General features: G+C 41.3%; 1 protein-coding gene across 1 annotated transcript; it reads right to left on the bottom strand.

Moving 5' to 3' along the window:
- Window positions 1-24344: 24344 nt before the first annotated feature.
- barhl2 (BarH-like homeobox 2) lies at window positions 24345-27636 on the bottom strand (the record flags this gene model as incomplete). Its single annotated transcript, XM_080430526.1, has 3 exons — window positions 24345-24651; window positions 25656-25881; window positions 27057-27636. 3 exons carry the CDS (start codon window positions 27634-27636, stop codon window positions 24345-24347), a joined length of 1113 nt encoding a protein of 370 aa, XP_080286652.1.
- Window positions 27637-72089: the final 44453 nt, after the last annotated feature.

The raw sequence follows: 72089 nt of genomic DNA, 5'->3' as shown, positions 1-72089 counted from the left end.
TACATTCAAACCGTGCTACCTCCGATCGTTCTACTAATGGCTTACAATGTGCACTTAATACTCTATTTTAATAAGGTAATAAGGCACGTGTCTCATGTGTTAATGTACTAATTCTGTACAAAACTGGTGTCTAAAGTCAAGAAAAGACACGTGTTCTTTCTTTTTCTCTTTAATGATTTGACAGGTGAACAGCCGAAAGTGTCTGCAGAAGTCACTGCGATGCTATGGTTTAATTGGACTGAATTAAAAAGTTTACGTCTAGGTAGAACTTTTTGAAAATTCTCACCTTGAAATTTAACACATTGTCACCCTATGTCTTGTGAAACGTTTTTTTCCTGTGCTAGTTAGCTATAAACACATCAAATACAGTCATTTCTTATTCAACTAAAGGAATAGCACAATAGCAGAATGAGTCAGTTGGTACTGCAATTTTAGTAAAGCACACACAATGGCAGACCGATGTTTTTGCATTATGTATACATTTTCCCCTGTTGCTTGTGTTTAATGTTTTGTGTAGTAGCGTTGCAGCTATTGCTGCTGTAGGTAATCTGATAACATATCTCATGAACTGCCAGCTTGAATTTGCTGTTCATGCCCCAGAAGATGAACCCTACAGATTTTAGCAAACCAACGGCCTTTCCTACAGTGCCAGAATTTGAACTTGCATACAAGACTTCTAGAAATCTAATGGGCATATTGCCATGAAACCTAATGAGCATGTTTATGCTTCACGCCACGGAGGGTGATCCCTAAACATGTGGGTGATGCTATGATCATTCCACCAGTGCCACCCTCAGGCCAAACCCTTTGCACACAAAATAATAATGTGTAATGTAATTGGCAGATTGCATGGTGAACCATACTGATCACCGTCATGCTCCCCAGAGGATGTACCCTACTGATATTGGAGACCCCATGGATGGCCTTTTGGTCTTTGGTCTTGGACGGGCGACTATGTTTTTGCCCGTGTGTTCGTCCGTCCGTCCGTCCGTCCATCCGTCCGTCCGTCCGTCCGTAGCTAATTACTTATTATGTAAATAATAAGTAAATGACAGATTATTATTAAAATGTACTACCAGTCTGCTACTAATCCATTATCAAGTGATAAAGCTTGGGTTTAAAACAATGCACTGTTAATGCAATGGCTTCATGGTATAAAAATTAGTTTGAACTTTTAAATGTGCCTGTTCCATTCTTCCAGGAACATCATCCTTGGTGTTCTCATTAAAGGACGACTTCATCCATTTTAATTTTCATATAATTGGTCCTCACTAATGCTCATAATAATATGGTACCATTTTTGTCAACTCTGTCTGTGTCTCAGAGGAGGGCTGTGGATAGTTCAGAAACCCGCCTACCAGTGACATCATTGATGGGGAATCCAAGCTAATAGAAAATGCAGGCTTTCTATTCTTGGAAAGTTAGCATGTTAAAACGGAATCCATTGTTCTTGCAATAATAACAATTTTAATCTTGTTTGAAACCCCCCCCCCCCCCCCCCTCCCCCGGCCGAACGATGATGTCATCGTTGTGTTCACAGCCCTCCCGAGACACAGACCGAGTAGATTTCTTATTTTATCATGAGCATTAGTGAGGACCAATTATATGAAGATGGGCTGAAAACGGGTAAAGTCGTCCTTTGCTAGTGTGCTGGTCTTCTGTTAGCTGTCAGTGCAGTAGCTTCAGCACAATAGGAAAGGCTTTTTCATGGTAACTCATGTAGGATCTTTTCATAAATATTTTACTTTGATGTCAGTGGTGCCAACACATTCCATTGGTATGTCAAAGGAAAGCACCAAACAGAATAAAGTAAATGGTCATCCCTGTTACCATACAGTACACAGTATCATCTCTAGCTAAACAACCATGTATATGTAGCTAAACAACCATGTAGTCTAAAACTTTTTTTTTTAAACTTTAGTATGCAGTATTTTCTTAATTGGCAAACTAAAGCCTGGACTATGCTATACTACAACTATGCGTCATGAGTCATTCCAGCACCTTTAAGATAATGTGGTGTTTCTATGCAGTTCCAATTGACTGTATGAGGCTTGAGAAAGAACATGCTGCGTAGCAAATTATAACAATGGTAAAGAATAACTAAACAAAAGCATAGTGATACTATAATAAAACTTAGAAAATTAGAGCAATACACATAAAACAAGTCAGTGTGTGTAAATAGAATAGAAAGATAGATGGACAGATGGACTGCATTGTATTGTAAATATAAATATCCAAACTTGATACAATAAACCTTGGTAAGAGATACATTTTGCCATTACCTAATCTGGGGCACATTAAGCGTGATCAAAAAGAGAAGGAAAAAAGGAGCCACACAGTACAGCTATGCATGTGGTCAAGGGTTTAAGAAATTAGCAATGCTCAACTGCAACGGAAGTGCCTTGCAGCGACAGCCACAGCAGAGGCCTTCTAATCATATGTAACATCTACCTTTGGAACGTAACCGAGGGAGTTTACAATAAGCTTAACCCCCACTTTTATATTGCTCTCAGCAGGCTTTTCCCTCCATGTTGGGCGCTTTGAACACTATTTTGTTATTCTGACTTCACTTGGTTTAATAATCCACAGTTCCCAGTATTCTTTTTTTTGCCCCCAAAACTCTGCGTCACAGGTTTTTGATGTTTCGTGATAGCTGTTTTAGTCAGCTGGGGTAAGAGATAAACAAAAACAAAGTTAAGACAAAAGATACATTTTCTAAGGTCCAATTGTGGCAATCCAGCTCTAAAAAATAAATAAGCACCCAAAAGGCGCAAACGTGATAATACTGTTCATTACGAGGGCTTGTGAGTTATTTTTTTTGCTGATGGCAAGAGAGTACGACCATTTTTTATCACACACACAAGAGTTTGTTGGAGAGTTTGGCAGACGGCATTGTGTACTGCATTTAGTGAGGCCTGTTGAGCTCTGCTGTGCAAACGTGGGAAGAGAGTTGGGAGCAGGATGTGAATTAATTGAACTCTGTACGTTATTCTCAATGGCCTCCTCTGTCCCTGCGCCCAGCCTCGAGAAAACAGACCGGGTTCGATTGCTCAATATTCATCAACATTTTTTCCCCTGGATAGGCACAATATGGCGGGCTTAATTAACTTCTCTCAAAGGTGAAGCAGTGCGCACCATCTGCTGTGAGACAATCACATTTTGTATGCCTCTCTGAATAATCCCGTTACTCTATTTAAGCAAAGGAGTGTGCAGAGATAGAAGATAGGCAGCAACTAAATGCAGAACTTCTAACGCGCACATCCCACTCTGAGAAACTTCAATGCTAATCTGCACTAACGATGCTAATTGCACTGGCTTCTCTGTTTCACAACTTTCCATTCACCGTAATGAGCAGCCGCATCCTCAATGTATTGACAATTTGGCATGGCAGTCCATTCAACTCTCTGCAAATCTGAACAATTTAACATGCGAGCATAAAACAGTATTATTACAGTCCAACACATCTCGGTCCATTCTGCTGCATCACTCCGATGGTTTCATACATATTATTGCAGGCCAATTTTAATTCTTTAATATATCTCAAGGACCACACATCGCAATCAAGGGCCTGGTGAACTTGCCCTAAAGCCGGGTCATTATTTGATCTTTGTGCATCTTAATCTGATTATCTCATTGTGGAGGTAAACTTCAGACTCAATCTTGTTAGCAGCTGGCCCAGATGGATTACGACGGCCAGTGATGTGGAAAATGAACTGAGCAGTTCAGCTTTGGCCTTGCTCTCTTTCAAGATCCTCACCACCACTACTTCAGCTCCTTCTGCTTTTCTTCCTGCAGGCCCTTCAAACGAGATATTATACTAAGAAAAAGCATTGGAACCCCCTCCCCACACACACACACACACACACACACACACCCCCACACACACACACACACACACACACACACACCACCCCTTTCTTTATCTCCAATGCCTTAACTAAGTGAGGACAATGGCGAAAAAATACCCTGACCTCTCTTAAACACCAAGATTTCCAGACATACCGTGTTATGAGAATACGCTAAACCCGTCTAAAACTTTTTGCTGTGCAAAGAAGGAGAAACTGATCGGGAAGACGTTCGGTTTGCGCCGTTTGACCAGAACGCGCCATAACCATAAAGGTCGAAGGAGGTATGCATTGCCCCAAACTGCGTCTTAAATGAAGAGGGATGGTTTTTCGCCTTTTCTCTTCTTCTTTTTCTTCCAACTTAAAATATGCAAATGCCTGAGATGTGTGGTCCCGCTGAAGACACTCAGTTTTGCTTGTGGTCTTATTGCGGTATTGAGTGCCTTTACAGTGAATGCACACCATAGTCCAAAGCACAAAAAGTCCCCCTAAAGGCTGAAAAGAGTTCAAAGCATTCAAAAGACAAAAAGGCCTAAGCTGGGATTTTTCTTTTTTTTATGTACACTGAAAAGAAGAATAAAATATAAGTTCCCTATCGGTGCCTGTTATGGCAATGGCACCCGTATCAAAGCATTATGTTACTGCATAAAGGGTGCTGGAATCTTTTTTTAAACTTGCGAACCATATGCAAAGAAGAAATGAGAATAACGCAGAGAGGCGGCTATTTTGTGACATGAACCACTGAATGCTCTTTTTGACACTCTATTGAGGTAACAAGGAATTCAAAAGAGGTTATATTCGATCAAGTTTTCTGCCTCAATAGCTTATAATCACTCCTAAAGTATTGAGCACTACACAGAGAAGAGAGCTTCTAAGGAGGCTAATCAGCAGGTTTTCTCCCTATTATCGTCTTCCATCTGAGGGTAACAGCGCGCAGAAGTACCCCCTTCTATTGATTATCTGGACGGGAATTTAAATATTAATACACTGCCCGGCCCTGCTTGGCACTCTCTCTAGAGCCGGACTGCATGGCAAAGCACTCATTCCCCAGATTAAAACCCCCCCAAGTTTTTTTTTTTTTAAAAACACAATCCTGCTCTCTTTTCAGCTTTAAGAAAAAGAAGAAAAAAACTTCAAGGGGTAAGTTGAGAGGAGAAAGGGGCCGGAGCTGTGTGTGTCTGCAGTGAATTCAAAGACGACACTTTCCTCCAGGCCTGGCTCTGCTAACGATGCAGGAATCACACAGCAGACATTTAACCGCTGCTGTCTGCCATACAGAGATGGAGACTGTGGGATAAGAGTCCTACTCAATACATCTGGACGTTGACTAAAAAATTCAGGAACCTCTGACAACAATCTACACAGTATTCTAGGTTTTCTAGGCTATAGACTGCTGGGGGACTCTGGTCAACAAAAGTTTAAATGGTTAAAGTGTGTGAACTGCTCTTTATGACAGATTAGGGAGAAACATTCACAAGTGCAAAGGAACGTTTGTTATGTTTGACTAACGGCCCAAACACCCAGACAAAGCAAAGTGTGGATAACGCAGCAAAAATGTCTGAGCTTCCAAAAATGTTCCAAAACATATAGCTGTTTTTAGAATTTGGAATAATTACTAAATTAGGGTTCTTTTTTTAGTAAAACTTCCGGGTGATAAAAAAGACCGCTTAATCTTTTCGGACTAATTTAGGCTCGACTTCTCATGATACATACAAAATATTCACTGTTTTCATAATGTATTGAAATGAATGGAATCCAATGGCGTCCTTACGGGGGGGGGGGGGGGGTATGTTGCTTTCTACATGCGTCTCTTTGACATAGTTTCGCTTCGGCCTCATCATTTACATTCAGACGCAGAAAGATCTTCCAAATCTTGGAGTAACTCTACAGGAGCCATCTAATGAGATCAGCTCAGACTAGAACAAGACAAACAGTTTAGCATGACGCTAAGTCTCTGTCACATACAAGGAGAGAGATGTCTATCAACATATCTTCCATGATCTGGTTCAATGGAAGTATCTATCTATCAATGGAGGTGTCTTTGTGTATCTGCATGAGATTGTTACTATAATAAAAAGACTTGATGCTGAATAAAAAATGAAAAAGGAGCCTCTATTGAGGCCGGACTGGTTATGTCCCAACTTTATTTCTATCGAGCCGCATTCTCGAGACAGACATAACCGGTTCATGCTAATAGAAATTGTATGAAAATACTATTGGTATTCTTGTCACTGTATGGTGTAAGGTGTTAGTTTCCTTTATTGATCACCTTCAATGTGTATTTAGAGCAAAAAACACTCAACATTGATACAGTAAATATCTATAAATACTCAAATAAATAGTAATAATAAATAATAAATATTCTGATTCTGATTTCAGATGAGTCATGTGTGATATGAGACTAAAATTAACAGCTATCAACAAAATAGTGTTCATGATGTAAGTATTGATATAAATATTAATCCTGTGGCCAGTTAAAGTTATTGGTTGGCATTCAGGTCCGGCAAAAGATTTGTCTAATTATGCTGAACATTTAATTTCTCTAAAAGGGCTGCTTAAGAACAGTGTAATTAATTACACTGTGGATCATCTTTTACATATTTTAAGCCTTTTTTTATAGGAAACTCATAGATGTGGTGCCAACGCTTCTGTAGAGAGGTCACACTGCTCATTACGAGCACATAAAGTCATAGATAAATGACATGTCCCTTACAGTATATGGGTTCCATAGTGATGCACACACAGACAGACACACACGCACGCACGCGCGCACGCATATTCACACACACCTTTCGACCCCCTCATGGTGCTACATAACTTTGTTTTTGGCCCATTCCACCATCAAAGTTGCTCATCCTCGATCTGAAGCATCCATCTTCATCCGGAGTGTTAGCGCGGCCCCGACTCTGATTAAACTACCTGGTATCTCAGTGATGCGAGGACCCCTTCGCACACGTCCGCCACATGATAATGTGACGGCAAAGGCCATTAATGCAAGAGCACAGAGGTCATTAGCATCGCTGCACGGTGCAGCATAAAGCAATCACCTCCTCAGATCTGTCTCCTGTGACTGCTGGACTATCTGTCCTCCCCCTGTGGTTAGTCGCTACATGTGTAAGGTCAGTTAATGATGGTGGACAAAGATATCTGACCAGGGGAGCTGCTCTGTCAGCTGATTATACCCCATTCCCGACACTTCTTAATCAGTGACAAGATGACAAGACGGAGACTGTTAAGGATTTTAAACATTCCCTGCTGCTCTCCCTATAAATCAGACAGTAAGTTGTGCAGCCGGGGCGCTCCACACAGGTTTCCTGGCAACAATAGGTCTTCGTCAGCGAAGGCCAAGATCGGCGGAGTCTCTCGTTACAAATTGGTTTAATTTTGTACAGAGCATTGACCATTATGATTATCCACTTAAACCCTATATATTCTTCATTGACCGGGTCCCCCAGAGGTCTATACTTGGTCTCCTCCTTTTTCCCCTCTACACCAAATCTCTTCTTTGAAAATAGCCGAACTATAGCTTATAATGTGTCATTATGTGATGTGCTTTGAACTAATAGATGTGTCCTTTGTGCTAAATGTTTGTCTATAATGACAAGCCCAGAATAGGGATGCTATTGTACTGTATTATAGTATTGTAAGTATAAGTATTATAATAATCTACTGGCAAAGGAAATATATTTGATTGTGTCTGCAAATACTGGTGCTTGTCATGTGCAGTTACCAACAGCTGACAATTACAATTACAACAACTGAATTCTAGGTGTAACTGTTGCGACTTTCACATTCCGTGGGGACCAAAGAATGGATAGCCTTGATATCTTGTCACGCATATTTTCTGATTCATGGTCCGAGACGTCGCTGGTTCGGTTCGATCAAAGCGGAGGACTTCAACCAGATCTAAAACTTAAGTTGCTTTAAGCACCTTAAAGAGACGGAGTGCCATCTTAGCATCCCTGTTGCTCTTAGAAGAGCGAACAAAAGCAGACAGCGGTGACAGTTTAGCATGGATGACAAAGATACAAAAGAGAACATCATTGCAGAACAATAGATCACTACAGCTGATGTTTCTCCTTCACACAAATGGCACCCGAGTCATTTTTCTTTGAGATGTGTGAATGATGGTTGCCACCATCCATCATAGGAGGACATAATGGAGGCTGGGGAAGTCGGAGTGGTACAGTGGACACTCCAGGGAGCTCATTACTGAACCTATTAATCTGTTATTTGACCCCTGCGAGAGCACTCTGCAGTCTAAAAAAGACCTAGGCTTCCTTAATCTAAAGATACAAAAACCTGCACTCTCGTCTCTGGCAACAAAGCATAGTGAATAACATCAAGGCCAGAGATTGGCTTGTTCTCAATATTAGATAAAAGCAAGTTGATACAGATGTGCGTCATCTCACAGCGTGCTTTTGAAAATGAACTCCAAGCAAAAGTTTAATTATTGATGTTCAAGAGAAATCTTAATGTTGATATTGTGGAACCGCGGTATGTGAATTACATGAACAAGAGCAGAGCTCAGAAAGGGACTAATGACGTACATGAAAATCACTGTCTGGTGAATTTTTCTGATTGGGCTAAACCGCGAACCCGGAGTGTGTTAACTGAGTGTTGAAGAACGGAGCCTTTGTGTATAGAGAAGAAGGCACAGGTTGGTCAAAACACAGAAACATACAAGAGCATACTGGATCTTTTTCCTTTTTATGAAGATCCCTCTTGCCATTCTGTGTATGCATGCTTCCTTCAGGGCACGATTGTCTCCTCGTTAGTGGTCTGTTGTTGAGCTCAGCACTTGGCCAAGTCAAAAACAATGTCATGCCTTGCAGGGCCATGTGTCTCTCTGTCCTTATGTCCAGTTGTTCTACCACTCAATTAACGTCCCTCTCTAATATACAGCAGACAATAGTGGCTGACATTGTGCGATGATTCCCCCATCAGTTCTTTGCCTTTTTTCCATAGTGGCTACATTTTGGCCAGGTTTACATAGTCCAAAAGTTGGAATATGGATTTCAGGTTAACCACGTTTTGGGCTACTTTGGGCATGGCGTTAAAGACAATAAAGGTAAACTGGTAGAAAAAGACTCGCTCACTTCATTAAAAAAATAAGGAAAACTCCTTAAAATATATTTTCTTTATTTTAAATGCTCATGGTGTGCTCGGTGCTCAAAGTGATTTAAAAAAGCAAACGTTTCAGTCCTAGGACCTTAGTCAGTGCTATAAGGGTGGCACGCAGACAAATACACTTTGAGCACACCATGAGCATTTAAAATAAAGAAAATATAATTTCTTAAGTCTGTCTAGGGAGTTGTGTTGTTTTTGAGACCACCGCACCTGCAGTCAACCTTAACTAAAGGACAAAGAAGGGCGCAACAGTTTCCCTGTTCGTTAAAGACAATAATAAAAAGTTTTAAAATAATAACAATGTGTTGCATCACGACATACTTTGAGCTTGTAGATCGTCTATTTTTGCTATTTTCAAATAGGGCTTAAATGTTAAATGGATGCATGTATAACACATGCAGTATAATAGCTTCATCATAACAGCTACAGTATATGACACATGCAATAGCTACTTATTCAAAGCATAATTCTACTTCTGGGTATTAGTATGCAGCAAAGAGTTGTGTCTCATTTTTCTGTCTGAGGATGTTAAAATAATCCCTATTTCAGTTAAATAACTATTTGGCTTTATCCGATTCGCCTTAGCTACAAAGACTAGGCGGGTATTCAAACATCTAAATGGAAGGCTTGATCAGTGTGGCTATAAAACTAGCTGCTCAGAATAGTGCATTTACAAAAGCACACTAGCAACAGTGTACATGTAGATGATACGCCTACGCCTACATAAATGTAAAACTGGATAATTTTACAGATTGGCTAACCACTCAAAACAGATTATTACGTTTTGTATTATTATTATTATTATTATTATTAATCATTTTTATATTGTTTACCAATTGGGTTCCCAGGCTGCAGATTGGCTAGTGTTTCTGTAGGATTTAAAAGCAGAGATAACTGTATGCACTGGTGGTAACAAGTTGCTAGCATGAGCTAGTGTGTCACATTATTTAGATTAGTTGGCGATACAGTTTGCCATCCATGGCCATTGCATGCTTAGTGTAGTTTGTATCAAACCAGTACTGCATATTTGGTTTACTTAATGAAGGTATTAATAATTATAACAATTATTTTGACATTCCTGCCTAATACATTATCCTCTTCTGCTGAAGCCTCAGTGTTGTTACATTAAAGCTACAATCCGTAAGTTTTATGTCTGTTATCTCCCTCTCCCAACAGAGAGAGGTAATTACAACAATGTCCGTACTACAATAAAGATGGCAGTGCTTCAAATACAAAAATCGCAGATCTGCTATTTTTGCCATTAGATGCAACGAAGTGTATAGGCCATAGGTTTAAAGTGGTTACCACGAGCAACCTAGAGGAGGGGTTCTCAAAGTTTTTAATTTCAAGGACTCCCAGTTTGGTATGCATTAGGCCACGGACCCCCATATTTGGTTCCATTTGAACACTCTCTGACTTACAGACCCTTAACGTTCCATTTGGTTCCTAACTATCAATCATTTAGCTGGGGACCCCATGGAACCCCCTCAAGGACCCCACTTTGAGAACCACTGACCAAGAGGTATGCTTAGTTGAGTCACATGTCAGTCTCATCTTCCAGACGTTATGTACACAATGTATTCATCAATACCATCAGATATTGAGTTAGAGATATACAGTTGGCTATATGAAATGTCATGGCCTTGTGTTATGATTTGACCATGATAGTGTATAGTTTAGTTTATTTGAAAAGTCATTTTATATGTTGATGAATTGAATACCTAAGATCCTAATGGAAACAAGGCCGCAAGGTCCTTTTTGGTGTTATCCTTTTATTATATAAGTGTTTGACTGTACTGCACTCATTTTACATCTATGTCTAATAAAATATACAATCAATCAATCAATAACATAAGTTAAAACAATTTGAGGATATGACACAATAAAGACCAGCACTTATTTCCATTGTTGTCCTCTTACACATAAAGTACATCTCAAAACATGACATTCATATACAATGTACACTAAATAAACAGTACACACCTGTAGTTAAACCTTGTAAAGTTGTACTGTAGTTAGTAGGGACAAAAGTGATTATTTTGTATTTCTTTCTTATTTCGTATTCGTAAACACTTATTTTAGAGTTATCCTCAGAAAAGGAATGCTAGGGTTCAAAGTGGTTAAGGTAAAAAGAAAAATCATATCACACAAAGATTTGGCGGACCCCCTGTAGTAACTCTGAGGACCCCCTAGAGGTCCAGGACCCCCTGTTGAAGACCCCTGGTTTATACTATTGTGTTTTGTATCGTCTTGAAAGAACCGCAATGGAAGTAAGCTCTTGTGCTTTCTTGTGTTTATCCTTTTGACCATTGTATGCACCTGTATTCTCTTGTACATAATAGATGTAATAATGAAATATAAATATAATAAATATATATAAATATAACATAATAAAAATCAATCAATCAATTGCCTATTATTGAGAACGTGAAGGTACAGTGTGATGAGGGCATAAAGAGGTAGCAATTATTAACGTTGCGTATATATAACGTACACTGCAACAATTGCATTTGATTAATATGAACCATAAGTGGACACAGACAACATTGTACACCATACACATATGATTAATAGAAATAAAAAGGACCCAGGGTGCCAGCTACAGTAAAGCAATTGCCTTGGCAGGGTAGGTCCCCATGTTTGGAGGTCATGGATTTGCAGTGTCCCCCTCTCTCTCTCTCTCTCTCTCTCTCTCTCTCTCTCTCTCTCTCTTCTGAGTTCTGGGTAGCGGGCTAAGACACGATGACACTGTACGGACTCTCCATTTCAAACCGACTCACAGAAACTTTGGGCTTTGATTTTCTCCCTCAGATGGCTGGAATGAAAAGGACAGTTATACATATTTCAAGCCCAGGGATCCACAAAGGGACTGTGGAATACAGAGGTATAAACCTTTGAACTAAACAAAGGTCCATCACCCACATTTCATATGAGCGATGCTGTGTAGCCCCTTGTAAAGACGAAGAAGTGGAGGGAGAGGAGATAGGAACCAGCATGCCCTCACGGACAGGTTGTCTGAGTGTTGTCTCCATGTCCTGTGACCCTCGTAGCCCCTATGCCTTCGTCCCTAACCTTAACCCATTCAATCCGGAAACGCATCTGTATCATTTTAGATTTGAGCTAAAAATTGCAGATATACAAGCATTTTTTGAAAAATCTTGAACATTTGTGAAAATCTTTGCATATATATATATATTTTTAAAGCGAACATTTGTAAATCAAATCTTTGCTTCTGAAGGTCCCTGGAACAAAATATTTGACAAATGTTCGCTTTAAAAAAATCAAAAATGTGCACACATTTTATTTTATTTTTCATGAATAGCAGATCTACAAGCTTGAGCTTGTAGATCTGCTATTTTTGAATAGCCAAAGAAATCTAAAATGACAGAGATGCGTTCCCGGATTGAATGGGTTAAGCCAGCACTCGTCAGCCACAGAGCTCTGTGAAAAGCTATACGGCGTGGAGCAGTCCATCTGTGGGCCTCTTTGAATGTGACCAGAGGCTCAGGACGACAGTCAGCATCAGTTGCATTAAGTTGATTAAAGTGGTCGGTGGACAGAGGCACTTGTGCTCTCACAATGATAGATGAAAGAGCAGGCACTGTGGCTGTGGCCTCTTTCCTGTTACTCAGAGAAACCTCCTTTGCTCTTAGAAGGGGTCAACAAAAGACCAAAAATTCTAGAGTGGAAGCAATCGAAAGCTTCTTTGCCAAATGATCTCTAATTGCCCCTTTCTTCCTTGCGAATCGCTCGTATGATTTTGGTGGCGACAGCCGACTTACAATTCTACCTTTAAAAGCTTCTCTTGAAAGTGGACTACTTGAAAGAAGTGACCATTACCTAAACTACACTTGTAAAAAAGAACAAAAGGAAAATGATTTCCACTGTATTAGTTCTATCAAAGGCTATAGATAATTGAAATGCATTTGTGTGTGGGGGGAGCCTTTGAGGCCAGAAGCAATAGATGCTTTGTCATAGGCTTGTTATGTAAAGATCATATTGTTGTGTCCATAACAACACTTCTCCAGTGAGAAACTGGGTTTTATTTTTGTGTGTGTTTCTTATTTAGCTGAAATCTCATCACAAATGTGGCACACCTCACTTTCAGTCACAAGTGCTACTCAGCAGCAGAAATAATTATGATGCACGCTGCCATTCGCATCTTTAACCGCTCTGAAACACAGGGGTTTGTCCCTCCCATGCAGTTGAAGAGGTGTCACTTGAGGCAAGCTTTCTGTTTCATTATAAATATGATTTGAGGAACACGCCATATTCCACTTTTGGAAAGAAGTCGAGACAGAAAGTGACAGTATTATTCCAGTATCAGTGTTGAGGAAACAAACAAACAGGGAAAAAAACAAACAAAAGCTTTGGCACTAAGGAGCTGTTCCGGGGATTGTAACAATAAAAAAAAAGAAAAGCCTCGGTGATCAATGGCGTTGTGGATTTTGATAACATATTGCTCACGCCTGAGACAAATGATGGAAATTCTTAAGGAGAGAGGGCTTGCAATATGCCAAATACACTCCAAATTAGCCTTCAAGAGCAACTCTCAGTGTGTATATTGGAGCTGCCTGCGTAAATAAAGGGCCGGCATAAATTACCTTTGGATGTCAATCGTGATAGCACACCCTGTTTTCTTTTTGTTATCGTGTCGCCTATTCGTCTCAGTGGCGGATGACATGAAATGAAAGCGCTCTCTCTCTCTAGCACCACCAACCGTACTGAGAGCGCGTTCTGACACTTGAAAACGATGCAGGTTCGCAAAACCACAGCTGGGCCCTGACTGATTGGCTCGCACGCGGGCTGCCACTAAACTTTCGCTGCTTGAGGAGTTGTCTGTGCCGGGACAGGTGGTGTTTATGCAGATGAATGAACACATTACTGTGTGCTCTTCCTTTTGGTTTAAACATTAGCGTTTCAAATGTGACAAATCAGATGTTCGTCTCCCGTGATATGCAGCAGTGGTGGATACTGCTGGGAGACCCCTGCATAGAAATTCCCCTAGGTGTTGATGTGTGCATCCATAAAGTATGGACAATGCATGTGTTCACTGAATTCTCTTTGAATGCCTATGTCTTCCTGCAATGTAGTACTTAATCCTAGTCCTTGTAATACGGCAAATCTTAGCTTGTGTTTTTGGTTGTATTTTTTTTGTAACTGCAGTAGACTTATTCCTGATTCCTGATATTCCTGATATTATATTATGAGGTAGCCTATATTTTGCATGTAGATTTTATACATTTACTCTTTGACAGGATCAGAGAGTTCCATTTCATAAGTATTTTATGAAAGGGACTCACACAAGAGAGAAGGTCCTGGCTAGATTCAGGCAGGGGCCAGAAGAATAAATCCTGAGATATGGGTCCTAATCACTCACTATATCAGGGCACAATAGACAATATTTCACTGTTCAAGTAGCAATTATTTCTTTTATATTCAGCTTCTGTTGGTAATCCCGGAATGAGCAGGATTTTCTCTTCTACAATTGTGGCACTGAAAAACTAAATCTGCATTTAAAAAAAGGAAATTTAAATAAGTAGGCTATAGTGTATGGGTTCCCCCCTCATAATTAAAAGAAGCAAAGCACAAAAGACATGTTATGTTAATGCCAGTTTCATCCTCCATATGTTAAATATTCTATAACGTGTTAATATTTCATGCACATTGCTTTGTGTAAATCAAAGTTGAACATGGTAAGGGAAAATAACGGTCACAAGTGTATCAAAAGTTCGCTTGGTGAGAAACCCTAGACTGGAAAAGGATAAACATATAGACTCTGTGGAAAACCACCACTTGATGAAATGTTTGCTCCGTTTGGGAGCGAGGTGCTTTGTTTCTGCGACACTCTGTGCTGTGGGTTAGACACTAACGTCTCTATTGTCTGAGTCAACTTGACCTGACCTGGCTGGTTAAGCTGAGGCATTGTGAACAGCAAATCGCTTCAACTGGGGGGGTAGCTGCTTTGTGCAGCTACAGGGAAAATAACCTCATAAAAAAGAGCATCCCCATAGTTTATGCGGAGAAAGCACAGTTTTGTCTCCGGAAAAGAGCTGTTTATTTCCAACTGGCAGTGAAGAAATACAACAAACACACGATATGCTATATACGGACCCACTGGAGACTAGACGGATCCAGCTGAAAACAACAATCTTAACAATTCTGCAATATGTGAATATACACCATGCAATCCTCTGTGTTAATTTATCCATTTGTAAGCGTTTACAAATGTAACCAAATGGACCATTTGGTTACATTTGTAAACTGTGAGTTAAATTAGCTGTGTTCGCAGCATTCATGTAAAATACTTACAGCTTCATTCCAGTCTTTACAGCAGTTGATTGTGTTGTAAAATATGTGGGAATGTGGCAGCAATCAACATCATCTTGTTTTCAGCAGCAGCAAAGACCCGATAACGATTGTCCCAAGCTCTTAATCACATTATGCTACAAGGCAGGCCCATGCTTGTACCTCACAGGTACCTGCAAACCTCCTATCGGTCCATTTCTTCACACTTCCAGTGCTCTTAATAACCCGGCTTCGTCACTCTTCACAAAGTCGATCCAGGGACGGCCTTTCTTTTTTTTAAAGGCAATTAACTCTGCCACAACACAAACACCCCCCCTGCAGCAAGTGCCATTTACTTCTAATTTCTTGTAGAATAATTCAAAACAAAAAACACACAAGTGAGGGAGAATGAACCACTCAAACCCTATATACTTCGCTGACCAGTGTCCCCTACTTTGACCCCTCCTTTCTTCCCTCTACACCAAATCTCTTATCTTTTTAGTTTTTGTAGTAGAAAGAATTGTGTTGCTTTTAACCCACATTTTTGTTGTTGTTGCTTTTTACCAAATTTAGTCATTATGCCTCCCCACACGCATTTCTGTGTTGTCACTGTTGTTGTGCTGTTGCTGTTGAGTGTCTAAGAGTGTCTGAGTCGAAGTACCGGAATTTGGCGGAAGTACCGCCCAAGGAAATGAAGTTGACGCTTTACAAATCTGTTTACATTCTCCGTGAATGAAACGAGTGTTTGTGATTGGTCGAAAAATATTGTTTCTGGGGGAAATATGGCCGACGGAAGCCCCGCCCCTATAGACAATCCCTGCATTAGGTCATGACCAGGCTTTTCTCTTCGCAGATGAGTAAAGGCTGGGAACGAGGCTACCTACTGCCTCATCTGCCAGTGAGGAGCCTCCACCGGGAGGATACGGCCCTATTCTGGGCGCCGCCTTACCCATTATCCCTAAACTTCTTTGCCATTTTTTCCTATTTTGAAAAACATTTTCAAATAGTTCAACTAGCCGATCTACATCGACAGGTTGTGAGCTTGTAGATCGGCTTTTTGAACTATTTGAAAATGTTTTTCAAAATAGGAAAAAATGGCAAAGAAGTTTAGGGATAATGGGTAAGGCGGCGCCCAGAATAGGGCCCTAGAGTCTTCGTCCTACTCCTCCCGCTAAACAATCCCAGCGGACAGGTGCCGCCCCAGCCCGTAGGAATACGTGCAGTGACAATTTTCACTCTCCCCTCCCGACTTCCCTCCCCTAAACACGAGCCAATTGTGTTTGTGTAGAAGACGCTCGGCTCGACAAAGCCGGATGCACCACGGTGGAATCGAACCCACAACCTCCGCGGTGGTGGGCAGGACCTTTACCACTGCTCCACCCGAGTGCCCGCCAAATCTCTCTCTGAAAATAGCAATCTCACTGCACGTTGCAATGTGACACATTGTGAGCTTGTAGATCGGCTATTTTTGACGGATGTTCGCCTATTATGACAGCCCATATTACCCTGAATAGGGACGCTAGGGTTCATGTAGTTAATGACGTCTGCTTCTAATTGGCCACAAATAGAATCACGTTTTAGATTTTCTTTTTCATTGCTGCTATGAATATTATATGACATCATCACAATACTTGAGGGTTAGTCAATTATACTATTTCTATTTTGAACAAGCATCACATAATAGGCATCCATAAGAATGGATTCATTTGTCATCCGGGGTAAAATAAATCCAATTCCTCTGTTTTATTTTTGAGCACGCCTTTGTTCTGTGCTTTTTGCTTTATTAAACATGAAATGTGGTTTGCCCTTCAAAAGGTTTCTTTGTACACTGGAATAATGACTACTCAATATTTATGATATGAGCTAATAAATCCCAAACTACCGACAGCAGTCAGCGATGAGAATCCTCATACACGCGTCACGTCGGATGAACCAGGGAAGATATCAGCCGAAGAAATTACCACCGGTTTACCGTAGACCAGCCCAAACTTGTATGATTGTCTTAACTGGGCCCAGTTCTTGTTTTTGGTCTCCCACTGACTAGTGAATGGCCAACAGTGGGGGTCCCCATAGGCCCACTGCCATCTCCTCATTTCCTGCTGGACCTGGTTGCCAGCAGACACCTTGCAGACTCTAATTACCACAACGGAGTTGCAGCTCCAATGGCAAGTCATCCCCCAGCAGCACCATATCCTCACTATGAACCGCACCGCTAATTGTTCCGTTACATCAACAATAAACGCGTCCCTAAGAAGAACAAAGGAGAGAAGAGAAAAAACACAGAGAGGTAGGGACTAACTTGACATGCTAATTTTCATTAACCCTGATCTTTCTGTTCTTTCATCATCATTGCCCCCCCCCCCACCCACCCACCCACCTACCCACCACACACACATACACTCACCCACCCACCCACCCACCGCCCTCCCCCACATACAGTGTGGCAAAGCACTCAAATTATCCACAAGCATTCTAGCTATCACTAATTATCCAAAGAGTTCCTCATTAGGCTATTTCGAATCCAACCTTAGATCAACACTTGCTCAGACCTCAGGGATTCCTGATTCCCAACAGCGGTTAAACAAACAATCAGTTCAAAGGATCAGGTATTCCACTTTAAAAGGAGAAAAAAGCCAAGGGTAAACTGCTCACTTGAAAGAAATGACTCCAGCAGCTCCCCAGCATGGACGCCCAGATCTATAATTCATTTAGTTCAGAAATGTTCAATTTCTTCCTTAAACTGGTTCCTTAATTTGGAATAGGTGTAAATGCAAAGGTGCCAGCTTACGCCAGGATAATGCAGGAGCTGTCTGCTCATTGTTGCCATGTGTGTGCTGCCAGCTTTCAATATTTTGACAATCAGACAGAGGTGCAGACCTGCTTATGTGTGCCAAGTCCTTTGGGTAGGTTTGAAGTCTTCTCCAAAATTAGCTTCCTTATTCATGATATGGGGGTCAGTGCTTAAAATTGCCAAGAGACAGTTCAGCAAGTGAGTGCATACGCTTATAGATGCTCTGCAAAGTGCATGTTAATATATCCTTTGTTTCTCTGTGCAGATATACAGACCCATACACAAGCATCTCTGCAGAGTCCTAAGAGAGATGCTGTTGTTCTATTCAATCACCATTCTAATGTGCAGTAATTTCAATTGCTTCTCAGCCCCCCATCCTCCCAGCCACACTTCCCTAATGTCAGCGCTGTGCTCTATGAAACAGCACCAGAATGTGAGTCTGTCACTTAAAATATAATGCCGTCAGATCTGTTACTTTAACCTTGAAGCAATTAGCTGTTGCTGAGCTGTAATGAATCTTGACATCACTCCGCTGTGATGAAACCCCTAATTGCTCTGTAAAAATTGAAGCTTTTGACATCACTGCTGACAGACTTTTTTCTACTCCGTTGTGCGGTCGCATGTGACGGCGCCCGGTTTGAAACTTGAAAGGTAGCGGAGCTTTTCTGCCATCAGCTGTCCTGTCACTTGACAAAAAGGGAGAGGGAAACTGGCTGGATTTGCTGAAATGATGAGGCCATTTAAACTATGATATGTCGCAGCTCCGGCATCATTCAGCGGGACTGTCGAAGGCAAACCACGCTAGTTTGGGCTTGGCTGTGAGCTGGATGTTTCTGGGATGGACGCAGAATGGATGATGAATGGCTGTCTTAGGTTAGAGGCACCATCTCCACAAGTGTGTTCAGCATGGTTACTTCTGCCTACAGCATCACTGCCACACACTTTAGCCGCAATTGTTATTCTGTATTATTATTCTGTCATCTTATGCCACATGTAACTCAAACATCGGTTGATAACGCATTTTCCAATTTCCTCTGACGAAAAACTAGAGGCGATATGCAACCAGGTCAGAATGAATAGGTCCAGAGAGGAGATTTAGGCCTGATTAATACTTGGTTGCATGCCGTGTCACACACCAAAAATAGACGAAGCTCACAATGTGTCTCAAGTTGTGAGCTTGTAGTAGTATAAAACAGGCTTAATATGAGCAAACTTTATCAATACATTTTATGCTACGCAAGTTTGCATCCTCCTTGAGTTGGAGACCTAACCTTGTCACACATTGAGTACGGAAAATAATTTCATAAATAGGACCTATAAATCTGCAGAGATGGATTTCCCCTAAAGCCTTAAAAATGTACTTTCAGGGTGTCTGGTGGCTCAGCCAGTTAGTGCACTGACCTGCTTCTTGTGAGTCACGAGGACCCTAGTTCAAATCCAACTCCCATCAAGTTTTACTCTCCTCTCTCTGCTTCCCGTACACTCTCCTATGTAAATAAAGCAAAGTGTTCAAAACAAAGAATCTTTCAAAAAGGACTTTCAATTCAACTCATATTACATGTATGAAAAGTTGTTTCATACATGTAATGTATGTCTTTACAATTTAAGCAAGCATCTACGTATTGGTGAAATAGTTTTCAGATGACAAATGAAACATTAATTATTCATCATTTAACTTAATTTTAGTAACATATCAACAATTTGTCATGGGTGTTAAGAATTTCAGCTCAACAAGCCATCAGTTTTGACATTATATGGACATTGCATTAACATATTTTGTTTAAATGTACATACTGTAGCACTAAAATAATCTTGCCTTGACGACCTTGCAGGCTTGTGCAAAGGCTAAAATGTAATTTAGATAGCATGTTATGCAGACAGATGCCAGGTCATTTGTAGACCTGGCATCCTATAGTGAATATAGTTTCAATGTACAGATTAAAGATTTGTTTTTATATTATACCGTTTGGTGATAAGTTCTTGGTTTACCTATGATCCTATTACTATTTCTATGCATTTGATGTATTACCTCGTGTTTTCCTTGCTGTAAATTGCGCTCAATTAAGAGTGTCTGCTAAATGCCTAAATTGTAAAAAATACATCTGAATGTATCCCTCAATATATTTTAGGTTAAATATAAAAATATATATATTTAAGGAGGGTATGTGATGCTTTAATCCTGCCCCAAATCCTTTTTTTAATAGAAACTAAAATAATCTATAATTTAGGCCAAGACTAAATCATTTTTCAATGCACGTGATGAAGGCTGCAAATATGCCAAAACATGCTATATCCCTATGGTATGGTGAAAAGGAATAGTGTATACACAAATCTAATTTATCACATTTGCATAATATGTGGCTTCTATCTTTATTGGTCAGCTTACAAATTGTTGTGCAGTTGGATTCGTAACTGCAGACAGTGGTATTGACTCCACCAAGCCTACATGTATTTTACACCAGGGAGCAAAGAATAGCACAAATGTACATTAGGCTATGCAGAGAAATGTAAAGTTGTATAGCAGAACTTCGGAAAGGGAGGGGGCTGGGGTTAAATTAGTGTTTAGTGCAGAGTGACGTAAGACTTGTGATAATGAGAGGCCACTGAGAACAAGTGTTACCTCATTATAGTAATGACAAAGATATCTCCACCATTACATCAGTTGGAAAATGTGGCAATTAAAGAGCCCAACAAGCTTCCTTGAGGCAACAAGAAGCAGAAAACGCTCTCTATGGCCCATCTGTTCTGCAGCAAGGCATAATCATCTTCATTTAAATCAAACTCATTGCATTTGGCCTTTTCAACCAGTTATATATTATTGCCCTCAAAACGTTGTAAATATATGTCCAATTTTGAGACATAGGTTCAAGGTCAAGGTTACCAACCCAGTCCAGTGTCAAAATGAAGACAGTCATTATGAAACGCTTGGATGCCATCAGACTGTGTATTAAATAGCCTAAACAGCATTTGTATTTAGACCTGTTTAAACTATTATTCCGAAATGTCTGACATTCAGATGTCTGTCATAGCATGTAGCCTACTGAAAACAATAATGACGAATACATTTAAGCATTGTAAACATTCGGTCGGTGTAGAAAGCCGTCATAAATACAGAATGCATGCATGGTGACACAGCCTCACGCTGCCACTTTAGCTCATAGTCAGCGACAGCGTGGCCCAGTTTGAACTAACTGAAGCGTTTCAACTGCTTTGTGCGAGCTATACAGTACCCTTTATCAGTGGTTCTCAAACTGTGGGTCGGGACCCCCAGGGGAATTCCCACATGATTTTTTTTGGGTGATTTTTAACACATTTAACAAATTTGACAAATTATCAAATAATATAAGAAAGAGGCAAAACATTTGAAAATAGCTGACCTAACAAGCTCACAACGCTAGCAATGCCAGGCTTTGTGAGCTTGTAGATCTGCTATTTTCACAATATTTAACTGAGGGTCGCCAGTTCAAATATGATTATTTTGGGGGGTCATGGCCTGAAGCGGTTGAGAACCACTGGCCTACATGTTAAATTTGTGTGGATTTATTCGTAATCTGATTGGACAAAAACGGCTAAATTAGCTGGTAGGCTTACTGTAGTATGAGAGATTACTAGCCTATTAATGTGGTAGCCTACTGCTGCTGTGTGGCTTGGAATATTATTAATGAATTGGAACAGCCCGTACACCCCCCCCCACACACACACACACACACACACACACACACACACACACACACACACACACACACACACACACACACACACACACACACACACACACACACACACACACACACACACACACACACACACACACACACACACACACACACACACACACACACACACACCCCACCCCTCCCACCCGCAGAGAGCGATAAATAAATAATGCTGTAGAAGTCATGCATATGAACAACACGCGTCGGCACTGGCGCATTAATGGACAGTAGCTGTAAGGGTAATATGGAAGGCTAATATTATTCCACACTTGCGGTAAAAAATAAATAAATAAATAAATAAGTATGTGTACCGTTGGGGTAGTTTGTCTTTTATTTTCTATTTCCTTGGCTTGGTTGGAAAACCAAGACGAGTCGTGTTTTTAATTTTACGAACAAACGAACGTCTTATTATTTTGTGTAAAAAAAAAAGAAATTAAGCTTTAACTGCGTCCTTTCGCTTTCCCTAATCCTTTTAAACACAGACCAAAAATAATGTTCAATCTCACCAATGAAATAAAGATTGCACTGATCCTGAAACGAAATCCTATAGCCCCGAAAGTTAGACAATCGATGGACATTAAGGGATTCTTAATAGCCTACATTTACATGTTCTTAATAATAATGGCCGACTGGAACGAGACATTATTAAAAGCCACATAGGGCTATGGTGGCCCAAACATATGTTTAGTCTGAAATTGTTAAAATGTATGTGATGCTTACAATAATGTAATCCGTATTAAGTTAACAAGGCAACCTTGAAATGATACGAACCTTTTAACATAGGCTAATTCTTGAAGGATAAGGCCTACGTGCTCTGTGTGTGTGTGTGTGTGTGTGTGTGTGTGTGTGTGTGTGTGTGTGTGTAGCCTACCGGGATACATGGCCGATTTGTTTAATGAAATTAGGCTTAGGGTGAAACACTTTCCTTAAAAATAAATATAAAAAAACTTGAACTGGACAAAGTAGTAGCCTAAACAAAAATGTGTCAAACTAAATTCCAGTGCTGTATGCAGCAATATATATATATATATACCCATCACTGTCTTTCACACGAATACGGAAAAAGCTGTGTAAAAAAATGTATAGACTACATCGCAGGCGCTACATATTTTATTTATATATTTTTTTCTATAAACTTGTGAAGCATTGTAAGCTATATATGCGTTGCTTTCATTTTCACAGACCAGCAAAGGTCAACTTGTCTCGATCAAGATTTTCACAACAGCGAAATCAGCAAACGGTCCACGAATTAAAGAAAGCCAAACAAACGTGCCCTGAGGCACTTCCACTGTGAATTCACATGGAGCCTCATTCCATATTCTCCAGGGCAAAGTGCTTATACATATAGGCTCAAATACACCAAACGTCTTTTAATTACAGGCCCGCGTTGTTGGCTAGCCTGCTGGTTGATTGTTTTGTTCCTGGGAGAATAAACACCCGATAGTTCACCATCCGAACCAAACTGAAATATGAATAACTGCATAAGCTTAAAGAATTAAGTTTCGGTTAATGTATGCTTGTGCGAATACCACATTTTTGACAAATATAAGCATTTAAGTGTAAAGCTTTTCGAAAACTTTCGTCCTCGAAGTTCACTGTCAGCTGCCGGTTTATTGAGAGTGAGCAGATTATCTCTACATTGTACCATGTTTCATCCGAGGACCTCAACCCCCTGATCGCTCTTGCTGGGAAAAGTAGGCTATTGTCTGTCTGTGGTCTGAGTCTGCTCCCAGAACAGCTGCTAAGCCAAGGACACATTCCCAATAATAATAGCCAGGACGTCCCAACAGCATCTCGACGAACCCAAAGTATAAACTGCTTCATTTCAGCACCCTAACGACTGTTTGCTGTTAATTTTCGGTTTAGATTTAAACTGTTCTTAACATACATATTTTACTCCTTTAGTCATTAAACTGTAGTTATTATGTAAAGCAATTTTAAACATTTGAAATAAAGTTGTCATTACAGCCTAGTTATTATTCGGCTATTTGGTCAAATACATGAAAAGGAACAGTATTTGTTGCTTTAATTAAAGGACAGCGACATGTGAAATATGTTGATATTTGGGCTGTAACTAAGTTAAAGGCTTGCGGAAATATAGCCCTGATCAATGTATGCTGTTGTTCAATGAGCTTTGCTTCTGTTAGATTGAATCCAATTGTGAGGATCCTCGTGTTATGTATCCAAAATAAAGTTTACAAATGACAATCCCATAGAAGTTTCAGATGTTTTTAGTATCATTCCTTCTTTATTCATTCTGTTCGTCTCCATCTAATAAACTTCATAAGTTTATTTGCTAGTTTAAGTGTATTTGTACAAAAGGACAAACAAACAGACAATCAGAACATGAACAGTCCTTTTTTCATGTCACGGCCTTAAATGTAGCTATAGTTCTGTATGGACCGGTTCGTTATAAAGGCCTATATTAAATACCTCCTTTTAAGTCTTGTAAAAATGTCTTTAAGTGTCTTTTCGAGAAGTCCTGCCCCATGGTTCGACGCAGTTACTCACATCACATGTGCTCAAAGTGTTTTTTTTTCTGATCATCGTCTTTTTTGCGGGGTTATGATGCTATTATCGCGGGCCGACCATGTTGATGTTACCCAGTGGGTTTAATGCCGGTTGCCCCCCCGGCCCAAGGCCATGGATGAGTACCCTGGGGACAAGAGGCCTCTGGAGACTAGGATGTGGCGCTTGTGGAGTCCGGTACATACTGCTGTACATTGCTGCGGCCGCGGCGGCTGCCGTCGTGCTGTCCATGGTGCCCAGCAGGCTCGGGTGGTAGAAATATGGCGACGGGAACATTCTCTGTAAGGCCGAGTAATTCCCGGCTTCTGCCAGTAGCTCCAATCCGACCGCGGTCTGTCGCTTCCACTTCGTTCTGAGACCAGATCAAAATACAAAAAAAACAACAAATGAATTATTTAATCGGTTTGGGCAAACGCAAATTCCCCAAACGCTCCCCCACCCTAATTAGCAAGGCTATGGCCTAATTATCGGAAGCACAGATTTATGGTTAATGTTCAATTAAGCAAAAAAGATGAATAAGAAACATACACTGGTTAAACTACAGTAGAGTTCGCCTTCATTAAATGATGTAGAAAATATAAACCTCTTTGGATTCTAAAAAATAATTTAATTTAACCAAGGTTTAATTTAAAGCAGTCCTCTTTTTCAGTTTTCTTCATTCCTTAGGTCCAGGCAATTATTTTAACAATGGATGCTCACAGAAATATATTATATACATGAACAATAATAGCATAATAATAACAATAACGCAACAATAATGATGACTGACAAAAACTAATTGTTGAATGGCCAGTTAATATCTAATTGAGTCCAGGGGGTTGAGGCTATCAGTGGGAACAGATATGACATTAGCCTAATTGTTTAACTCGTGGAAAATTCAATCAGCGATGCCCGGGACACAAAACATGTATATTAATTGATTAGGTAGCCTAATTATTTTTAGGCACCCGAAGCAAACAATGATCTCTTCATTTAGGCTTAATAGTTAAACTTTTCATAATGAAATTTGCATATGCAGATATGTTGGTATTTACACACCATCATTGAGTCATCGGTAAATAAATAAAAAAGAATATTTAAATAATAATAAAACCGGGAAAGCATCTGTCATTTTAGATTTTTGCGTTGGCTATTCAAAAATAGCAGATCTACAAGCTCACTTGTAGATCTGCTATTTTTGAAAAATCCTGGCACAAATATTTTTGAGGGGGTCCACATCCAAAAACAAAACAAAAAATGTGGGGGTCCTTGACATGAAAAAGTTTGAGAACCACTGTCTTAAATGAGTTTCTTTTTTAAATCCCCATAATGTGTAAAAAACATCAAATAAAAAAGGAGATAGACGTGTAGGCCTACCTTCTGTTCTGGTACCAGGTCTTGACCTGTGTGTCGGTCAGGTTGAGGGCTGCGGCCAGGTCCATGCGGTCCTGCACGCTGAGGTATTTCTGCCGCTCGAAGCTTCGTTCGAGCTGGTTGAGTTGGTGGTCAGAAAAGGCCGTCCGCGCTTTGCGGGGTTTTTTCGAGCGTCCTACACCAGGGTTAGGACTGTCTCTGCTGCTGGAGATCTCTCGATCACCCTCTTCTGTAGTCCCATAGTGGAAGGAACACACGCAGATCAGTATACTGTTTTTGTTCATTCGTGCAATTCATAATAATGGCTTATATAATATAGTTAGAACATGAGATAGATCAAGCACTAAACCAGGGGTCTTCAACGTGTTTCCAGGCCATGGACCCCCTAGCTGAGAGAGAGATGAAGCAGGGACCCCCTCTATATTGTATAAAATGGTGTTTCAGATTAAACTTTTTTTCTTTTGGTCTGCTATTTTTTCCCTCTACACCTACACCTCTTTGCAGCTGTGAGCTTGTAGATCTGCTATTTTTGGTCAATGTTCAACTCAGAAAACGAATTCTAGGTTCAAGTGGTTGATGTAAAAAAATATTTGGCGGACGCCCTATAGTAGCTCTCAGGACCAGGTCCCGGACCCCCTGTTGAAGACCCCTGCACTAAACAATAGTTATTGTTTCTCTGTTGTAAAAATCGCAAGAAAATTGCATATTAAATGAATATCATATTATAAGGCATGATCCTACATAATTAGAAAAAAAATATATAGTGTCTTAGAAAATTGGCCTTTAGTGCAATAAAGTGTGCTGGGGCACGTGTGTCGTAAAAGCAAACCAAGGGCAATACAATAAATGTGGGCAGTATTTGTCACCTAAAGTTTTTTTCTCCCTCCAGATAACGGGAAATCGATATGTCAATCCATCTCTATTTGTAGCTGTTTTTCAGCGCGCCATGATCCCCCCTCTAGGTAGAACAATAATCTCTCTAATTGACCCACTAGGGAGGCCTGCGTGCGGGGAAAATCACCAGGCTTACATCTGTTTTCAGCTCTATTATGCTAATAAAAGAGATCTGAAATTAAGACAAAGGGCTATTATTATTATTATCACCGTTAATATTATTGTTATTGATATTATTATTATTCATATTATTATTAAATTGTTGTTTTTAAATTATGTTGTTTTGGTATTTAAGCCATAGCCTAATTTGATTTCCGATATTTAAAAAATATACTCCCATATAATTGATCTTATTTTAATCTGTAACAGGCCCATTTTGAAAACGTATCCACTTCCAAACATATATTTTATCATGGATATCTACATTTTTATCTGGATAAAAATATATGTTTAACCACTTCCATCCCTATATATCTGGATACAAAACATATTTAATGTACGTGCACTCACCCATGCTATTGCATTTCATTTCACTCTGAATGTCATGATCTCTTCTGTCCGATTTGCTTCTGTTCTCGTCTTGTTCCAACTTGGGCCTGAACCCGTCCGGAGCCGTGGCACTTTCTGGTTTCGGTGTGTGGTGGGGCGAGGACACGCTAGTGCTGTACGGGGCACAGGCTGCCAGCGGTTTGCTGTCGCCCAAAATGTCTTTGATGAGAAACGAAGAGGTGGCAGTCCTCGGGGCACAGCCGGCCCCGGCTAGCGGTTGCTGCTGATGCTGAGGCGACAGCGGCAAACTTTGCGGCTGGTTGTTGTTGTGGTGGTGATGGTGGTGATGATGCTGAAGGCTGTCTGGGACCAGATGCGGATCGGGGTGCTCCATGGTGACCGAGATGGGGGATGAGGGGGCCGTTCCCACAGTGTCTATCTCCGAGCATGACGGTGACGGGGTGGCCTGGCTCCTGATGAAATCCGCTGTCCTGCTGTCGCCGAGACGAAAGTCTCCGTTCATCAGCACGGGGTTGTTGCCAGAGGACGCGCTCGATAAAATAGTGTCTATTCCGAAATTTGACCCGCTGGATCCTTCCATATTATAGAAAGGAGTGAGTTAGGTCTTCATAACATCACCGAGAAGCGCGTGTCTTCCTCCTTTTGCAACGATTTAAACTGTCCAATGGCTTAATGGAGAACAAGAAAACTCAACGCGTAAAAGTAAAACGAACAGTAGATTTAAAATAAAATAAAAAATAAACAATCTTGGGGAAAGTAAACGAAATCCACGTTTGCAAACAGTGCAGGTCGCCTGGTGGTCCAAGATGCTGTGTTACATTCAGTGAAAATGAGCCAAAGCAAAGTGAGTCAGTGTTAGTCCACGTCCTTTTGTTTTGGATATTGAACTTTGTGTTAAAGTTGAGGCGTAGAGAGATTCTCTGTGTTAAAGTTGAGGCGTAGAGAGATTCTCAGGGATAATAACTCCTCAACATCACGCTCCTCTTTGCTTGTAAACGTCCCAGTGTTGCTTCTACAATGACTTCCTATCCTGACGTCACGGCCCTACGGCGGAGAGGGGGAATTAATATTTTCTCCTTTATCATAACACTCTCTCCCCCCGCTGTCATTGGCTGCAACGTGACGGCTCCGGCACCTCACCAATCAGGGAGTTGTTTCTTTATCTCCACAAATTCAAGCCACCCCGTTGAAAGCATGTATAGCTCCTTTAAAACATGCATGTGCTTTAAGGCCATGCACTGAACACCGGCTTTCATTAGAAATATTAAATGTAAATGATAAAGGCTATGTTTTTTTGTTTTGTTTTTGTTTCCTTTTTTTTGTGCGTGAGACTTTTAATAGAGGAAACTTCAGGAACAGTCAAATTAGTTCTACAGCTCGTCTTTAATTTATTTTTGAAAGATTTTAGTTATCAAAATGGCAAAACTGCAGTACCAGCAACATGGTAGGAAGAACTATGAGATTTGTATTTATTTATTATTAGTTTGTTTTTCTTATTCGCTACATCAATTTTATTTGCTCCTACTGTGAATCTTCTATATATGTTGCTATTTTTCGTTCAAATTCGAATCTGTGCATGATAGTTAAATGGGAGTTTTAACCGTGTTGCCATTTACTGCATCACATTTCCTGTTGTTTTTTTTCCCCATATGATTCTCATTCTAATTGTATTAATTTTCAAAACGCTTGTAAAGTGATGGTAATTCTGTAATATTGACAACCAGGTGCAATTGTCTTTACAGTGATTAGATATATGCATCTGAGCTATTATATATCTGCTGGGAGGAGTGGTGTCTGCCATGACAGCGCATGTTAATAACCATGTCATCCTAATTAGTAAAGTAATTATGAGGTGATAATGAGCGTTCGAATATATTAGAATTTCGGCACTTTAAAAAAAAAAACTTAAACCTATTTTATACGTCGTCATACGACAGTGTCGCGTGGCGAAAATAGACGATCTACAAGCTCACAGCTTGCATCACTGCTTGCATTGTGAACTTGTAGCTCTGCTATTTTCACCATTTTCTAAACTTTTGTCTGAAAATTTTCTTCTTCATTTTACACCTGTCCTAGGCCTAAATGCTCGCCTATAATAATGACGAGATGCCCAAAATAATATAATATGTTAAAGTTTAGTTCAAGGGTCTTCACCAGGGGGTCCGGGGCCCCTAGGGCATCCTCAGTGTTACTACAGGGGGGCCGCCAAATCTTTGTGTGATATGATTTTTTTTGCATTAACCACTTGAACCCTAGCATCCATTTTCTGAGGAGAACTTTAGCCAAAAATAGCAGATCTACAAGCTCACAACGCCTCACACTGTGAGCTTGTAGATCTGCTATTTTTGGCAAAGACTGTAGAGGGAAAAAAGAGCAGACCAGGTAAAAAAAAAAAGTATTATCTGAAACACAATTTTATACAATATAGAGGGGGTCCCTGCTTCATCTCTCTCTCTCAGCTAGGGGGTCCTTGGCTTGGCCTGAAAAAAACGTTGAAGACCCCTGGTTTAGTTGATTTGAATGCGTGTTCTGGCAGAAGACAGACATCCGTGCTTCACACTGACTGGCGGACACGTGTCTGACTCTTCAGATGCTTATTCTAGCTGATGGGCATTGAGCACATGCACTTTTCATGAGTTTGAGGACATAAACAGAACAGACCGTACGTGTTTTCTTCTTGCACTTTGCGTTATTTCCTTCCACTAGGTTGATAATGATGATGATGGTGAGGATGCCGGTCTGCTGAAGAAGACATATAGGTTTGTTGTTTGGTTTTTCAATATAATTATTCGTTTGTTAAAAAAGATAAAAGGAGAAAGAGAAAATAATGTCTCATAACAAATGAACAGATTTAAGAATATGTCTCATTTTTATAGGCTATTTACTGTTAACTGATTTAATTGGTCGTTGCTCTTGCTCTACAAGCGAAAGATCTTGACAAATATTGATAGCCTAAGACTATTACAAGGAAATACTTAACACAGTTTGAACAAAATATTACCTTAGCAATTTAATTGAATAGTCATCATATGCATCACTCGCGAAATCACTTGTGTCAGGTGCGCGTCGGGGCTTGAACATATTCCTGCGGAGAGATGAACTGACAGATCAAATGTATATTAAGTAGGACAGAATTGGCATCAAGAAGCACCTTTAAGATTTAGAGTATAGTCCAATATTCTACTGTTTAGTTATTGCTTTTTTTGGTATGATTATTAAACACGACATAGACTAGAATGTTAGCACTATATTATTTAAGCAAGATCTGTTCACAATTGTTCCTTATCAAAATTATGCCTACATCCAATCAACGTAATTTATTTATTTATTATGCCAAACAAATTTGACTCCCATAAAATGTATTGATTACATTATAGTCGATCAGCGGCTATGTGCAAATCATTCTCAGAGCATATGCCATCTCTTTTGTGTTTGATATAGGCAACATTTCATCACCAGGCGGCGACAAAGTAAGGCCAGAGCTTATGATGCGCTACATTTCACTGGGCCAATATGGTCAGGTAACTGAGTCCAGGACGGTTCAAAGTTATTCTTTATGGGTGACATCAATTAAACTCTTAGAAACAACCTATAGAATAGATAATTACTTCAAAATGTAGGCCTATATACATTTGATATTAATCGACGTTACATCCCCACTACTAGGCTACTCTCTAAACATAGGCATAGACATATCAAAACAGTGGTTCTCAGCCTGTGGGTCGAGACCCCCAGGGGGTCCCCACCTGATTTTTTTGTTGTTTGGGGGGGAGGGGGGGGGGGTCCCAGATGACAGTGAAATGGCAATTTAAGGACTTTTAAGACCTTTTTAATACCTTAAAAAAAATGAAAGAAAAGAAAATATACCATTACAGCATCAAAAGTAATCAACAAACTATGCAATAAAAACGGGTAAAACATTGGCCAAATTATCAAATAATATAAGAACGAGGCAAACATTTTGAAAATAGACGATCTACAAGCTCACAAAGCCTGGCAACGGGCAGGCCTAATAATCCATTAACAGTGTAATTCAGGCCCATTTATATACACCGGCTTCCCTCCAAAAGCCTTACCAATCACAAAAGATGGTTGAACCTGTCAGTGCAGCCAGTGCGTTGAGGAGAGCGTCCAGTCAAACAGAAACAATCAATCGCTTTATTAGATTTAAGGCGCCTCGGGAAGTCATTCGGTGCTACAACCTGCTATCATCTTATTATCCCCAGACAGTTAGGGGTCGGACAGATGTGGTTATTTGGCACATTGATTCTCATGCGGCTTTACGTGAAAACTTGTCACCTCGCCGATAGCGGCCTTTGACAGCTGTAGCGTTTATAACGATATGCAACGTTTTCAGGCCGCGACCCCCCAAAATAATCATATTTGAACTGGGGACCCCAATTTTGTTTGACTTCGTTCCACAGATTAATAGTGAAAGTAGCAGATCTACAAGCTCACAATGTTGTGAGCTTGTAGATCGGCTATTTCCACAATTTTGGCCTCTCTTATATTATTTGACAATTTGGCAAACGTTTTATATAGTTTGTTGATTACTTTTGATGCAGTATTTGGCATCTTTCTTTTCTTGAGGTTTTCAAAAGGTCTTAAAAGTCCTTAAATTGTCACTTCACGATCATCTGGGGACCCTCCAAAAATCATGTGGGGACATCCCTGGGAGACCCGACCCACAGGTTGAGAACCACTGATATATAACCCACACATGTCATTCACTTTAAATACGCAGGTCTCGTCGAAGATAAAGCTTGGACCGTTGTGTTAGGGGTGGACGTGGACCCACCTAATAAGCCTATTCTATGATATGACATGATGCCATATACGGTTCTACCTAATCTGAGGCTGCAGCCCATTCAAGAAAAGCAAGTTTTACATCATTAGCAGGTGCAGGTGTAGTGGTGGATCTACCACACAGGTAGAATAATAATTGGTTGGCAGTGTCATATCTGAAACATAAATCCAATTGTATTGATCTACTTTATCTTTTTAACATATACTATTATTACACAAACATTATACTATACACTAACGGTCTGGGGATCTTAGTATAATTTGAGTGTCAATTGGAATTAGATTCCACCACTTTCATTTCCAATTACCTCATTAAGGTCATGTGAAGTTAACTTTCATTAGGCTATAGGGCAGGCCATGGCCTCCCATTTAAAATGATCCTGATATCAAAATATGATTGTGTTTGTAAATGTCATATAGGTTACATGAGAATTAGATTCAAACATATATAGGTAATTGATAGAAGTCAGCAATTGCTTGTAATCATTTAAAGTGAATTGAATTATAATGATATATTCATTTGGCTGGGGACCTCCTGGAGCCCCCTCAAGGACTCCTGGAAGTCCCCAGATCCCACTTTGAACACCACTGCCCATATGCTACGGGCCAACCAGCATTCAGTAGGACAACTGTTCAGTTTGAAATACTACGTCATGTATTTTCACCTTCAACTTCACAGAAGATTTTACACTGAATAAAACCTATAAAAGCTCTACAAAATTGTTGACATCATGCCATTGAAATATTATAAAATCTAATCCCACTTTTGGGTCGTAATATTGGAAATAAGTTTTACTCTCTGTGGTGTTCTGTTTAACATTTCTTGGCAGAAGCCGTTGGAAATTATGCTTGTACATTTCAAGCCAGTGTAGAAAGGGGCAGTGTTGTGAACTTTGCAATGCTGAAATATGACATTTGTCACCTACCTGCCTCTATCTTAGTAAAGTATCTCCTCTCCAAGGTTCAAGATAAGTGATGGGACTGAAATCATTATACAGTGAAATAAAATGTATCAAAAGTAGCCAGTATGTGTGCTACATAATGTTTCAATACAAATTAATTCTTGATTGCTCAAAGAAATTGATACAACAGTTGCACATTTGTGATATTTTACAATCATTTCCACCCGGTTTTGGAGAACACTGGAAATGGTCATCTCAGCGAGGAACTGCAAAGAAATAGGACTTGGACTTAAGGGAAAGAGCATTTCTGAGATTATAGACACATGGCAGATAGACTCAATTTATATCATACTTTGATTTAGGAGACAAAGCAATTTGAAAATATTGAAACGAGTTCAAGAAACCAAGTGCAATTGTTAATAGATCAGTAATGGGTTATATTTTAAAAAATCTTCCCAACCCCGTTTCTGCCTGATAATAGTTTGCAAGAAGGAAGCTGCTACTTTGCATACCGAAGGATTTACAAGACTTCATGTTTTAAAACCTGTCTCTTCCAGGCTCACATTCATGAGGTGATGATGACACAGTATTAGATCCTCAGTGTTCATTTAACTCTGACAGTGTATAAATGGACCCATATAGACCAGTAATGGTCCATTTGGGTACATTTTTACACTTGAACTGGAAAGGTAAATTTCAGTCAATTTCCACATTCCAAAAGTTATGGACCCTTGTGGGTCCATTTTGGACTACATGTTTTACACTCTCCGAGTCTAATTAACACTAAGGATATATATCTGTCCATTGCCGCTTATTTACCATGAACTTTTTAAATGGAAATACACAATGCTATTATGTGATTAAGTATTAATCTAATAGTATATTAAACATTACTATCATGAATGGTGCCATAATCTAGACAGATAGCATATGGATAATCTAGACAGATAGCATATGGATTTCTCATTTTAGGAAGGCGTGACCATGACTAAAGCAGTGGCGCGTCCACCGTTGGTCTGTGGCGGCCACTCAGCAATCTGATGGACGGTCACTGGTGAGTCTTTACTGCTGGTCAGGGGTACTTCACATTACTGTGAAGCTGCAAAACCTTTATATTAGGTTTTAGTTGTACACAGGATTTGCTTCTGTTTTAGGAGAAAGTATTTTGCAAGTATAAAATTTAAGTGCAATTAATTTAATTTAATTTCATTAATTATTATTTTGGTATGATGAGTTGGCATTCATCAAGGTTTCTGACTTGAGTTTCGAGACAGTCATAAAATAGAATGTAGCCCTAATCTATTCAGTGGCGAGCTTGTAGATCTGCCATTTTCAAACAATCTTGAAAAAATGTGAAGCATTTTGGAAGCATTTTAACAACACATTATCCTGTATGGGGTCCTTGGCACAAGTTATTTTCAGATGGGCGTCTGTGGCCGTATACATATCAAAAACACTGCTTTAATTGGCTAAGTTAAAATGCTAAATATGTAGTATCATGTGCTATAGACATTTGTATTATTTATCTTGCCCATGTCCCAGAGGGATGGGGAAAGAGCAATGGAGGGTCTAGCAAGCATTAGACACACAACAATGAGTGTTCACTCCACCTTGGAAATACCATTAAGCACCCAGGACATGCTAGAGACACATAATACAATGTTTTCATTAAGTACATGTTTTTTTGTTTGTTTTTTTGTTTTGACAAAGTTTACTAATCTTGCACAGACTTTCAGACTCATCTCCCAAACTAAGGTCACTGATTAATTATATCTGCAACTAAACAATTCAGTCCTGAAAATGTGGCACTGCAACACTCAAGGTGAAGTAACAGGCCACTTCCAAGAACCTCAAGTGTACTCCCAGTTAACCACATGAACCCTAGCGTCCCTATGCTGGGCATGTCGTCATAATAGGTGAACATTGGACAATAATCTACAAGCTTACAACACGTCTTAACGCAACACGTTGTGAGTTTGTAGATCGGCTATTTTTGTCAAAGAAAATGTACATAGACGACAAAATGGAGGGGGCCAAGTACAGACCCCTGGGGAACCCTGGTCAACGAAGTATAATGTACTATACCCTATATTACAGGGTTTAACAGATATACCCCCCCCCCCCATATGTACTCACTGTAACTTAATTGAACCTCACCCGAAATCAACACTGACTAATACATTCAGTACCTTGAGATACATAATTATAATGTTCCGATGATCTCTGGTTGTCTCCGCCAGGCCGAAGGCGTGGCCGAGACTATGTTTTGCCCCCTCCCCTATTCGTCCGTCTGTGAACGGCTAATCTCCGGCAGCCATGTCAGAGCAGATCCTCTGCCCAAAGTCTTCAGATCGGCCTGTTATAGCGCCACCAGGAGGCCGATTTTTGCAAAACAATTCTTTTCGATATTACTTCTACAGATTTTGTCCAAACATCACATAAATCGGTACAAAGTATCTCTATAGTCATGTGATCAACACGGATCTGTCCGATTTTTCATATTCCATCCTGATTGGCTATGATTGGCTTCCAAAGTTTGCAGGAGTGGTCAAAATGAACAAAATGCTTCAAATCATGAACGCAGCGTGTGATTGCCATGAAACTTTGCAACTTTGCACGCACATTCTCACTAGGCCAAGGAAGAAATGCCACTCTACATCAGCCTCATGGTGGCGCTATAACAGGCTGATTCACGTTTTTACCTATATTACTTTATATGATTTTGTCCAAACATCACACGAATCGGCACATTATCTCTTTAGTCATGTGATCAAGATGGATCTGTCAGATTTTTCATATTCAATCCTGATTGGCTAGGATTGGCATCTAAAGTTTGCAGGAGTGGCATGTTTTGAACAAAATGCCTCAAATCATGCATGCTGTGTCCGATTGCTGAAAGTTCACACATGCCTGTTTTAGCACCACCAGGAGGCCGATTTTGCAACCTGACCTGGCGAAGACCTGTGCTAGCCAGGCCGAAAGGCATGGCGAGAGAGTATGTTTTACCCCCTGTCCGTCCGCGTCCGTCCGTCCGTCTGGTGCACACACACTCCGTAGATGCCAATTCAGAACCTCTGCCCCAAATCTTTCACATGGGCCTGTTATAGCGCCACCAGGAGGCCGATTTGTGCAAAACCCATTTTTTGATATTACTCCTACAGATTTAATCCAAACGTCATGCAAATCGGTACACAGTATCTCTATAGTCATGTGATCAACACGGATCTGTCCGATTTCCCATATTCCATCCTCATTGCCTAAGGTTGGCTTCCAAAGTTTGCAAGATTGGTCCGTTTTGAACAAAATGCCTCATATTATGCACGTAGCTTGGGATTTCCGTGAAATTTCACACTAGGCCGAGGAAGAAATGCCACCCATTTCACATTGGCCTGTTATAGCGCCACCAGCAGGTCTAATTTAGCAAAACACATTTTTGGAACAAAATGCCTCAAATCAAGAATGCAGTGTCCGATTGCCGTGAAAGGCCTAAGAATAAATGGCACCCTTTTCACATTGGCCTATTATAGTGCCACCAGGAGGCCACAATAACGTGCCTGACCTGGCGGAGACCTGTGCTCTGAGGAGCACTTTTTCTAGTTTGATTTGAGTTACTTTTAGGTGAGAGACAGCAATGGTCAGGCACAATATATCTTCAAGGGCTTGTACCTCCCTTACACATATTCAATGTAACAGAGTAATAATAGTGGGCTAAGTTAATCAACAATTGATAAAACTATAAAAGTGTGCTCCCCAGAGCACAGGCCGGGTTGCCGATCCAGGGCCCACACATTTTGGAAGGCAGTCATAGCCAATTGGAATGGGATCTAAAAAATCTGACTCTCTTGAATCTTGATCACATGACCCCAGAGATAATGTGTGGGGTCATGTGATAAATCTGTAGGAGTAGTAGCAAAAAGTATGTTTAGAAGAATGGCGGAAAATGTCATCACAAATGGCTATTATAGAAAGTTGCTGAGTTGCATGATCCAAGAAATCCAGGAAAAAAAGGTTTTGACATACGACTGGTTCAAGAGTTATAGGCCAAAACGTAAAGTGGGCTGTTGTAGTGCCGGGAGTGTACGTGCAAAGTTTCACGCCAATCGGTTCAACCTTACGTCACGTTGCGACGTGCTGAGCTTGTGGACCGGCAATTTTCACCAAATGTTTGCCCCAGAATAGGGACGGTAGGGGTCATGTGGTCAACTCGGTTAAATAAATGTGCAGATATACTTGTGTATGTCTTACACAATCTTCTAATGTGGACATCATATACATTTGACATTGGACATCATTGGATTTGGAAACAGGTTATTTCTGCTTACTCAATACATAATCTATACTTTATTATAATGCTTGTAAAAACTGTAACATGTCGTTTTTATTTGTTGCAACTGCATTGTTTTGGTTACAGAAACAAAGTGATCACTGCCACTCGTCTCGCGTAGCCAGATGATCAGAGATCTCAGCCAACTGATAAGTCTGGGGAAACCATTCGATCTATCGTCGATGTCGGATGGAAACCTTGTATGTTAAAAGCTGTGACTTTTCATTACAAAAAGAAAAGGAACCTGTGTTCCAATGAATCCAATGTAGTTATTATTTAGTCACAAGCTTTTGTAATATTTTATTTTCATTGGTTTAATCCCACAGACAGACTTAACCACTTTCACTATTTTTTCATCTATATTCAAAATATATATATATTCTTCTTTAAATAGCAAAATAGCAGATACAAGCTCACCACGCGTCAATGCGACGCTTGGTGAGCTTGTAGATTGGTTATTTTTGTTACGTTCGTGTGATATAACAAAGTAGGCCATTAATTTACCAAAAAAGACAAAAAGCTGAAATATGGAGATACAAGGTTACTGACCGACAGCAACAATATTCAATTATATGGTCTAGAACAGTGGCGAGAATGGCCGCTCACAAACCTACGCACACTGCTTTGAAAACCATGTCACCATCCCAATATGAAGGACCCCCCTTAAGTCTTTACATTGTTTTTGAGACGCTATAGATGATCCACACAAAATATTTAATTAACTAATCAAACTGTGGCCAACTTGTGGTTGTGTATGTTGCATTTATTCACCTAACTGGACTTTGTAATTCCTGATGGCAAACAATGAAATATTGACTATGTGTGTGTGTGTGTGTGTGTGTGTGTGTGTGTGTGTGTGTGTGTGTGTGTGTGTGTGTGTGTGTGTGTGTGTGTGTGTGTGTGTGTGTGTGTGTGTGTAACGATGTATATATATGTTTTCTTTTTTACAGTGTACATTGTTCATTCTTTCCCGCTAATTACAATGAATCATATGTTCACTTGCAAAAACTCAACATAATGGATATTCCAGGCATGGCAGTTAGGAGATATCCACACCATCTATTACCATTCTTTACAAAGATATTAGTGACATTACAAGCACACATGGCAAAAATGTCTTTTACCAAATGTATATAACATCCATTTCAGCATGATGGTTAAGGCAAAAATGTGATGTAAATCAAATCTTCAAAGTAAATCACATCTTAAAAGCTTTGGAATCAAGGTTGCTACTCTAAGTGCATGCCAATGTGACATTTACAATGGTTCCTTTCAAGATGCCAATATTGCATATTATCTAAATCCCCTGAGTTTATTCAGCAATAAAACGTGTGACATTCAAGTTTAATTTGAAATGCAGGTAGAAATTCATTTATGACTAACAATTGAAAAGATCATAAAACACAAAAGAAATACAGTTGTAGGCATGAGTCTCATGAACACTTTTTTTGGTACCTTTATTTAACAGGGAGTAGGCGCACTGAGGATTTGCACATTTTAATCTACCACGAGAATGAAAGAATAAAATAAGAACAAAAAAACATCCCAAAATGTGTGTTATGTCTGAATATATTTTGTAATGTATTTTGTCTGAATATATTTTGTCTCATCTTTCCATGTTCCAGATGCATGTAAAACAGTGCTATTTGCTGCTGTGCCGCCATTAGCCTTGGAAATTATTTCAGGAAGGGCTCCGTCACCGCCATCAAAAGACAGAAGGGCTCTGTTCTTTTCCCTCTGCGTAAGCCCTCCTGTCCCTCCCCACCACAGTACATTCTACCTGAGGTACATGATCGAAAAATGCCCAAGGAGTGGAGAACACATTGATTTAAGTGCACTCCTTCCACAGACTGGCCCTGACAAGGTTGTTATAACAGTCGGAGGGGTCCGTGCAATCACTAAATTACCGGAGCTGTCAGTCAAAGGAGGTCGCTACTGGCCGCCTTCCATGGCTGCGAGCGGCGTTCCACTAGCAGCCTCCCCGAGTGATTGATCCATGCTGATGGCATCACAAAAATAATTACAACTCCGTCTCCTGACGTGTGATTCCATACCCCATTCACGCTTCACGAAGGTAATCGGGGGGATAAGAAGGGGTCAGTGCCATTTCCTATTACCTGAAAGTCCAACCAAAAGGGTAAAACAACGCAAACACAGAGTTAGGGGAGGGGGGAACCATGGAAGCAAGACGGAGGGGAGGGGGGGGGGGGGTAGCCAGTGGACAGTAAGAATAGCTGAGGAGGCTCACATGCACTTTTGTCTGACTGTGGATTCTTCCTTTTTTCCCGGAGCCAACGATAGCAGATAACTGTATAGCAGATTGATATTGTCCAAAACAAACTGTAGGTTAATGACATTTCAAAACAACCCCTGGGTTATATTACCTACACTGGCATCGCAACTGACAAGCTGTTGGGAGGGTAAATGGGAGGGGTGTATCTCCCATACATGTTTTGTCATCTTAGTGTGACAAAACACAAAACAGCAATACAGTAGCATCCTGTTTTGTTTTATCCTACTCCAAGCATCAAATTGCTGGTGAGGCATTGGGTTTAATAGTGTGTGTATAGTATACACATGTAATCCAGGCTGGGTCATATGTTCTGTGTTAACATACATTACAATAATACACTGTAATGTAATCATAAGCTCCAACAGTGTTACACTGTGTCTTCCAACATCCACATACAAATGATGAACATGCAGATAAATGCTACACTACACCACATGCACACGCACACAGGAAATGTCAGTGCCATGTGTATTTTCAGATGGAAAACAGATATCTAAGTTGCCATGTGCTATTTCATTCATACGAAGCATTCATCTCACTAATCAGTCTTACTTATTGTCTGTTCACACACATTCCATATTTTTGGCAGATTCATTTTACTGCCCAATTTTCAGCAAATAACATAATTCTATGATATTCATTTTAATACACCGTTATATTGTATATATTAATACCTTGGTACAAGGATTCTACAGGTAAAGTGTTAACACTTTCAGAGTAAAATTAACCACTTAAGCCCTATAACAGCAAAAGTTATGGAAATAGCGGATCTACAAGCTCATGTGGAAGATCAAGGAAGATGGAAAAGTCAAAAGATGGCGATCAAAATAAAGATATCACTGGCCACCCTGTTGCTATTTTCTTTTAAAGTTTTTTTTAATGTTTTTTGGGTCCCCAGCTAAATGATTGCTAGTTTGGAAGCAAGTGGACCCTTACTGCAGTGTAACTCTGAACGTGTACACGGGGAAATGTGTACACATTCAGAGTTAAATTAACACTGCCGATTTTACAGTGCAGATTGGGGTCCCAGAGATAAAAAAAAACTAAAAACAATCTGAATCATATCGAATGGACGTCCGTGGTCTAATGCACATCAAACTGGGAATCCTTGAAGTGAAAAAGGTAGAGAAACACTGGACTAGTGGAACCTGCCACACCGTTTCAGAAGCACTTTGTGGAATCATTCATATTCATGGAGAAACGCATTAACCATCATTAACTGTCTCCCCAGTCTTGACACAGAACTCCAGCACAAGGAGGAGGGGGATTGGCAGGGGGCATGCCACGGCGCTTCAGCGCCACACAGTCCCCCTCGTCCCTCCACTCCTGACAGGGCGCTCGCTCGCTCCATGTGCCGTAAAAAACACAAACAACACAGTGTAAATTGTGAATCAAGCGAGTAAACAATGTACATATGGTAGCTGCACCTGAAGGGACCGTCCTATTCTCCTCGCGTGCGGGAAAACGCGGCAGAGCGATGATGTCACTAATGAACTCCTACGCAAAATACAACTGTGAATAATCAAAAGCTACACTGCATTTTGCAACCGAGAATAAAGGTGAAATCATCAGTGAGCAAAAAAGGAGGTGGTGGTGGTGGTGGGGGGGAAGGGGGGGGTGAGAGAAAGCAAGCAATGATTAAATGATCAAAAAGCTGGCAGAGTGAGTCTGTGTGTCACTGCGAGGCACAGTCATCTACCCACAAGTGAAAGTTAGGTTTCAAGCACAGTGTAATTATAGCTGGGGATGTCAGTTTGACATTAATGCAGCCAGCAGAAATTCTCTAATTGGCCTCGGAGGAGAAAGTGAACCAGAAAATATATTAACATTTTAAAAAAGCATATTTTGCCTAATCCTTTCACTTTCCAACAATATTTGAAGACCAAAATGCCCCAGGCATGAGAATTTAAATGAGCAATTTTGTTTTTGAAGGAAACGGCCAATGAGACAGAAAATAGACTAAAGGGAAATCATTAGTGTATGAGAGATCCTGACAGGCTCGCCTTGCTGACTGGCTGGCCTGTCACTAGGAGTCTGTGTTCTTCAGCTCCACGCTATGAGCTAAGCTGATAACATGAAAAGACCTATAAACGTGCAGCCAGAAGTCAAAGCCTATTATCTGGAAATTCAAATGCAAGGGGTAAGGATGAATAAAAACAGGGGGAGAGGCCTAGTTCTCTACTGTAGGGGAAACACTGTCCGGATTGGAAAGAGCTTGTAATAGGCCCCTATTATCCCACACAAACATAAGGCAGGCTTCGCTGGCAGAAAAATCGCAACAAATCATAAACACCACTCGAAAAAGGCAGATGAAAGCAGAGCGAACATAGACAGCGACAAACTGCTTAAAGTTAGTAAAAGGGATGCGACGTCACATGTGCCCGGGCCTGATGTGATATGACCGTATCAGAGGAACACAGCTAAGTGCAGTCAGGAGACGTTAGGCCGGTCCCCCGGTGATGTAACAGCTGAGGCAAGCATCGCCCCTGGCATGCCACTGCAGGGCAAACAGCTCCGGCTGGAGAGCCTTGCCCTTTTGAAACAAAACAGAGAGGAATGGCCAGGGGAAGCTGGCCAAGCCTCAGCAAAGGGGGCCAGGTTTATTTCCTCCAGCAATGGGGGGGGGGGAAGAGAGAGAGAGAGAGAGAGAGAGAGAGAGAGAGAGAGAGAGAGAGAGAGAGAGAGAGAGAGAGAGAGAGAGAGAGAGAGAGAGAGAGAGAATGAACAAACAGAAAGACAGAGGAAAGTGAGAACAACAAAAGATCTCAGGTCCAGTGCCTCTCTTTTTTGTATGACAACAAAGGGCATATGATATTCTAGTATCCCTTACAACTGGCTGGTCAGAAGGTTCTGCTGGCACCTCTGTATCCCCTGATTTATTCCACGTATAAGGATACATTTGCCACGGTGTGGCAGAGACTTCATCTTTTTATGGTGTTGGACGGTTACTCTGAACACAGCAATCTAATCAGCCCCTTTGATAAACATTTGACACAAAGCGGTGGGCTTCTGTCTCCGGTGCCTACAGCCCAGGGCAAGAGATTGAGCCTGACGAATTTTCATCCACAATTTTCGGTGTTTTAACTCCACCTGTCAAAAAGCATGCCAGTCATTGTGACACAAAGATGGGAGAAATCAAAGCCTCACTCTCTCATCTTAAAGGAGCAGAGACACAGAAGCTGTTAGATGTTTAGAGGGGGGTTTAACACACGCTGATCATCAAAAGTAGAATATTCTCTGCATGTGGCAGAAATGGCTAATGAAAAAAAGGATATCAACTACATTGCATTATTGTCAACAAAACACACTCTACATGGCAAACATGCAGAAAAAGAAAAAGAGAGAAGCAATGATCTCTTCCGAGCTCAAAATGTCAAAACACAGCGCATATCCCTCGGTGCCAAAGGTGCCTATTCTGCTATCACCCTGAACTCAGCCAGTTCTCAACAGTCATTTGCAACAAACATCTAACTAGAGGAAACTGCAAACTACAAACCATTTGACCCTGAAGCACAGAAAACGGAGCGGCCCTCTCTCGCCCAATGGAAGCAAGCATGGGGTTGCCTGGGTCAACACCTTCTCTTACTCCGCCTACAGCATGATGGAAGCCCCAGACTTCTGCAATCATCGGGGGGGGCCTCGACATGGCCTGAGAGCTCCGCTGTTTGGGGCCCCGCAGCAACTCTCCCCAGAGCCTATGGAGCGCCATACAGGAGGAAAACAGACGATGGCAATAATGTTACACAGCTAAATACATATAAAGCGTCATTATCTCACCATTAACTCCATAATTGAGGTGAATACCGCTGGTTACTGGACTGTAATGAAACACTTGCAGTGTTTGCCCCACTGGTGCTAGGCATGAGTGTTAACAGCAGACATCGGGGGTTATCATGCAAAGCAGAGCGCATACTCTAACAGCACTGATATCCAAGAATATCAGCGGCGAGAATAAATCATGTGACCTCAAGCTATAACATGGCCTTCAAAACTAAATCCCATCCTGACCAACAAAAGAAAAGAAAAAAAACTACCCCCTTTTATTCCATCTAGTGGTAGGCTATAGCTAATGTATTCTGCACGGAATCACATCCCGCGAATCTTTTGATTCCTTTCAATCGGTTTCAAGGACTGTAAACAATAGTGCTACGGATATCATAGGGAAGGGGAAATCTACCTCAGCTCAATTAAGGAGCTGCACTGCTGTCTCCTGTGGCCCCTGTGAGATAGTAGCTATAATTAGAAGAGAAGCGGTAAACTTGCAGACATTATTGATGAGCCACTGCTGACACCTCCCTCGTGTTAGCATTACCATTTTTCCGTGGCTGGGGCTCGCGTCAAGAGAGACTGGTCTCACTGAGTCCATGTCAGCAGGGGGGGGCATATACGTGCTACATAGCAAGGCCACATTATGGCTGGAAACAGGGAGAGGAGCTTCTCCTTCGAGCCCCTCTTGGTTCTTGTCCACCTGATGGGAACACGGAGAGCTGGCTGTTCTCCCCTCATCAATACAGCGGGGCTCTTTGTCAGTAATTTGCAATAAGTGTCCGCGCCACATCTTAAGGGACCTGGAAATCATTACTGGCTGAGGCCCGACTCCGCTACTAATTGGATGCGTTGGGCCTCATCAACTGAGGATTTTCCGAGACCTTTGACAGATACCAATTCCAAAATCATTGTTCAGTTGTCAATTTAAGAGACCGCTAAAAGAGCTTATTTTAATTTTAATTGGAACTTCCTCCCACCTTCATCGTGAGCCGCAAGGATTAAAAATGAGCTCAAGGTACTGTATGTGTAATGTGTATGTGTATATGTGTCTGTGCGTGTGTGTGTACGTGTGTGTCCGTAACCCCCTGGAATGAGATGGAAACAGTGTGGGTCAAGCTGATGGGTAAAGAGTTCTGACCGGCGTATGAATGAAGACGGCAGGCAGCATACACATTGGGTTTACAAGAATCTCAGTGGTTTCATGGGACTTCATGATCGACATCAAATAACACGGAATCTGTGCTGCAAAGCTCCCAATTAAGCAAAACCCGCATCCGCTTAAGATGTTTGTTGGGGGAGTGTGCTGGGACTTCCATCGATCACCCCAGTAAACCGAACGGCTGATAGCGCTGCCCTCACATATTTATGTGCCGTAGTCTCTCAGTGACCCTGAACTGAAACACTCACTTGTTTTTAATAAGGCCCGTCCAGGCTCGGCCCCGACTGCATGCAGCTGTATGTATGGGGTGGGGTGGTTGTTGGAGGGGAGGGGGGGTAGGGGGGTAGTTGGGGGCTGCGAATGCTGGCAGATGCAGCAAGAGCTAATATGCGTAAACGGGTGTACGGCTCCGATGAGCGACTGACGGTGACATGGTCACCCAGGAGCAGTGGGTATTGAGCTGAGGGCTATAGGGGGACAAGACTTGCCAGTGAATGGGAACGGAATTGTTTTGACACCGCTGATAATTTCAAGAAGCCAATGATCCCTTTAAAAAAAATAAAAACATCCTTGCCTTAGAATGAGCCAAGTCACACTGCCTCATCCAACTACCAAAGGTATACGGTGTATATACAGTACACGATATATAGTATACACTATATATATATATATATATATATATATATATATATATATATATATATATACACATACACACTGTATAGTATATCTATATACTGTATGTATATATATATATATATATATATATATATATATATATATATATATATATATATATATATACACACACACACACACACGTGTGTGCATGTGTGTATTTATGTAGGTAGGTATTTATTTATTTTCATGTAACTAATGTCTGTGTAACAAGGCAGCCGTAAATTATGGACGAAATCAAGCTATCATTCTACGCTGAACTGGGCATTAATGTTAATTCTAGCTACATGCAGTATGTGTAGTATTAGAGGCTCAAAGCAGAAGAGGAATCCTGTTCAGAGGGTAATAAGTGTCTAATTAAGGACCAGACGGGAGGGAAATTGTCAGGGTATGAAAGAGGCTTTTTTCCCCCTTCTCTCCTGGTTTTTCACAACCACGGTTCTGGGAGCTGCCGTTGTGTTTGCCGGCTGTTTTACTCGCTGTCAGAAAGGATTTGAGGCAAGGAGCCATTTAAGCATGCGTACGAGGGGATTCATTTGACCTCATTATACAGCAATAAAGAAGGAACCCGGTTTACTAAATATCACCATGCCGCTCGCACTTCATGTCAGATCATGCAGGAGTGTGCAAAAAAAGATGATTCCAGAAACGTCTTGTGGAGAGAGAGCAAGAGAGAGAGGAAGGGAGGAGTGAGAGAGAGATGGGGGGGGGGGGGAGAGAGAGAGAGCTGAGAGAGAGAGAGAGAGAGAAAGAGAGGAAGGGGGAGTGAGACAGAGAAAGGGGAGAGAGAGAGAGAGGGAGAGAGAGAGCGAGAGAGAGCAGAGGGAGGAGGGTGGAGGGAGGGATGAGAATGGGGGGGGTGGGGGGTGGGGGCTGAACCCTCACTAGCCAGGAGGGATTCTGACAAGCACAGGAAAAAAGCAGACACGCAAAGCCCTGTTTAAGAGCAGAGCAAGTGAAGAAAAAAGATTTATGCTTTTAATTAATGGCAATTAAACCATGCCTGTTGGGCTGGCCTATGGCAATTGTTCTCAGTAAAAAGGAGGCCGATCCGGTGACAAGCATTTGAATCCACTAAGTTCTACCAGGGGAGCTGACACTGCAGGCATCAAACCTAAACTAAATCAATAAAAGAATTAAACTTTTATAAATTGCATTTTGACAAGTATCAGATAGCGCTAAGCTTTGATATTACGAATTCCTCCGAGGTGACGCAAACAAGGAGAGGCGTACTTAGAGATCCAAACAATCAAAGGGTCTCGTTAGCATGCGCTGTCAGATGCATCACTGCTATTAATTACTACAAATTAATGTGACTCTCTCCACCTCTGCTGATTGGAATGATAATCACGCTCGGCTCTGCAAAGCGAACACATGCAACCCTGCCAAAAATAATAAGGAGAGAAACCAACAGACGTTCCTCTCTACTCGTGTTTACAGGCCCAATCATTTGCTTGTTGCTTATTTTAACCTGCAGCCACACACAAACATACGCACACATGCACACGCATGTGCACGCACGCACACACAAACACACGCATATATCCCGGCTCATTTGATGCAAACATATATTGTAAATAGGATTCAAGGTTGCTGGTGAATCACTATACTTAACCAATGCATCACATACATGCATGCACGCACCACACGTGCATTTTTAAGAACAAAAGGCAGCAGTAAATCTGAGCAATATGCTATCAGACAAAAGTAGGTGTGACATTACGAAGGGGAGCACAAAAGGGGAAGCACCGAGCGCTGGCCTGACAGCTCAAATATCCTGTCACTTGAATCACTGTTCATAGTAGGCCTACGTCAGCCACTGCTGCAGTGACGACATGTTACCGAGTGCCAGTGGCGGAGGAAATACTCACATTTTGGACTTCAGTAAGTTAAGTAGCCTTAAGTAGCCATACCACAGTGTAAAGTCCTGCATAAGTACTTTGACTTAAGTCAGAGTAAAGAGTAAAAGTTTTAAAATCAAATTACACTTAAAGGAGAATTTTGGACTAAGGTTTTCTTACCTTTTCTATGATGTTATGATATCTTATGATGAATGGTACAGTAGAAAAATGTCATAACTCCATCCCGGGTCCGCCACAGCTTAAAACGTGTGCATAGTGACAGAACACTGTCAAAATCTCGCTAGACGAGATTGAAATCTCGAGATTTCAATCTCGTCTAGCGAGACTTACGTTCATCCTAAGATATAACATCATAGAAAAGGTAAGAAAAACTTAGTCCAAAATTCTCTTTAAGTATCAAAAGTAAAAGTATTTTTTTACTTTAATCACATTTATAATGCATTATAATGCACTTATAAGGCTTCATAACACTCATTACAAATGTTTATAATTATGCATAACAACTTATAACAAAGACACTTTATAACTGACTATGTTATGGTAGTTATGTGCTGTTCCACTGAGCTTGTAATGCATTATGATGACCAGCACTCATAATACGTCATAAACGTTATAAGTTGTCATACATGATAATCCACATTTATAATGAGTGTTATAATGCCTTACAAGCGCATTATAATGAGATATAAATGCGCTTATAATGCATTATATTCCCAACCTTAATATACATATAGAGTTATATCTGCCATATAGTAAAGCTGTCAAATGATTGTAGTGGAGTAAAAAGTACAACTTTTGCCTGAGAGATGTAGTGGAGTAGAAGTATTAAGTTTCAAGAAATGGAAATATTCAAGTAAAAGTACCTTGGAATTGTACTTAGGTACAGTATGTGTACTGTGTACTTGAGTAAAAAAATTACTTGGTTAATTTACACCACTGCCGAGTGCCAACAGGCAATCTAAATGAGACTGAAAGCGGTAATTACACCCCCCCCCTCGCTAAACTGTTTACCACGAGATCCACCCAGCTCGCCAGTACTGCTTACTCGCCCAATATTTCATCTTTAATAACCAGATCATCCGTGGCATCCCAGTAACACTTGTGGCCCTCGTTTGTTAAGCAGTTATTTATTATTCATTTCTATTCAATGCATTTTCGCATGATTTGCAAATTCTACCAGTATACTTAAATTAATACATAATACAAAATGTAAGATTTTATATTTCCCTACAAGACATAATGGCTTTAAGGGAAATTAATATTACAGAAGTTGGCAATGTAAATTTAATGGCACTGATAAATGGATGCTCTGCCGTGGAATATATATATACGGAGATTTATAGGTGTATACCATCACACAGTAAGATCTGCAGACATTGAAAGTACGACACATCGGTACAGTATTTCAAGGCAAACACAAACAAGCGAGGCAAATGAATCCCCAAAGCGAGAGAGAAGCATATCTTCATTCTTTATTGGCAGGTGAGTGTTGTCGCTGCCACAGAGCAGCAGCTGGCCCGCCTGCGTTTGCCCTTGTTGACGATACTTTAAAGTCTACATGATCTCATTCCCTTGATAGATTTGTCCCAGACTACACCTGGCTTTGGCAACCCCTGACCCCGAGCTCAACACCCATGAGGACGCTAATACTGACCTAACAGCAGCATGGAGCATGTTATTAGTTACCATGTATGTCCGTACGTGCTTGCATGCTTGTGTGCATGCGTGCGTGCGTGTGTGTGTGTGCGTGTGCGTGTGTGTGTGTGTGTGTGTGTGTGTACATGTGTGCATTCAAGTGAACAAGCTATGGCTTAAATGGACAAGCTGTGCAGAGCTGAAAAACTGCAGTGATTTGACTGGGTAAAAGGATCGTGTCCAACTCCCAGTGGTAACCCAGTAGACAAACCACTGAGTTCAGGTGGCCTCTCCGATCCCTCAGTAACTAAGGAAATGTCTCCATTTTCACATTAACCATTTATCCCCAAATTTATGCCCCATGTCACATCGTGCTTTTAGATCTGCTATTTTACGCAATTTTCAAAAGAGCAATTCCTGAAAAACAGTTTGACATTTTGGAAGACTTTCGCCTATAATGACAACTCCAAAACAGTACAGTACAGAGAAGCCAGGGTGAAAATGGATAATTCCTGTAAAATTCTCTCTTTCTCTGATGTCGAGTTAAAAGACAGTGTTCGATGCTTTTAAGGGTACGCTCGGCTCTTTTGTGCATAATATGTTACAATATCCACTGCGGCTGTTGTATCTTTAATTTAGACTTAGAGATAATATATCTCACCTTTCTGAAGAAATACATAAAAGCCATAAAGGGATTACACCGGTACTGTAGCATATTACCCATTCTTGTTAAAATTATTGTAACAATAATGAAATGTGCCGCAAATTTATGTATGGCTCTACGGAACAACCAAAGGAAAAAGCAGGCCATATTTAACATTTTGCAAAAACAAAGACACTAATGCAATACATTATGTGTAACCTCCTCCTCCTCTGTTTTAATGCAGATCATTTATATGCAGTTACATCTCATTATGATAATTTGATATTTTGGTTGAATGGCTCGAGGCAGGATTATAAGGGAAGTCTGTGAAACTAATGCGTGTATTTATTGATTTTTCTGTCCTAAATCCATCCTTCTTAAGTTGTCATGGTTTAGTAAGGTTCTTTTCTTTTTCTTTTGTTACAAAGTGGTCAGGAGTGCTTAAACAGGGGGATACCATTAGTGCAGACTCATTAATACCCAACGCCTCACTGTAGCGTTTGGAGCCTGCACCTTTTAATGTCACATTTCACAGATGTAGCATTAGCTACGAGACACGAGCAAAAAAAAGAGGAATGAGCGAGAGAAGGGCGGAGGAAAAAAAACCTGATGGAGGAGAATCTGAGAGACAGATTAATGCCTTTCTGGTACTTCAGCGTATCAGGACAAGGATTACTGCTGCAACAGCTGCGCCCATGAGTCCCCTGACTGAGAAGAATTACAAGTATTATCACCTACATCATTAAAGTAGGGTTCATAGATGTGGAATGGCTTCAATCAATTCATCCCCAGATAACACCCAGCCAGCTGGACCCCCTGCGTGAGAACTTGACTTAATTGGCCAATAAGTGGTGGGGAAGGGTGCATGCTATTTGATCAAATTACGGGGCCCTGGCGAACGGATTACAGATTTTTTTTTTACTGTGTTTTTTTTTCTTTTTCTGAGGAGTTATGTGGAGGGAGGTTGGGTGGGAGGCTGACTGCAGGTCAGGGCTACCGTTAGCGCAGGCCCAACTAAGCTTGTCTGTGGCTAAGTGTGAGGCCAGTGAAAAATGGTGGCCCACTTGGCACAGGGGATGGGAGAAAGAACGCATCGTATCCAGGTCAGCCTTTTGCTTGGGGGAAATATACCCATTCATCACCCCCCCCCCTCCCCTCCTCCTGGCCTCATTTCTGTCTGGTGATACTTGTAAACTAACAACTTCCTTGTGCTATTTAGTTAGAATCATCGCGCTACATATTCAAATGTCTTTATTTTATTTCTATAGGGATAAACAAGGGGAAAAGGAAAGCTCCCATGTACAGGTGTGGCCCTGTGTAGAAGGAGAGGATAAAAGCTATAGTATTTATAGGCTACCACACAATGAGATTTGCAACAGTTTAGAAAAACACACAGTGAGATATAACAACACTAGCACATGGTGCAGCTTAGCAAGTAGGCACATTATGGAAAAATATAAGAATGCCATGTTATTGTACATGTAAATATTAATGGCACTCTAAAAATGTATTCATGAGAACGTCATCCATGAAAATCAGGCTTTAGATTTCTCACTGCCGTATGCACAACATGCAATAGGTGCAGATTGTTGACATACGCAAACCAACATAATTATGTTTGGCATTCGCCACGCTGAACTGTTATTACGGCTGATTATAGTAGTTTAATTAAAATGTATGGTGTAAAGTGTCCTCGTGCAAACCAGCCACAAATCAGAAACCTTTCTCTCAGCGGGCTGCCGTCCTCATAACTAAGAGGAATTTAAATTAGTTAAAATGCCAACGCTTCTCTGAAATCGCCCCTCTGCAATATTCATGGTTGGAATAGCTTGGCTGAAAGGCATTTCCATTATCATTATTCCAAAGCAGACTACAATTTAGTCATTAGTGCCCAACTGGGGCTGCACACTATTGGAGGACATACAGTAATACACAGTCAAATCCTGAGTGTTAATTTAACCTCTGGGAGTGTACAAAGGGAACCAAATGCACCCGATGTGTACACTCTCAGAGTTACACTGTCTATTTGGTTCCATTTGTACTGTATTCAGAGTTCAATTAACACTCTGTAATCAGAACTGGTGGTCTGCAAGGAAGCATGTTTTAAAAAAAGGAGATAAATTGTAAAGTGTGTATACAAAACACGAGTTCATGAAGATATGCAATGCCAGCTTGTGCAAGTGTGCGCGCGCGTGTGGGGGTGTGTGTGTGTGTGTGTGTGTGTGTGTGTGTGTGTGTGTGTGTGTGTGTGTGTGTGTGTGTGTGTGTGTGTGTGTGTGTGTGTGTGTGTGTGTGTGTGTGTGTGTGTGTGTGTGTGTGTGTGTGCGTGCGTGTGTGTGTGTGTGTACACACGCGATGTGCACACATGCATTCTCCTCCACCATTTCTCAGGATAATTCTTGGCTGGAGAGCATGTTTGTCATCGCTGTTAAAGTGCTGCGCACATTAATTCTAGCTTTGCCGTAGTGTAATACAGGCAAAATGAGCAGTCCTCCAGGGGGCCTCGCCATGTAGACTAACTACTGGACAGAATTAGACTCTTACAGTCCTCGCTATTCATAATGTCATTAATATAAAGGCAATTAAATGAGTTTTTAACCTTCCAACCTCTTATCGTTATTAATGAACGCTGGATGGAACCAAAACCCACCGAGATGAAACTGGTAATTATCTCTGCATCATGGCATCTGAAAGAGGCTTTTTAAAAGTAAAGCTTAACAAATGAATTGTTGGTCGCGCACATCCAGGCGTACCCGGAGGGAGATGATGGCGCTCTAATTTAATCACATGATGTCATACCAGGAGGGTTAATTAGATGGGTTTTTACTGTCACTGGGCCTAGTGGCAGAAACACTGGCATCCTCAAACACACCCCCCCCCACCCACCCACCCACCATCACCATCAAACTGTCAAACTGGTCATTAGTATTTCATACACTTTCACTATAAAAAAAAACACAACACTTGGGAGGGAAAAGACACTCTGCCTAAGGGGATGGAGCCAGCACAGGTGATTTGCTGCTTTATGCTCATTGGCCATGCCTTTATGTTCCTTTTGCAATAGTAATTATGCAAGTTAATTGTGTGTGGCTCAGTCCCTGATAAAGACATCATAACACAACAGTGCTGTGAAGTGGCTCAGCTCCTAAATGGTGACGCAGCCTTGTTCTATGAACAGTGGTGGAAAGTAACTTATAAGTACCCCTACTCAAGTACTGTACTTAAGTAACATTTTTAGATACCTTTACTTAACTTGAGTATTTCCAATCTTTAGACTTATATAGACTGAGACTTATACACTAGATCTCATAGCCAAATATTGCACTTTTTACAGCTTTAGTTACTAGTTACTTTGCAGATTTAGATTATTATTACAAACATGTATTAACAGATAAATGTGATGTATTATTATAGGTTAAGCTACCCAGCAGCAAAACGTATTTTAAATCAGCCTCTGCCTCACCTTTACCAACTGCGAAATGGTCAATAACATGTATATTTTCGTCAATAAAAACAATCAATCAATTAAATAATTCAAATTCTGAATTTCCTTGTAGCAGAGTATTTCTGCTTTATGCTATTGCTACTTTTACTTTAAGAATAAACCTGATGTTCCAGTATTCCCAATAGCGAAACACTGCAAGATGTTTACAGTCAGGAAACACTTTTTGGCCAGTAAGGGTTGTGGTCCGTGGAGATGTAGCAGGTTTTTCCTCGCTAACCTTGCTGTTCCCCAGACAGTGTGGGTGAAGGTCAGGGGTCATTGTCACTGTGTACCCAGGTCTGCAAACAGCTCATTAGTGAGTCGGCAGTCTCACCGCGGACAGCACTCCTGGGACGAGGGTCGCACTGGTACCTGCTCCACGCCCCGTTTGTTTTGGAGGTCTCTTTAGGGACGGCTTCTCCTCGTCTCTCTCCGCCTCATGTTTAATTAATAATTAACTTATGTCAACCGCTTGTTTACCCACATGGGGTAACACAGACAGATACAGAAATGCAGCAATGCCATGACAATGACGATTTGCATTTCTTGTGTAGCTACGTGTATTCAACATTGTGTGGGGGTTTATTATAGCCTGTCAAGGATTTCACGTTTTTAACAAATCAAAAATCTTTTGTTGACAAGGTACGATTCTGTTTCATTGTGGACAAAATTGCATATGCTGGGTGGACAATTCACAAATGAAACTCCTTGCCAGACGCTTTTCCTTCTCACATTCAATGGTGTGGCTTTAAAATTGGAAATGTGTGATATTTCACAAGTCTTTGGACTGCTAACTAAGCTGTCAAATGCGTAAACTGCGCTCCATCTCACTGACAACAATCCGCAAATGAGCTTGAAGTCATTTACCATGATTATTCTGGCAAATGGGCAAACCTTTTTTTTTTTTAATGGCCTGTCCCTGACAGAGTATAGAGATATTACTACTCAAAGTCTTCACCTCATGTCATTTGGCGAACTTGCGGTTACGAACCCGGGTGTTACTCCGCAATCATGACAATTACTGACAAAATGAAGATTGACAGGGGGTCAAAACCGGGCATCTTTATTATGGTTGTGTCTGATCACAAAAGGGACTGTTGTGGTTGCTGCAAAGAGACCCGGCGTGAGGCTTGACAGTATATAAATCTGTCTGTCTGAGGGTCAACAGAAGTGAAGAGGTCCCCTGACCCTGTGACCCAAAAGGTCCAACTTGACATCTCTATCTATAGCCTGTGTCCATGACAAAAGTATACCGGTGACAGATAGAGAGGGGAAATAAAAGACCGAACTGCACTTGAATGGTTTGGTGAACTGGATATAGTGAAATGGTTCTTGATCTAGATTTTGCCGTCTCTGTTACATATTTACATTTATGTTTAAGTTGCTTGTGGGAAAGAGTTTGACATTTTACTGCAATAAATGTAGCTCCTAGAAAATTTGACTTTCTGTATTGTGCAACCAAACAACTGTTTGAACAATGATGTGTATGGCTCTAACCACCTACTGTATGTTTGCATAGCCACTTTGGTCTGATGCTTGAAACTTAAATCACATACAATTCAAATAACAGTCAAATGTCAAATAATAACAAAATAACAGCTAGAAGTTAATAAAAAGAGAAATTATATATATATATATATATATATATATATATATATATATATATATATATATATATATATATATATATATATATATACTGCTGATAATGTGCAAGATTACTGGAATTGTCCTGCAAAGAAATAAGAGGTGAGCTCTTACAGAGACTGGCCCAGACTGCAGAGACCGGCCAACTGGAGGCCAGTGCTTCAGTCCATCGGCCAAGATCATCCTCATCATCATGGCCAGGCATATTTTTTTTTTGAACTGTTGATTAATTGCGACTGCGCTGTGGCAGAAAGTGTCCTCTGATGTATCCATGTTTTATTTCGCCGGCGCGTGGCCTGTGGCTCCTGCCCCCGCGGCTCTGATGGCTTTAATTGACTGTCTTCCGTGTGATTAATGGTCACATGTTAAACATGCACATCTCGGACATTCTTACACAGATGTGAAAGGCAATTTGAGGAGAGGGGCCATCTCTGGAGAAGCACTTATCTCTGACTCTGAGCTCAGCATTTGGGATGGGGATGGGAGAGGGGAGCCGCTGCTCTGGTCTGCAGGCCCCAGAGCCGACCTAGACAGAGTAGCAGTGACATTGAGGATATTTAAAGAAATGGCCTCCCCCCACTGGGCCTCGCAGACAATGGGCTCTCATTGCAAAGAAATTCATAGACGGGAGCATGATAAAATGTTGTAAAACAGAAACGGGTCTTAATGTCGTCTTTGTATTGTTCTTTGAAATGGTTGAACGCAGACATGGGACCACTGGTACTTTATTGATCCAATTGTGACAACAAAAATAATAATGCAACATCAAAGAGCAAAAATCTTTCTGACATCAAAGTAAGGAAAAAAAATGCTATCCAGAATGGTGCTGAATAAACTCACAACATGTTAAGCCTTGAACCATATTCTATATTGGAAATCCATTAGCACAGACAAGTACTGTAGCATGCCCATGGCCCTTTAAGCTCACAATCTGCCCGCTTTTGGTCAGCATAAGGGATTACAAACCGTCCCAGTGATCCGGGTTTTAAGGAGCTGAAAGAATCACCGCAGTGACAGTGTTTACACAGTGGGGTCGACATCGCGGCGCTCTGCATGGGCACACAGGCCAGCATCAATCACCCCACCAGCCAGGCAGCCACCAGCCGCCAAGACCAACCACTGTTCGGGCTGATTATCAGGATAGCTTTTACATCATTAGCCCAGTCCCCTGCCCCTCTCCCCCACCCCTCTGATGATCTGTCCGATGACCAACAAGGCTTGGCAGGCCACGGCTGAGATGTCTTGGCTGAGGACCTGAGCGCGGACCCGCTATACCACCAGTAGCCACACAAACACCAAGCAACTTGACCTCCGTCGTGAAGCCCAGGGCATCTGTGGCAATGTGCAGAGAGAGAGAGAGAGGGGGGCGGGAACAAAAGACAGAGCCCTTGGAAGAGAAAGGTCAGCATCGGGTCATGTGATTAAGCTAATTGAAATAAACATCCATGATTGGTCACACAGGCGAGGGGCACTTGGCACCACGCCTCATGCCAACATCAGTCACTGTACAGCACTGCCATGCCGGCAGCGAGGAGCGCCTGGCTGTCCCACGTGCCTGTCATGATATCATAAAGCCAGAGATCACAGGAGAGACGCTGTAATATCACCGGTGCCCTGTGTGTGTGTGTCTGCGTCACAGCGCTGCTCCACAAGGACACTGAGGATCTGTAAGAGCTCTCAGCCTCCACCCCGGGCCTGGATTGGACCGGGTCTATGAGCACTGTCACCTCCCAGCAGGCAGCCCATGGGCCAGTGTTAACGGTGCTTTGCTTTGCAGAGCCTCGCCACCCCCCCCCCCCCAATACTCCCCCCACACTCTGGCAGCACTCTAGCCCAAGGCTGCACACATTAATGCTACACTAATTAGCAAAGGAGCTGACCACCCAATTATGCACAGTTCAGTCAAGATTCAGAGGTTAAAGGGTGTTCTAATGCTGCATCACACACTTCAAAATGATCTAAATTTAAAGTAAGTGAGGAGACTTTGGGGGTCACCCACAGTTTTTCAAACATACGTTCTGCACTACGTAACAGAGTAAACACTTAGCTACTTGTTCAAGCACAGGTAAACTCATATACTGAACTACACAGCCAGTATTATATTACAGTAATAGGTAGTACAGATCCATCAGTAATCTTTAATAAGCTTTGTACTTGTTGGCAAGCCCAGCTATTTCATCAAACAAAACATATTACACTGTAACAAGTTCAGTAGGCTGACTGGTGATATTATACTGTATTTCATATTACATACTATATCATTCTCCAACAAAACCATACATGCCAGCAGCAGCATCCTGATAAGAGCTTTTCTTTCTTTGAGAAATTAAGGCTCATTATCACTTGTCACATTAACTTAATTATTATCTATATGCATCATGTTAACATTTACTACGCCAATTATGCTGAACAATGAATGAATAATGAAGAAGTCCAACTGCACCAGGGAGAATGGGTTGATCATTTTCAATACAAAAAGAGTCATTCACTATATAAACAATAAACAGTTTATCCTGAAATTGGCTTAGTAAGTTTCACGGCAATCAGCAAATTCAACTTTGCGATATTTTGTCTGCAATTGGGAATTTTGATTGATTGATCCCATAAGGGAAATTCAGTCACCAAAGACAGTGCCACTAAAGGCCACAAGGATACCATGATACCAACCATGGGGTTCTTCCTCCAGGAAGCATGAACATGCACACCAAATTGCATGGCAATCCAGCCAGTAGTTCTCAAGATCTTACTTGAGAACAAAGCGTTGGATGAATGGACAGATGGACGGACCGACCGAAGTTGCTGCAGTTAGCAGGGCTAAAACAATGTCCAGCTAACATGACATAAAGATATCCAAATAGACAGAGAAAAACCCACCTACTGTACCAGAAACACTGTCTCCATAACATGAAGATTCCCATCCACAAGTATATTTAGAACATTGCAGATGCATTTCTGTTAACCTATTATGATGACATTGTATACATGGACTTATTACATATGTTTTTATTATTATTATTATTATTTTATTGTGAACAAACAAATATCCTGCCGTAAACTCCTATTCCTAAAACAGATGACACAATAATACTCATAGAGGCTTCAAATGAAATGTTTTGCAAAGAGCAAGTCAAAATGGAACATGAAAGGATATCAAAGCAGGGGTCTGTGTTATAATAGCTTTTGAACATCTACTTATAGTACATTACTTTTTGAATGCAATCCATCCCAGCATCAACCAGGTTCAACAATCAGACTTCAGGCAACAATCAGACTTCCAGTAAGTGGACTTCAAAGTAAGACAATGCTCAACACTATAGACGATCAAAAAATCGTACTGTTACCTCAGACTCCTTTTTTTCCATTTTGATCTACTTCAAATTTGATTTCGATATAAATATTTCAGACAAAGTAAACTGAATGGAAAGGAGACACATTAACCGGTGAAAGTGAGTGGCAGTATGGACTGATCTATACTTTGTTGTGTGCTTGTGTCGCATGCTGAAAATAACAGATCTACAAGCTTAAAACTATTTTCAGGCGTGACTACGCATGCATATAGATCAACTAAGCCTTACTCTATATCAAGGTAAGGACCAAAGTCAAATGTTCTACAAATCTTCCATATCACTTTAAATATACTGGTAGTTACATGTTGCACAATCTGGGAACCCATCGCCAAAAAAAAAACACTCTGCTTTTTTTACTTATTAATTTGGCTCTGGGCGGAGCTGAACGGACGACCCGTGCTCAGGGAAACCGGGGTTTTGGTCTGCCTTCAGCCTTTCACTTCCTGACGGCACGCCCACTTGTAGCCAATGTGCACGGGTTGTCAACACGGCTACTGACAGATTCAAACGCAGAGCGGAATCTGTTCTTGAGAGATTACATGTTGCATAACTAATGACAATTCTGTTTGAATGTATTCTACATCTTGTCAATGTCAGATCAATATGCCTCAAATGACAGCAACAACAGTCTTTGTATGAGGACACTAGATTCAAAATCCTGTGAGGGCTTATTGTCCTGCTCGATTTCTGTACATAACTTCCTGCATGCATTTGTAAGGTTAGGTTCCAAGTCAAACAATTTAAATAAGAAGTGAACACAAATAAAAAATAAACCACAAGGGCTGTCATATAAAGCCATGAAAAGTGATAGTGAATGTGATATGTATATAATGCCCAGTGTCATGTCTTTTAATAGAGCCCTGAATTCTTGGTAACGGCCCCACAAACCCCACATTTTAGTGCACCACATTTAATATTCAGTACAAACTCACAATAAATTACGTTAAATTCCACCTCTGCACACATTATTCTCCCCCATACTACATATATGTATAAAGCAGGCTATGCAGCGCCTTGTAATTCTTCTATTCAAAAGATATTTTACATAATAAATGCAATCAATAACCATGCTGCTGTCATCCAATATGCTTGTTACGGAGCACTGTGATTAAACCCTGCACCTTGGCCATCATTTCTGTAGGGTAGAAACCTTGTATCTCCATATTTCAACTTTTTATGTTTTTTCATAAATTAATGCCATACTAAAGTAGCAAAAAATAGCAGATCTACAAGCACACAACACTTTGCACACATTGTCAGCTTGTAGATCTGCTATTTTGTTGAGCTATTTCTGATTTCGTTTTCAAGTTAAACTTAAAGTGCTTAAGTGTGTCCGTGGGATTTATAAATACCGAACCAATGAAAAGTATTAACAAGGGCTCGTGACTACATTAGATCCATCGGAAAACACAGGTTCCTTTTTCCATTTCCTGAAAAGTAACAGTTTTAGACATACAAGGTTTTCCGCCCGACAGCGACACTTTGATAACCAGAGGAAAAGCTGCTCTCTATAACAACATATGAGTTATACCCACAGCCCAATTAGGAGGGATGTTTAAAAGAGCAGACTTGTGACCAGAAGGTTGGAATCCCACATGGGACGCTGCTGCGTATCTGAGGTACTTAACCTGAACTGCCTCAGTAAATATGCAGCTGCAGGAACAGACATGGGACACACAATAGAAACAAGCGTTGCCCTTCATCTGGAACTTGATGGCCGATGAGGGTACCGTTTCATTGCTTCCCGACATAGATAAGTTCAATAACTTCACACAAATGAAAAGTTTGCCGGTGTGTAATCAGCGACGGCAGAAGGCTACACATTATCCCCGGAGGCGACCATTGCGCGCTTCTTTGTCCTAACAGGACCCACAGTTCACCTCCGGTTGGACGGCGATCATTTGTATTCTGTTCGTACGGCACTGATCATACTGCCACCATCTGCATAGCTTTACTGCCTGTGATCATGGTGCTGTTCTGAGGGGCTGTCACTATGCTTTACAGCACTGTTAACGTCTGCCTCTGTGCCGCATCACAAGAAATGGGGCCATTCAAACGTGACTCTACACCGCTGCCCCTGTATACGTCTGGATGAAATGTTCCAGAGTGCAATTTCTTCCTCACAGAAGTACCTCAGGTCGACTCTGACCAGCACGTTGTGAGGTGATATACAGAGCCACTTAGGCCAGATTGAATTGAACCACTTTCAACCTGGTGTCCCTATTTTGTGAACGTCATTATAGGCAAAGATGTTCAGAAATGCAAAAAGATAAATAATCACAAATGTTTTAAAAATAGCAAAAATACAAAATCTACAAGCTGCTATCTTGTAGAATGGTTATTTTGGCTTTTTTCGAGATATAGCTGTACAACGTCGTATAAAATAGGGTTTAAGGCTTAAGTAGTTAAAAGCGACAATTCTTACTGATTACCAGGAGCAATATGTGTTTACTTTTAACCTTCTCTGTAAGGCAGAGACACAGAAAGCAAATTCCTATGTGAGATCTGCTCTCAGGGACACAACACAGTCACATGGAGTGGGCCTCAATGGAAAATACAACCAGCCCTGGGATAGCTAAATGTAGTGTGCAGATAAATCATGTCTTTTACTATCCAATGAAAATAAAATGTACAAGTTCTTTGAATAATGATTTTCCAATGATCTAATGTTCAAGTCTGCTTCCTTTTGAGAGTCCCAGGTGACAGTGCTTTGCATATTGTTGCAAATAACATCCGTGTGTATGTATGTGTGTGCGCGCACGTGTGTGTGTGTGTGTGTGTGTGTGTGTGTGTGTGTGTGTGTGTGTGTGTGTGTGTGTGTGTGTGTGTTAGGAGAGTGCATAGCGTTGTCCCTTTGGCAATGTAAAGCAGTCCTTTAGTGTGAATCACATAGCTGCAGGTTATCTCTTCATATTCCTAAAGTGAGACTAGAATCAAAGAAGCAAATGAAATTATTTCAAAGGCAGTAGAGAATTTGTCATAATGTGTGTTTATCCAACTTCACATTTCACTTTTTTTTAATGGGTCTTGGGAAGATAAAATAAATAAATAATGAATGGTGAGTATTCATTCATTTTTCACAATTCGTTCAAAGTGAGACAGTCCTATTTTTTCATAATCATGCGTAGCAGGTGAATGAGAGGAATATCTATTGATGGTACACATTGGCAATAAAGCGAATATAGAAGATCTACAACCTCGTGATGACGAGGCATGTTGTGAGCTTGTAGATCGGCTATTTACCCCGCACGCCACCATCAGGGCTTATAGAACAGGGCTTACGTGGTTAACTGTATGACAAGTTAAGAGAACGAACTGCCAAGAAAGGCGGTGGTGCAGCATCACTGGGTAAGGCGTATTGATTTCTAAAATACATTCCTAAAAGGTCCCATGCCTAACTTTAGCTTGACAGCGAGATTTGGCGAAGACTTTGAACCCCTCTAGAACAAGGGCGCTAAGAGAATGCCTAACAAGACAGCTTTGGCTGGTTGGTGTGGACTGGGTTAAGAGGGCCTTAAGGAGACGCGCAGAACCGTCGAAGATGCTGCCTGTCTACTTAAAAAACGTGTGTGGAGGGCCGTCCGCGGGCCACAACCACTAATGGTATGGGAGGATGCAGGAAAAATGCTTGGCCCAAATTTGCATGTGAAAAGTGCCAATGGCATGTGCGGATAACAAGACAACAGTGGAGGAGGAGGAAGAGAGAAATGGTGGGGAAGAGTCAGCAGCATCGTTAATAATATCATGGAAAAGTGGGTAAAATGAAAACTGTGCCTATAGGTACGAGGGGCTAATTAGCAAAGTTTTGTCTGCAAGTGGAATCCAGGGCAAAAGAGAATGCTTAGATTCAATATTCCCCAAAGATTGTCTTCAAAGCTAAAAACCGAGGATATTAAATGCATCAGAAATGATAATAATAATACGAGAGCGGGCGTGTGACACTGCTGGCGGCTTGCGTCTCCCTCTCGTGCACTCTGAGTAGGCACATGTGTATGCTCTTAATATCCACAGTGAGATGATGCCTTTTAAATAGACTCAAATTAGATACTTGTATTGTTGATGATTAAGAAAGAATATTATCATAGACATCGCTACAAACTTTCACTTAAGATAATTGTCGTTGCTCAACGATAATTGTCATCACTCAGAGAGATTGTGAATTATTTTCTAAACACAATGATGCGCGCGCACACACACACACACACAATACTGTACCACTTCAAACATTTATGATGTAAGTGGAGATGTCACAGTGAAACAGAAATAAAACTGTGGGGTTTGTGGCTCGTTGTTAAATCATGTGTACATTTCAGGACTGAGGGTGTAATTTTTACAATCAGGGTTAAATTGTCATTCAGGATTTTGCAGTGTGGGGTTGATGGCCACAGCAGAGTGTGCAAGATGTCCACTGTCCTTCCATAAGGACTGGCCTCTGGACTCGGCTGCACCCAATTACTAATTAAAAGCCTTAACAAACACTCTGTCTTCCTGCTAGGATACGGTCACTGTGGGATCCTCACCCACTGATGAGATGGTACGCTACATAATTTTACCAAAGTATATTTATTATTTTTACAACACAGGTCCATGTCAGAAAGACAAGTCAAATCTATCTCCGCAACAATTAAGGCCGCTCCCATTGCCATTTTTTCCAATTTATCAAAAGTGGTGACAGGCACTGTCATGTAAATGGGGTCTCATGGTGTGGCTTGCCTGCTGGTAGGACTGTTTGTACCAGACAGTACTGTGTGAAAGTCAACACATTGCCTCCCCTGAAACATATCTTGGTTTCATTTCATTACTCAAAGCATTAAGCTGTTGATGTTCAACTGGCAGCCCGAATCAGAATTTTGGCATATCCAGATTTAAATCAGATTTTTTATCAAGTGTGAACAGCAAAAAAACACACACAAAAACACATGAGTACTGATTTTAACCACATTCCTACAGTAGGCGGCTTATAACGAGATTCAAGTCTAATTTCTAAATCTCTCGCCCAATGATGTCGCTCACTGAAAATAGCCGATCTACAAGCTCACCAAAGTGTTGCAATGCGACGGAGTGTTTCTTGCACCTATGTCATTATGTTGTTACCACAGCAACCAAAGCAGATAGGTCGACCATGTCTGAACACACAAATCTGATCTGAATCACAACCACAAATAATGTGGAAAGTCACTCCTGAAGATCAGATATGAGAAACAAATCGGATTTGCCTGCAGTCTGAACAAAGCCTTAGTATCACTTTCAATAAAATGGGACTAATTACATTGTTCCCACATCAGTAATTACCGCCTAATTTTGATGATTGCTGTAGTATAGTTGGAGGAGGGGTCGAGGCGGTGAGAGCCTAGATCCTCTGAGGCAGCCCTCATATTTCCAAGGCCAATTCAGCATGACAATAAGCGGAGAATTACCATGGAAGCACTGGTGCTCCGTGCCCTTTAGGTCCCTTCCAGCAGCTTGTTTACAGTGGGCCTGGTGAAGGTTGACTCCGGCTACTGTCAACCTTGAACAGGTCTGTGACTCCGGGGCTGTCCCATCCGACGCCCCCATCCATTTGTGGATCTTGGGAGGACTGAGGGGTCAGCTCCTTTCTTACACCGCCAAGACCTCTTGCCTAGATCCTCTGTCTGCCAACTCCACTTACTGTCTCTACTGCATCCTCTCCAATCTGCAGCTACCTCCGACCCTGATATATAGCAGTGCTCTGCGAGACATGTATCCCTCTCAGCCAGCAAGGAAGATTACGCTTTGTGTTATCTCTCACTATGTGTGCCGTTCTCTGTGTTTTTTTTCCCTCCCGACTGTCTGCTCACATTGCATTACTGTGCTCTGTGCTACAAGACTCCAAGCCATTGCAAAGGATCAGCTTCTATTAGGGCACCTATTATCATCCCAATTCAGTTGCGTTTTAGCACTTAAGTGTCGAAAGTTCATGCTGAATTTTCCCGGCACAGTGCCTCAAGGTACGGAAGGCACATCAGGCATCCGCCAATAACATGTGCTCTCTTTTCTCCCGTCAAACACGCTGACTGACTGCAAAAATTTCACGGGGCCAGAGTCGGGTGTGATGAAATGCTTGCTGAGAGTTCCTGGCGCTGGCAATAAATGTTCACAATGTTCTGCCAATGGTGCATTGTGTAACACATATTAAGCTAATCATCACTCATTGTTGTCTTTTAGGCTACGCTACAGTTATAATCCTATTTACCATTTCCAGCGAAGCCACCCCCTCTCATATTCACTGCCCACCCCCTGCACGCACGCACGCACACGCGCACACAAATATATGGTATATGAAACACCCCCCCCACCCACCCACCCTCGCCCCAGTCGCACCCCAGGCTGTTCATCTCTAATGAAAGAGAAGCTAACGCACAGACAGTCAGGATCACACACTAAGATGCCTGCCCTACATAGTGGCTTTTCTTTCACCAAATCCTTTGGCGAGATGTCACTGACATTATTTAAAGTGATTACATTTAGCAGAAGTGAATGTCATGGAACAACACAATTACTCTTGTGGCAATTTTAGCCCTTTTGACAATCTCCCCTACAGGTTAACCCCACCCCCCCCAACAACCCATCACTACACACACACACACACACACACACACACACACACACACGCACACGCACAAATGCACGGTGTGCGCGCACACACACACACACACTGTATACACTACACACCACACTCCCACCACCTTCTGTGTCCTTTTTTTGTTTCAACACGCAAACACAAAATGTCCTGTCAACCATATCATGTGAACCATATGAGTGGAAACTACATTTGTTCTTGTTTATTTTCTCTCTTCACTTGCCAGTTACTGAGATTCCTAGATGTTATAGCAGCAGATCAGACATGTTCATCATCAGATTTCTAAATGATGATGAACATGTTATGGTAAAACGGTATTACGTATATATATGTGAGTGTATACCGTAATACTGTACATACATGTATACAGTACATATTGTGTATGTATTTCTATCTTCAATACTATACTGTGTGTGTGTGCGCACGTGCGTGCATGCATGTGTGAAGCTGTGCAAGATGCATACACTTGTACGCACACACACACACACACAAGCGCACATAATTGAGGTTTTTCACACAAGGACATGCAGAGCCTGAAGCCAGCGCTTGCTAATTGCACCAGCTATCATTACATGGAAAATCAACAATTTTAAAAATACACCGAACACCTTTCATCTTCAACCTCCTCTAATCGCACCAGTAAGAGCCGTCTGGAAGGGAGCTTGATGTAGTCAAACTATCTAAACAGCGCCAGCGGGTGCCTCACAATCAGCGCCACTGATGCAGATGCTTTTGGACACGGCGGAGTGCTGCAATGCTGCCTCCTCACACTGTTGCCATCCTATCACCAGCTCATCTCCAGTGGGGAATCAGATGTGACCCCATGTGCCATCATGTTCGCCTGTTTTGCCCCATGGTGAACAACAGACAAAAGAACCACAGTCTCAAACACCAGCACAAATCGTTATACTATTCCCTACCGCGCTAAGCTAACATTCGTCTTTTTTCTTTAAAGGAGCATTTCACCCCTGGAAGAACTCAATGTTAATAATATTTGTAGTGGAAATTTGAAATTTGCACCCTATGGCCAGAAAAATATAGAAGTGTTTGACTGGGGTTTGACTGGACTGCTGCATTACTACAATGACCATAATGCTTTGGGGCACTGCCCTTCCTTGTGGGGAGGGGAGGCTGCGTGGGGGTGTGGTCTACATTGTAGTCAGGAAATAAGGTGAGATAAAGAGACTATGAGTCAAATCAGTCATAGTGTCTGAGGATATGGATACAAATAAAAAAATACAGATAAAACACAAAAAATCACACCCAGTGTGAAGTGAGCGGTGCTATTTATGAGTTATTAATTTCATCATGCATCTCGGTAGCCAATCACAGCACGTCCTGCGAAGTGACGTGCTTACATTTTTTACATTATTATTAATTTCATCATGCGTCTCGCTAGCCAATCACAGCGCGTCTGCGAAGTTTGAAGTTAATTTCATCATGTGTCTCGCTAGCCAATCACAGCACGTCCTACAAAGCTTAGCCTATGGGCGTGTTTTCCACAGCATGGCGTCACAGCGAAAGACAAATTTTCACGACGGAAAGAAAAACTTTCACCACGGATGGGTCCTAAACCCTCTTATAGGAACGGTTGCACCGCTCAAAAACACACCAGGATCATGTTTATGGGTCCTAGACCTAGATAAAAATAGGGGTTTGATGCAAAATCTATGAAATGTCCCTTTAAGCAAGAAAGTAATTTGAAGACGAGTTGTAGCACTAATGCTTAATTTATGCGGTGTCGTGTGCCGAAAATAACAGATCTACAAGCTCACAACACTTCACGGATGTGGCGCGTTGGAGCTTGTAGATTGGCTATTTTCAGCGTGTGGTGTGACACCACCGTACGTCAAAGTATGAATCTGGTGTAACTGTTAGTGGCCTCTGTCTTTTGTGTAGCGGTAAGGACGCACTTGTCTCCTCCTTCCCAACTGAAGCGCTGGCCTTGGCCCTTAGGGAGATGATATAATGAGAAGCTCTATGCCTGCACTCTGTCTCATTTCAATTGTAAACGCTGCGCACACCCTGCACTTTGGACCAGTGATGGTTGCATTATGGGCCACGCTCGGAATATGACAGTCCATCATGTCCACACAATGTGCCACTTCACTTCTCACCGCTGTCTCCTCCAGTCTACTGTAGGGCTTACAGTACTTTATGCTCTTATTCAATTTTGGTTCATGGCACTTTGAGGGAGCTCATTATTTCATAATAGCTAATTTCTCATTTTGTCAACTTGTTTTTCTCCCCCTCAGATGTAGTTCTTTAACACAATATCGTATCCGTAATGAAATCGCCACAATGTGAGATTATATGAATAATCTAATTGTGTGCGGTATATACTATACTAGTAGTGTTAATATGTTTTGTTATTACTATCAATACAAGGTAACCTGATTGTATCACCCCACTAGTATCCTATTAAGAAATATCTTTGGACGAGTACATGTTTAATGTTCTGTTCACAAGCGCTCTGCTTAATGCATTCTATGGCAATTAGCGACAACAAGGTCAGGAAAGTGAATGACAAGACAGGCCAAAGGTCAAGTCACATTTGAGGCAAGGAGTGCTGGCAAACTCCCAATTTACACACACTGGGCCAACCTATTAGCCTTAATATTGACAAATGCATAACAGCAGTGTCAAGTGCTCAAGGGTGATCTACTTTTTCCTGATGCGGGGCTCCCTTGAGTGCGGTGCAGAAACATATTCTCTTCAAACAATCCCAATGACAGCCAAATAGCCTGCTTGTCGCTTGTAAAAAACCTTCTAATGATGCGTGTCGAGGGAGCGCCCTGCCTCCTTGTAGCAGACGACTCCCCTGTGTATGAGGAAAGCAGGGGGAAAAATAATAATGTTTCCCATTTCATTGTTCCTCATGAAGTTCAACACGCCACCAGAGCATCCAAACAAACCTCTCCTTCTCACAGGATTTCCAACTCTTCTATCATCGCACTTTTTCTGATCTCCAAAGTCAACATTCATTACAATAACCATTAAATTTCCATTTTCCAACAGTTTGAGCCCTTGTGTGTTGACTTGAATATCCATTGGAAAGGAATTGGACGTGATAGGTACATGAGCGGTAGAGAGGAGAGGCCTTCTTCAGCAGTTCTCCTTGCATACATTTAGGATTCCCCCCATCATTCAGGCGTTACATATGCTAATTAGAACACACACAAAATGATAACAAGTTGGATGTTGGGTGTCTGGGACTTTGGTATTTTTCTTCATGAAACGCTGGAGGAAGAGATCATAAAATGACTTCTATATGCTGCTAATATAATGCCTTTTTAAATCCTGCCCTCTCTCTTTCTCTCCGTGTGTCTCGCTCTCCCTCTGCCGCCATCAAGCTTCAATTCTGAATCAATTTCTGCAATATTCTATTCATTATGGATCAACACCAAAGGAGTATTTAAAATTGATTTGTATTACTTTTATTTATTCATGGGACACTAAACTAAACCCAATTAAGACAATGTATCATCATGTTCATTTAAGAGAGGTAGTCTGGAATTTGATAAAACAATACTTTCCAGAGCAATGGACCGGTTAACAAGATCATTAGAGAGAAGCATAGGATAGTACGTGGATCTGAAGGGAACATGGTAGTTAGTTCATTGTCAGATCACAGAGCTTTTAATAAATACATATCTTTTTCATGTTCACTGAGCAGATGACAGGACAGCCAATGAGAGCGCAAGAGTGCTTCGGTGTCTTAATGCCAAGAAAGTGGGCGCGCTAACGGGCCCTGATTAGCTCCGTTTATCTCTAATTAATTACCTTTACCTAATTAGATGCCCTGTTTCGGCTAGACATGGAGTCAAGTAGACTAGATTATTAGTGTGCTCATCGGGCCTTTACAAAGGGCTGAAATTAATGTTACGTGCAAAAGAATCCGCCGTTTTAATTGCACAGGTGTTGCCTTATGGCAACACTTCATCATCCACCGACTCCCCAAGATTATTAGCCGGGTTTCGTACAAAGGGACTATTCTGTGAACTGCACCCTGGCAACAGCTCATTAGTTAGGCTTGTTATTGTATTATTTATTACATTTGGCCCTCCCCCATTACCCATATTGATTCATAGACCCTATTTTTTACCTTTTCTTCTCCGTGGCTGTTATTTCATAGCCAGTTAGTGAGGCTAGGCTCAAAGCCTGGTTTCATAGAGCACCAAGCAGTCATACACAGATAACTAGCAGGTGTTTTATCATAGAACTTTGAGGTATATTTTGGAAGGCACATGAACAAGAATTCCATCATTAAAAAAAAATGAAAGAGAAGCCCAAATATATCTGACAGCTTCACATAGTATAGCTAGATTCAATGCGTTACTCTCTCTTTAAAGTAAACAAAATAAAACGGGGGGGGGGATTAATAAATCAAATTATTTATTTATGTTATGTATGTATGTTAAACATACATACATAACATTTGTCACATACAGTACTGTTAGTCTGTCAACCAGTCTGAGACCAAACCATGCAGGCTGAGAATAATGCACTGAAATCTATGTAAAGTCCCAAAACAAGTTTTGATAGAACTTCAAAACGAAATGTCAATGGCATGTTGATGACTTCTCCATTGTTTTGAGTCAGCTGGGTTTTGGACAGTGTATAATCTGCAAATGTATTCCATTATAGTGCGTCATGCATCTAATATTAAAGGAGGTCTGCATATTAATGATTGTAACACCATGTTCCATTGACACTTTATAGATTTATTTAATCATAAAATAGCTGGGTCAAGAGCTCTCACCACCAACAACTGTTAATAGTAGTAGTGACTGCCAAATGAGGTTAGGGTAAAAGGATAAATGATGAAGATAAAAATAGGATGCGTGAGTGGCAATGATACATAGGGCCATGACAGCCATACAGAAGGATGTCCTTGAATGTCAGCGGGTGGCAGGCAAAGCTAAAACATGCTAAGGTCTTTTGGATTGCCAGGGATTCCCTTATCGCCCTCCATCTACATCAGCTGGCTCCGTTTCTCCCATCCAATCTCAGTTCTTGTTGTTCCTGAGGAAAAGCACTTCCTGAGGAAAAGCAAGGCCGACAGGTTGAGGACGTTTGATGTCCTTGTATTTAAGGCCCCACAAATTGCAGAAAATGCGGTGAAGTGAGTGAGTGAGTGAGAGAGAGTGTCAGAGAGTGAGAGAGAGAGAGCCTTAGGGGTACAGTCTACTGGATTTACATTATGGTCCCTTCCTAGCTGTCTGCTCCACCTCTTCCTCCTCACCACCACTTAAGGGTGATTTATATTTAGTTGTGTGCCAGTGTCGCGCACCCGAAAACAGCCGATCTACAAGCTTACGTTATGAGATTGTAGATATTATGCTATTGTCTGTGCACGACACGGTGCACAATGAAATATATACAGGCATTATGGCCCCTTGCAACCCCATCTTATGGCACCTTTGCCAATAAGGATGGGCAAGACAGCTGTAACCAAGCATGCTCAAGGCCACTGACCTGGAAACGTAGTCCAACCTAACAAGCCCACTCACTAGCCTCCGAGTGGAGCATGGCCGGAAGACCCAAGTAGCTTCCCTCCCACCTCATAACCCATCACCATAACATCCAGCTTACTGTCAGTGTTAATGTTGTCTTACAATACACGCTGGAAATGCACAGTCTAAATGCATACATAGGAAAATGACAGGGCAGATTACACTGACAGTATCATCCAATACGATCTGTCGTTTTAGCTTACCAAGTTTGAGCATTGGTGCCAAGCTGCTCGAGATGTTGCATTGGCTCTCGTCTCAAGGCATCCTTTTTAAGTTTTCTAATTGTCTTCAGCTACCTGTGATTGATACGTTACGGTAGTGCTATAACTGAAGGCCCCCCCCAACCCCCCATTTGCTGTCTCTTGTATGCTTCCATCCTTGACAAATACTTTATTTCATCACTCGTCTGTAAGATATCACACGACGTGACAATCCCTTAACAAGGACCACTTCAAATTTATTCAACGATGCCCTGTTACTTCAGAGCCATGAAATTTATCTCAGAGAGACGGGCATGCCATGTTTGTTCAATGGATCGGAATGAGTGAAATTAGCAAAAACGATGTGACACAATCTGTCATCAGACATTACGACTCAATGGGCTCTTCGCTCGCTCGGCCTATTCCCAGTGGCTTTAATTTCTTAAAAGTACAGCAGGTATTTTTAATGTGTGATGAAGGGACCCGTTTCACATCGAGCGTGAAATATATGAGGGACACGTGACGTCTACTACGTGACCCCCCTGTCTCAGAAGCTGTTTGGAGAAGATGGTGAGAAGAATTCAAGCATCACTCTGAGATGTGCAGATGGGCTTTAAACTGAGGCATCCTACTTGTGTCACGTTTAGAAACAATTATGAGTCCATTGATGTAGATGGAGAGATGGGAGACTGCTCAATTTAGATGTTTAACGTTTCAAGTCTGCTGACATCTCTGACTTAAGAGAAAAGGATGAACCCTATTGATACTGCGTAATGATAGACGTTTTGCTTTAACACCCAAATCATAATAATCTTACATCACCAGAGAGCAGATGAAAGTGACCTAAATTTGTTCCATATTCTCATTTGATGTAATTTATGTCATTACATTATACATATACACAGTGCAATTCGGAGTGTTAATATAACTCTGAAAGGGTAGAAATGGACCCAAACAGGTCAATTTCTACACTTTCAGAGTTTGATCAACACCTTTTCGATGTATGCATGATAACATAACATAGATATCCAACACAGTGAACACAACAGCACAATATACGATCCAGTTCACTGTAGCTATGGTGGCTGTGATGTAGGCTAGAGGCCGGAACATGGTTTTTACTTTTGTGCCGCAACTTCTTTCAAACCAATGAAAAGTTGGATAAGGGCTCCTCTGCAAGACAAAGGTCACCCATCCAAGAGCACAGAGTACATCCTCTTCCTCGCCACCCCATTTCTCTGGAAGTGTGGCTGAAGTGTGGGTGGAGCATCGGGGGTGTCTGCCTCACTCTTTCTCCCTGACACAGTCCCGCTGCACTGCTGTCCTCAGCATCTCCGTGGGGCGGTGACTAATTGGCCCCGTAAATCACTGCGCGGGCCGCGCGATCCTCCGTTTATTTTTCCTGACAGTAATTTAGTGCTTGCTCTTTTACACACTTGTCATCGCGTGTTTTTCCTCACATTAGAGGCTGGTGGAAAAAGGACGGTAATTAACGGTGCGGCGCGCACTCGCCATGGCTCTTTCATCATGGTGTGATAATTGTGCTCCTTGTCTGTCACAGTAACCTCTCAGTTTCCCCTGGAACTTCCACGGCGCTATTTGTCAACCCCCGAGAAATGCAGAGATCTGGGGGCCGAGCTGCAATTCGGGCCCGCCTCGCTACCAGTTTTCCTATTTGTACCAGGACTAGGTCATTTATATCTCGCACCAAACTTGTCAGAAATATTAGCCTTATCCCGCGCAAGAAGATAAAAGACACATGGTAAACACACCTGAATGCTTGATAGGTGAGGATTTTCACCGCCCCCAACCCCCCCTATTTTCTTATTCTTTTTTATACGAGGAGTGGGGAGGGGGGGGTCACAAAGGAGTTGGCAAGGGACAGCCTAATAAACAGTCCCTGCATTCATAGTGCTGAGATGCAAAAGCCGGGACGGTGGGGATGCGCAGAACAGCTGAGACCATAGAAAATCCATTCACTGAGCTAATCTATTTACAGGCAAGCCCGGTTCACCCATCTCTTTAGAACTTACAGTGGAATAATACAGTGTATATGCTGTAGAGCATGTCATATTCTATTTTTATCAGCTGTGGGCAGGTGATTCACTGTCTACCTTGTTATCCTCTGCTGTTCCATGCTGCGGATGCACAGTATCCATCACCCATAA

This window comes from Gymnoscopelus braueri, assembly GCF_963280865.1.
Source record: "Gymnoscopelus braueri genome assembly, chromosome: 6".
NCBI lineage: Eukaryota > Metazoa > Chordata > Actinopteri > Myctophiformes > Myctophidae > Gymnoscopelus > Gymnoscopelus braueri.
This window is presented reverse-complemented; position numbering and strand designations above follow the sequence as displayed.